The 72089-nt window shown below is 40.8% G+C and overlaps 2 protein-coding genes and 1 pseudogene across 6 annotated transcripts; 2 read left to right on the top strand and 1 right to left on the bottom strand.

Annotated features, from left to right (window-relative positions):
* Positions 1–16723: 16723 nt before the first annotated feature.
* LOC121764272 lies at positions 16724–34674 on the top strand (annotated as a pseudogene).
* A 1503-nt stretch (positions 34675–36177) lies between these two features.
* Positions 36178–40649, top strand: LOC121763544 (probable rhamnogalacturonate lyase B). 5 transcript variants are annotated; one of them, XM_042159583.1, is made up of 15 exons: positions 36178–36328; positions 36442–36553; positions 36823–36862; positions 36968–37095; positions 37164–37217; positions 37295–37411; positions 37481–37600; positions 37680–37815; positions 37902–38072; positions 38146–38298; positions 38598–38783; positions 38840–38981; positions 39054–39210; positions 39284–39400; positions 40344–40649. In XM_042159583.1, exons 1-15 carry the CDS (start codon positions 36298–36300, stop codon positions 40429–40431), a joined length of 1752 nt encoding a protein of 583 aa, XP_042015517.1. In that variant the 5' UTR covers positions 36178–36297; the 3' UTR covers positions 40432–40649. The 5 variants fall into 5 exon arrangements, with proteins under 5 accessions (XP_042015517.1, XP_042015515.1, XP_042015514.1 ...); XM_042159581.1 differs by lacking the exon at positions 40344–40649 and adding an exon at positions 39681–40236; XM_042159580.1 differs by lacking the exon at positions 40344–40649 and adding an exon at positions 39651–40236.
* Positions 40650–65541: 24892 nt separating this feature from the next.
* On the bottom strand, positions 65542–67035 carry LOC121764271 (the record flags this gene model as incomplete). The annotated part of the gene is made up of 1 exon (XM_042160318.1): positions 65542–67035. A coding segment is annotated over exon 1 (1494 nt), but the record flags the coding sequence as incomplete, so codon positions are not given.
* Positions 67036–72089: the final 5054 nt, after the last annotated feature.

The raw sequence follows: 72089 nt of genomic DNA, 5'->3' as shown, positions 1-72089 counted from the left end.
ATTTTCCATAAAATATTTAGCTAAATAACTTTGATTTGATATAGAAAAAAATGAGTGTAAAAAAATTAATGAAATGTAAATTATATTTTTATAGATTAATTTTAAAATTTTGAACAAACACAATTTTTATATAGAGCAATATTTTTAAGGAGAATTTAATTTTCGACCTTCTAAAATCAGAATCGAATCTTTTCTTGTAGTATACACGCATAGTTTTTGATTAGTATGTGCACTTCCTAATATTGATATAAAATTGAATAATATGATGAATATAATATACTACAATCAATATAACACGTACAATTTTGTACTCTCTTCGTCCCAAAAAAATAAGACTAGTTTTATTATTTTGGACCGTCCTCCAAAATTAGATTAAATCTAAATATAGAAAGTTTTCAACAAATAATAATCACACACATCACTTTTAATATGAAATCCACAATCCACTAACACTCGTTCCATTACCTTTTTATCTCTATATCTTATTTTTTTCTTACATATCTCTTACTTTACCAATTGTCCATTAAAATTCGCAACATTTACAAATTTGTTTATTTTTTAGGGATGAAGGGAGCATTAAATATGAGAAGGGAGTTCGTATTTCTACGGACAATTATTGATGATAGGGGAGCGTTATTCTCCTTTTCACATCTTAGATCCTTTTTCCTTCTTAATATTACGCGTTAGATCTAAGGCATCAACGGATCAGATTGATTCTATAAAACTGGTTCCGTGTTGCATTATAGAAGGTGGTTGTATGCATTACAGGGTTATTATTGACATTTGACGGAAAAGTAACTGCCACATTTTGGTATCTGCGAATAATGCACCACATGGTCACGAGTAATGCATATAATTGACTATATAATGCACAATATGTGAACTGCAATGCATACGAATAAGATGTACCATGTTATGATGTTTGGACACACGTTTCTTGTTTCCCCTAAGGGTTTAATAAGCTTAGGGGCTAGGGTATAGTACGTAGACACGTATGTAATCTTCACATGGTAACGAGTAATGGATATAATTGACTATATAATGCACAATTTGTGAACTGCAATGCATACGAACAAGATGTGCTGTGTTATGATATTTGACACACGTTTCTTGTTTCCCCTAAGGGTTTAATAAGCTTAGGGGCTAGGGTATAGTACGTACGCATTAATAACAAATTATAAAACGATACGAATAATTCATCAAATTGTCACGAGTAATGGATGTTATTAACTATATAATGCACAATATGTGAACTGCAATGCATACTAATAAGATGTACCATGTTATGATGTTTGACACACGTTTCTTGTTTCCCCTAAGGGTTTAATAAGCTTAGGGGCTAGGGTATAGTACGTAGACATTACTAACAAATTGTTGTTATTGGAATATACGTATGTGCATTATTTGGTTTAGGTAGTGCATTATGTAGCTGTTAATTGTCATTATCTCAGTATATTATGCATTATTAGAGGTATTGTGTATATGGGTTAATCAACGGATTGAAGATTACATACGTGCATTTAGTAATGTCTACGTACTATACCCTAGCCCCTAAGCTTATTAAACCCTTAGGGGAAACAAGAAACGTGTGTCAAACATCATAACATGGTATATCTTATTCGTATGCATTGCAGTTCACATATTGTGCATTATATAGTTAATAACATCCATTACTCGTAACAATTTGGTGAATTATTCGTATCGTTTTATGATTTGTTATTAATGCGTACGTACTATACCCTAGCACCTAAGCTTATTAAACCCTTAGGGGAAACAAGAAACGTGTGTCAAACATCATAACACAGCACATCTTGTTCGTATGCATTGCAGTTCACAAATTGTGCATTATATAGTCAATTATATCCATTACTCGTTACCATGTGAAGATTACATACATGTCTACGTACTATACCCTAGCCCCTAAGCTTATTAAACCCTTAGGGGAAACAAGAAACGTGTGTCAAACATCATAACACAGCACATCTTGTTCGTATGCATTGCAGTTCACATATTGTGCATTATATAGGCAATTATATGCATTACTCGTGACCATGTGGTGCATTATTCGTAGCGGTTTCCAGTCATTATTAGATTACTATTGTACCCTCATAATGCACAAAATAGGACAAATAATGCAACACGAGATTAATTACCCAATGTTGATCTTGACCGTCCATTTCTCTAATCTAATGGCTGATATTAAGAAGGAAAAAGGAGGAAATATAGGAAAAGGAAATGAATACATCCCATTGATGATATATAAATCAATTGTAACTTTTACATATGAACTAATCTAAAAGCTTAACTAAAATACTAAATTAAAAAAAAAATAGAAGAAAGTTAAAATATAGCTGGATGGATTTAATAGTTTCAAAATCCACAATTTTACACCTAGCAAAAATGTAAAAGAGAGAAACTATTTGTTTATGCATCGTTGCGTGAGTGCGTCTTTTAAAACAAAAAATAATAATATAATCATGAAGAAATATGACTTATCAGAAAGTAATTATGAAAAACGAAAGACTCATTCGGTTAAGGATACCCTCAAGGATACCCTTGCTTAATCGTCCAAATTTCACACACAATCAAGAAACAGAGACCGTAGTCGTCGAGCGCCCAAGAGGTTTAGGTCGGCGAAGACTTTCGGCAGAGGGGGTGTTGGGCGAGAGAGGTTCTCGTCGGCAGCGATAAAGGTAGTTTCTTGATGCACAATTAATTGAGCCAAAATAAGTAATTTCATAGATAGCGTAATTGATGAGAGAGTGACTCTATTTATACTAAAGACCCTAGGGTTAGTTCGACCTAACCTATACGTTCGGGAAAGAACCAACTAAGAAAACCCGAACAAGGATTATAAATTGCCCGACTCAATTACAAGTAAAGTAATAATGATAATATCCCAAGATTAAAGAAACAAAACATAAAACAAGGAAATACTAATAAACGAATTAGTCGCCGCTAAGCGACTTAATTCGGGAACTTCTGCGGCGGCTTGATTCGATCCCTTGGCCTCAACGTACTCGTCCTCGTCGCCGCCGCTGCCCTCTTCTTCTGCTGCTGTTGCGGGACAGCCTCCGGGGTAGCCGCGCGCTCCACATCCACGTCCTCGGAGGGATCCTTGTCTCTGGCATTAAAGGCACTCGTATCAACTCTGGCATTAGAGGCACTCGTATCACATACATTCTTTATGAATTCAGAGTAAAATGGTCATTAAAGGAAATTTTATATTTGATTTTTCTTTATCTAGCCGCTCAAAAACGTGAATTTTTTCTATTTCAATAACTTAAAAGGTGCAAACTCATTTTATCATTTTTCAAGGGACTAATAATGACGTCCATATATTGAAAATAATAAAATTAAAATAAGATATTTAATAGTAAATGAATGAAAAGAAGATATAATATATTTATTGAAAAGAAGATATAATAGATTTTACTACATATGAGTTGTATGTGATTGAGCACGACAACGTTTTTGATTCGATATATGATTTCTGTCGTTTGTTGATGCAGAGGATGGCAATATTAGGATGATGATCGGTCCTTCCATGGCCTTCAATAATACTTTGTTTCTTCGTCCTTGTAACTATGATCCATGCAAACAGGTTTGTGGTGCATGAAAAGGAACTCAATAAGCGCATGCAATTAGTTAGTTAGTGAGCGCGAAGCATGAGATTGTGGAGTTAGTTAGACAGTTACACCGTGTTGTTAGCTCATATGTACAGCTATATAAGCTGCTTCACTCTATTGTACTAGGCTATGAATGATGAATTGATGGAATTCCCTTCTTCCTTATCTCTCTCGTCTTCTCTCAATGGCTCATTGTATATAGGTGAGATTCCGGTCGCCGTTCCTATCCTTGGTGACCCCAATTCTGCACCAAGTGGTATCAGACTACCTGATCCGGGTCCTGCGATGGTGGAAACTCGCTCCAACAATCTGCACCGACTGGAGGAGCTTTTCACGACTGCCATGGCTGAGTTCTCTGCCAATATCACCGATTCTGATCGTCAGCAGGAGGAGATCGATAAATTGCGGGATACATGGCACTCGCGATCTGACTATGAAGATGTCGCTCCAATCTCAATTGGCAGATCTGCTGCGGATGGAGGAGACAATTCGCAAGGCCATGGGCGATTTGTTCTCGAGGCTCGATGAGTCCAATCGGAGGCTCGACGAGTCCAATCGGAGGCTCGACGAGTCCAATCGGAGGCGTGATCAAGCTGATCGCACTTACGATCAAACCTTGAAGGTGCTGCGGGTTGGTGTCGTTGCTCTTAAAGTCCAAAACTCTGAGTTGATAGTGAAGCTTATGGCTGATAATGGAGGCAATTCTTCGGCAACTTCTACCGGATCAAGCACTCGTGCTCAATGCTTCCCGACACGCCAATCTAAGGTTGATTCTCCGATAGTCCTTGTCAATGATTTGAACGGTTCTGGAACTTGTATTACTGCTCCATATTTGCTGCAATCTCCAGCATCAACGGCCCCTGAAAATCTGCAACCGAGGGATAAATTAGTGGAGGAATGTATCACACGTTTTCCTGCAGAAATCAGTAACTTCTCCAATCCTATGGTTTAATTAAGAAGCCTAAAACAATTAGGTTTGGTCTCTGACTATCTCAATCAACTCAAAACATTGCTAGCAAAGGTTGAGATCAATGAATCGTATGCTGTGCATCTTTTTGTGAGTGGATTGTATTATCACATACAGAATTCAGTTAGGATGTTCAGGCCTAAATCCCTTGTTCACGCATTTGCTTTGGCTAGACTACAAGAGTCATCTTTAAATTTTAGAGGGATTTATTATGCTGATTTGGAAGTGAAGGATGAGGTGTGTATTGTTGGAATAAGGAAATTAATTAATTGGAGAACAAGAAGGCAAGTGATGAAGATATGGCAAGAATAAAGAAGGAAATCAATGAAGATTATGGAAAATCAAATAAAAAGGATATTAGTATAATTAGAATATATTTTCCATGTTTAGCTAGAATTAGAGTCTATATATAGTTGTGTAACCATGGAGAGAATAAAATTTAAGTCATTCACAATGTAGTCTTTGAAGTTCTCACCGTCTTTTACTTTCTGCAATAATATTTTTTTTCCGCATTATATTTTCTAACATGGTATCAGAGCAGGTTCAATCATAGGGATCGATCACTGTCTCTATATAAAAAAACACCCAAAAAAGCCTAGCCATATTCTTCTTTTTCTCTCGCCCTCAATATCCGGCAGTTTGTATCGTTACTTTGATAGGATCTGAAGGGTTCAGCAGGAATTTGAGATTTGATTGTTGATTAGGGATTTGTCGATTAGCGTAATTCTTGATACATTGAGCTGTGCGTCGTGAAATAAAAGGAGATTCATTTTTTGTATTGCTTTTCTGGAGAATTTTGGATTGATTTTTGAAAACCAAGTATGGATAATGTCATCGGAGGGAAGTTTAAGCTGGGGAGAAAGATTGGCAGGATCTTTTGGAGAGCTTTACTTGGGAGTAAATATACAAACTGGAGAAGAAGTTGCTGTGAAGCTGGAATCTGTTAAGACTAAGCATCCCCAGCTTCACTATGAATCAAAGCTGTACATGCTTCTTCAGGGAGGAACTGGGATTCCCCATCTTAAATAGTTTGGAGTTGAAGGAGAGTACAATGCGATGGCTATTGACCTTCTCGGCCCAAGCATGGAGGCATTGTGGTGAAGGTGGTGGAGCCAGTAGCAAGGCCACAAAGGCTGCTAGAGAAGTGTTGATCGGCGCAAGAAGCCGACGACAGAGGAACGGAGCAAAGGCTCCATGGAGTTCAGCGATTACTCACTGATTTGGAGGTGGCAGCGAGCCATAGATCTGGAGATAAAATCTAAATTCAAGGAACGTCTGGCCGAGGGGAAGAACAGGGTTTCCGACCGGACGATTCCCCTTCAAATTAGATGAATATGCTAGTGGTTGAACGACCACCGGAAAGGAACGAGCAGACCGTCTAGAAAGGCAAACGCCGATGGGAGGAGACCGTGGAGGTAGTGGAGGTCGTGAAAACATTGCCAAGAGAAGAGGCGATTGTGTTGCAGCACCAACGGGATCAACCCTGTTTAATGAACCATCCGGCTGAGGGGGAGAGTAGTACCACTGCCGGAGAGTTCCACCCACAGTACCGAGAAACCAGAAGGAGGCGGCTCATCAGAAGGAGGAGTCGCCATCCCCGGAGAAGAAGGCTGACTGCAGCCGAAGAGAAAATAACAGCAGTCTAGATAAGGAGTTCACGGTTTTGAAGGAGAAACGAGCAGAAGCCGACCGAAAGAGGAGAAGCTACTTCCGAAGAGGTGGCACCCTTGAGAGGCTGCGAACTCATGTTATAATGGATGAAGCGTTTGGCCGAGGGGGAGATATCAACCACTGCCAAACGATTCAATCTCCGAATCAATGAGATAATTGCCAAGGACGAAGACGGCGCCAACGTCTGCGCAACGAGGGGGAGAGAGCTAATGTCGCCGCCACACAATGGCCGCGAAGCGTCGACTGTTGAACAATCAAAAACCGGATTGAAGGAGTAATGGGAGAATTCTCACCGTCTCTGGAGAGAACAGACTTTGGATGGATGACCAAAAGTATTGTCAGAGAAGTATTCTCACCACGGAGTTCGGCAATAACTCGGTGGAGGTGGCATGGTTTGAGAGTATGTCACCGGGGAAAAAAACCCATGAAGAAACATAAAGGAGACTGATGGTTTCACGTCTTCATTTTTAGAGAAGTAAATTTGGGCCATGTGGTTATTAGGCTCAAGAAAGAAAAGAAATGAAAATAATGGTGTAACGACCCGCTAAGCCGATACTATTAGAAACAATATTATTAGCTAAATTACTTATATAAGTAACTTTTACTGCGATTAAATCCGAGCCCCGAGCTTGCGCCGTTTGTACCTACACCAAATGAAATGAAAAAAAAAAAAAATAAAAATAAAATATATATATATATATATAATAATAATTAATTAATATATTCTCTGATAGCTTATCCGAGAAGGGCATGACAATGCATTTAATGTTACTTGATGAGTAGTAAAAGTAATAAATGCTGCATTTATGAATGCATTAATGAAGTATGGAAAAAAAAAAATTCTCTTTCTCTGACACAAATGGTGAACATTCTCTCCAAGAATAATTACCGCTTACGTGGCCATCTTTTATTGCCATCTTCTATAGATTAGTATATTTCCTCACTTTCTTTCACCAGAAAAACGTTACCATCACATATCCTAATCACCCCTTCCCAACCCCACTTAATTCCTTCACAAACCCCACATACTATTTCCTCTTCCTACTTCAATTCCACATCGGACAGAGCCTAAGGAGGAAGATTTACACACACTTGTAGAATCAAGTCACCAATCCAACACCACCTCTTTTTCCCCCACATGAAAGGTAATTCCAAGTTTTTTTTTTTTTTTTTTTTTATGCATATACATCAGATTATAGTAAGAATGGAAATGGAAACATGCTAGGTAACCTTTATTTCCACATATTACATCAGGGACTCCAAAATTCACCCAACACATACAAGTAGCATGCCAAAACCAGATTTTTCCCCAAGCTATTGAATGATAGACATAACATAGGACTTTTAATGATGCTTTAGACAACACCAAAAGCATGTGACTCTTATAACAATTCTTTGTAGACCTCTAAAATAAATATAGAAACTCATCTTGAGCCAATCAGTAAATCTGCCGTGAGGAACTTCCGGCAGCGAGCTAGGCGCTCCGTCGTCAACAATGACAGCCCACGCTCCAAAAACCCATCCTTTCTTTTCGTTCCATGAATCTGGGAAATCTTGGAATGAAATTAACAAAGTCTATTATCATAAAGGTATTTAAAACTTAAATAAAAAAAAGGGGGGAGGGGATGAGGGTCTCGACGGCAACGGCGCTGGAAGGGAGGGGAGGGCTGGTGGATGCAATCCCAGCCGAGCTACAACCTCGGCAAGAGCCGAGCATGGTTCCAGCCGAGCTGAAACCTCGGCCAGAGCCGAGCATGGTCCCAGCCGAGCTGAAACCTCGGCCAGAGCCGAGCATGGTCCCAGCCGAGCTACAACCTCGGCAAGAGCCGAGCATGGTCCCAGCCGAGCTGCAACCTCGGCATGAGCCGAGCATGAAGTAGGAAACGACTCCGGCAGACCTACAGCCTCGGGAAGAGCCGGTCGAGGAGCAGAGTGTAGCAAGGGAGGAAGTATCCATTGCGAGGACAAGGCCGGCGAGGAACGTGGAGCCTCCGAGCCGATTCAGCGACCTTGGGGTTGTAATGCATATTGATTTGAGGTCCTTTCCGAAATTAATTTATTCCGGGCCTAAGAATGAAATGGTTAAGTAAGCTAAAATAAATAGTTGTGACCCAAATTGTTTTATTTTTTTTAGGAGTAATTAGTAAAGTATAGAATATCAAATTTTGGTTGGAATCTAACTAGCAAACGAAGTGGAAGTAAATAATGCAAGATTTGGAAATTTCGAATAATAATAATAATAATAATAATAATGTTAATAATAAAGTTAAACCTTGAGATTTTATTTCTCATTTAATCAGATTAGTTTAAAACTGAATTAGTATTTTTTTTTCTTTTCCTATTGTGTTGTTTCAAAAGGTTATCTCCGCAAGTAAGGTCGGAGTAAGAGATTCAAGTAAGGAAAATAAGCGATCAAGGTGAGCTTTCTTATACTTAAAATACAAATCGTATTCTATGAAAACGCGAGCACATGTTCGTGGATGTTTTAAAGATATTGTCTTGCCATAAATGTTTTGTGTATGATGCCTATCTGTTTGGCTAAGGCCAAGTGAATTATGAATGATGATATAAGTCGAATTCGGGTCCCAGTGAGGGTGGTGTCCCCGCTCGGACTAGTGTACACAAGCTCCCTCTGTCATGTTGGGCAGAGCAGGTGACCGAGGAAGGTGGCCACCTTCCCGGCACATGCATGTAAGGTGACCGTGCGAGAACACCATCTCGACGGCACAAGGTGATCAGATATGGCTAAGTACAGGAAAAAGGGCCCAAAGTGAATATTTTAGTAAGCTCGGGTCTTTTAAATAAAACCCCGAGTATTACTGCGATGATGGCTTGACAATATTTTCAAATGTATATTTGTAATTTTCGGCATTATGTTCACTGAGTACTTTTTGTACTCAGCCCTGCATTTTTCTAAACGTGCAGGTTGAGTCGTGGAAAGGGGAAGGGATAAGTGCTGTGGAGAGCAATCTAGTAGATAACTATGAACAAAACTCTCGGAGGTTCATGTCTCCATACATGGACCGCGTTCTTTCGTTTCCGCTGTGCCGGTTAAGAGGCAGTGTCTATCTTACTCTTTACTCTGATAATCAGAACTTGTATGAACGGTCACTCGATTCTACATGATCGAGTGTATTTTGATTATAAGTATTTCCGTATTTAAGTTATTATGTGCGTCTCGTTTTGCTTTGGCTTTAATTTCCCCTAAATTCTATCCCCGCTTCTTATAATCCCTCCTTAGTCGCGAATTCCCCGGATTATGCTATCCTTAGCTAACTGCGGTCGTGACAGAGTGGTATCAGAGCATTCTTTCTCGCTCAGAACCCGAGGGTCTTTTTCAATAATATTCGGTCTAGCATTGTTCCGCTAGGCTTTTTTTTTTTCCTCTAATAAAAGAGACTCCCAGCACCTACCCCCAACACGCTCAACCAAAGCAACGGTAAGTGATTATACTTTGAAAGCAAGTGTGTATTTTCTATTTACTGAACTGTGTATTAAATTTTTTTTTTATACATAGCCTTAACGGAACATCAATCATAATTTGCCAACGCTTCCCTGAGCGAGGCAACAAAACCAAAAACATTATAACAAGTAGTTCCGAACGATAGTGAAATGTATGATGTGACGTAGAAGTGACTTCTAGGGCTGTTTCTAGTACCCAAGTATAACACAGTTGGTTACGACTTGTAGGAATGATCGAGCTTTTGCATCGCATCACGTTTATGTCTTTATGTTTTGTACACATATTTAAGTATGAGAATACGAGAATCTGAACGATACGCCTTCTTGTAGATGGTTTATCCTACAGTCGAGGACATTCTCTTTGAGTACTTCACATTTGTGATGCTCGTAGGAGAAGATCTTGGGATACTTCTAGCACAGTTCAGGTGGCTCTGGGAGAGAGCGCACCCATTTGGAGTGACTCACTATGACGGTATCCGACGGCTTATCTGGCTTCTACCCTCGGATTGGGTAGGATTTGCCATCGACAGATCCCGTGATTATATATTTCCTGCAGCCCCTTTATTCGACCCTCATGGTGATTTTCCCGAGTTCATCGGGGAGATTCACTCGTGTTTTATCCTACATGGCCAGGCACCGAGGGGGCCATACATGCGGCCGGGCGATCTAGCCCCGATAGGAGACCCAGGAGTTCCACAGCCAGCAGATCCGCAGCCCGAGCTGATTCTCCTACCCCTGCCCTCTCCACCGAGGCGTCGGACTCGCGGGGAGTTTGAGGCTGGACCATCTCGTTCCCCTCTGGGAGTTGAGGAGGACCTCTACCTAGTCAGCCCTGACCCCGCACCGAGCCTAGAAGGAGTAGGGTCGGCAGGCACCGAGGCGAGAGAGTTACGAGCTGCAGCAGCCGAGAGGCGTAGGAGGGGCAAGGCCCCTGCCACTCTTTCAGACGAGGGTGAGTCAGTTGAGCAGAAGATCATAGTTGGCACCAGTCGCCTACAGCCACTGCCCATTCCCTCCGAGGCATCTCTCGACGCACTGCCAGGAGCGACGAGTCGTACTATTCCGAGTCGCCGCGAGCCTATATCACTAGAGCGTGGACCCGTCGCATGGGCTATACGCCATTGGGGAGCTGTGTCCCGTGGACCACATCCTCCGGGCAGCACTATGGAGTCAGCTATTCTCCTTGATGAGAGTTCAGACGAGGAGGAGCCAGAGGAAGATGAGGAGGACCCGGGGACCGGTGCGAGTGCCACTGAGACACCAGTCTGATCGTTGACTAGATAGGGATGTCAGCTTTGTATATATGTGTGTACTCCAGAAACGGATCCGTTATGAGACCGTTCTGGTTTATGTTTTGACTAGCTATAGTATTTTGACATCACAGAAACATTCATGTGAGTGTTCTGTGGCTTGACATATTTTGACTAACATCTGTTTAGTAACAGATGTGATATTTTGCGACACCAAGAATGGTTGTACGAAAGTCCTCCGTGGAGGCAATTTTTCCCTGTACATAAACTTTATATGTATATATATACATGTTTTACTTTCTGTCTCTAGCAGAATATGATAATGATTGTTTGAATAAATTGAAGTTCTCTACTCTCCTAATCTTTAAAATCTTTCCAACAATAGTAACTTATAGGGAAGTGTTTTATCAATAGAAAATGCCGCCAAGGATAGCTGGGCGACCCCGAGGAAGAGGAAGAGGACGTGGTAGAAGGCCGCACCCTGAGCCCGAAAGACAACACGTAAACCCTCCGCCACCATCTCCACCTCGATCACTTTCGCCTCCACTTGCCCCGACAGTGGATAGGACTGTCATTAACACCTTTCTGAAAAAGAAGCCGCCAACATTTGACGGAAAAGGCGACCCCGCTGAAGCGGAATCGTGGATACGTGCACTAGAGCGCCTGTTTGACTTACTGCAATGCACAGATGATGAGCGCTTGATTTGTGCCTCACTCCAACTGACAGGGTCAGCAGATTATTGGTGGGAGGCTCGCAAAAAGATAATGCCCCCGCAGCAGCTAGAGGACCTAACCTGGGAACAGTTCAAGACAGGAATCTATGACAAGTACATCCCTAAGAGCTATAAAAAGCAAAAAGAAACAGAGTTTTACAACTTGAAACAGGGACGAATGTCAGTGACAGAATATGATCGTGCCTTCTTTGACCTGTCCAGGTACGGAGCTGATCAAGTGGATACGGATGAAAAGATGTCCGAGAAATTTTGTACTGGCTTGAGGCACGAAATAAGAGTAGCATTGGCTAGCCGTGGCGGACTACCATATACCGAAGCTCTAAAACTGGCCTTAGACATTGAAGCTGCATTGCCTAAAGAAAGACCTGCACCAAACCCTACAAATATGTCACTGCAGACCTCGTCCCAGGCCCCAAGGGACAAAAGGAAGTGGGAAGGAAACCAGAACCAGTGGGGACAAAAGAAGCCATGGCATGGACCACCCCGCCCACAAAACTTTGCAAGGCAGCCTATCTTTAACCCCACAGGAATCACTCAACCAAGGCCCAATCTTTGTCCCAAATGTAACAAGCCCCACAGCGGAATCTGCAGGGCCGGAGAAATGATTTGTTTTACTTGTGGAAGGTATGGCCATATCGCCAGGAACTGTCAAAATGGACCCCAGAGAAGGAGTGCACCAACTAACCAGCCAGCACAACGTCAACACTTGCGGGCTCTACATGCAGACACCCAGAACCACCAGACCCCGCATCCACAACGACCGAGCCTCTCCACTCAAGCTAGGGCATATGCATTGGGACGAAGTAGGGGAGAGAAAGGTATTAGGCCCAGAATCCGTGGCGGAGATGATTGAAATCGTGAGACGAATCCGGAGTCGAATCAAGGAAGCGCAAGACCGACAAAAATCCTACGCCGATGAGCGTCGAACGGATTTGAAATTTAACATCGGAGAGAAAGTCTTTTTGAAAGTATCTCCTTCCAAAGGGATAACCAGATTTGGACTCAGAGGAAAGCTGAAACCACGGTTTATTGGACCCTATGAAATTCTGGAAGAAGTGGGCCCGGTAGCATATCGTTTGGCATTACCACCCAATTTTTGTAATGTGCACCACGTATTCCACGTCTCCCAACTTCGGAGGTACGTGTTCAACCCGAAGCATGTCATTCGTCACGAGGAAATCGCTTTAGAACCTGACCTGAGCTACGAAGAAAAGCCGATAGAAATACTAGACCGAAAGGTGCAACAGCTTCGGAACAAGTCGATTACTACAGTGAAGGTTTTGTGGAAAAACCACGGACAGGAAGAAGCAAAATGGGAGCTAGAAGAGAAAATGAAGGAGAAATATCCCGAGCTTTTTGTTTAAACACATCCTAAATTTCGGGACGAAATTTCTTTTAAGAGGGGTAGTATGTAACGACCCGCTAAGCCGATACTATTAGAAACAATATTATTAGCTAAATTACTTATATAAGTAACTTTTACTGCGATTAAATCCGAGCCCCGAGCTTGCGCCGTTTGTACCTACACCAAATGAAATGAAAAAAAAAAAAAAAAAAAATAAAATATATATATATATATATATATAATAATAATTAATTAATATATTCTCTGATAGCTTATCCGAGAAGGGCATGACAATGCATTTAATGTTACTTGATGAGTAGTAAAAGTAATAAATGCTGCATTTATGAATGCATTAATGAAGTATGGAAAAAAAAAAATTCTCTTTCTCTGACACAAATGGTGAACATTCTCTCCAAGAATAATTACCGCTTACGTGGCCATCTTTTATTGCCATCTTCTATAGATTAGTATATTTCCTCACTTTCTTTCACCAGAAAAACGTTACCATCACATATCCTAATCACCCCTTCCCAACCCCACTTAATTCCTTCACAAACCCCACATACTATTTCCTCTTCCTACTTCAATTCCACATCGGACAGAGCCTAAGGAGGAAGATTTACACACACTTGTAGAATCAAGTCACCAATCCAACACCACCTCTTTTTCCCCCACATGAAAGGTAATTCCAAGTTTTTTTTTTTTTTTTTTTTTATGCATATACATCAGATTATAGTAAGAATGGAAATGGAAACATGCTAGGTAACCTTTATTTCCACATATTACATCAGGGACTCCAAAATTCACCCAACACATACAAGTAGCATGCCAAAACCAGATTTTTCCCCAAGCTATTGAATGATAGACATAACATAGGACTTTTAATGATGCTTTAGACAACACCAAAAGCATGTGACTCTTATAACAATTCTTTGTAGACCTCTAAAATAAATATAGAAACTCATCTTGAGCCAATCAGTAAATCTGCCGTGAGGAACTTCCGGCAGCGAGCTAGGCGCTCCGTCGTCAACAATGACAGCCCACGCTCCAAAAACCCATCCTTTCTTTTCGTTCCATGAATCTGGGAAATCTTGGAATGAAATTAACAAAGTCTATTATCATAAAGGTATTTAAAACTTAAATAAAAAAAAGGGGGGAGGGGATGAGGGTCTCGACGGCAACGGCGCTGGAAGGGAGGGGAGGGCTGGTGGATGCAATCCCAGCCGAGCTACAACCTCGGCAAGAGCCGAGCATGGTTCCAGCCGAGCTGAAACCTCGGCCAGAGCCGAGCATGGTCCCAGCCGAGCTGAAACCTCGGCCAGAGCCGAGCATGGTCCCAGCCGAGCTACAACCTCGGCAAGAGCCGAGCATGGTCCCAGCCGAGCTGCAACCTCGGCATGAGCCGAGCATGAAGTAGGAAACGACTCCGGCAGACCTACAGCCTCGGGAAGAGCCGGTCGAGGAGCAGAGTGTAGCAAGGGAGGAAGTATCCATTGCGAGGACAAGGCCGGCGAGGAACGTGGAGCCTCCGAGCCGATTCAGCGACCTTGGGGCTGTAATGCATATTGATTTGAGGTCCTTTCCGAAATTAATTTATTCCGGGCCTAAGAATGAAATGGTTAAGTAAGCTAAAATAAATAGTTGTGACCCAAATTGTTTTATTTTTTTTAGGAGTAATTAGTAAAGTATAGAATATCAAATTTTGGTTGGAATCTAACTAGCAAACGAAGTGGAAGTAAATAATGCAAGATTTGGAAATTTCGAATAATAATAATAATAATAATAATAATGTTAATAATAAAGTTAAACCTTGAGATTTTATTTCTCATTTAATCAGATTAGTTTAAAACTGAATTAGTATTTTTTTTTCTTTTCCTATTGTGTTGTTTCAAAAGGTTATCTCCGCAAGTAAGGTCGGAGTAAGAGATTCAAGTAAGGAAAATAAGCGATCAAGGTGAGCTTTCTTATACTTAAAATACAAATCGTATTCTATGAAAACGCGAGCACATGTTCGTGGATGTTTTAAAGATATTGTCTTGCCATAAATGTTTTGTGTATGATGCCTATCTGTTTGGCTAAGGCCAAGTGAATTATGAATGATGATATAAGTCGAATTCGGGTCCCAGTGAGGGTGGTGTCCCCGCTCGGACTAGTGTACACAAGCTCCCTCTGTCATGTTGGGCAGAGCAGGTGACCGAGGAAGGTGGCCACCTTCCCGGCACATGCATGTAAGGTGACCGTGCGAGAACACCATCTCGACGGCACAAGGTGATCAGATATGGCTAAGTACAGGAAAAAGGGCCCAAAGTGAATATTTTAGTAAGCTCGGGTCTTTTAAATAAAACCCCGAGTATTACTGCGATGATGGCTTGACAATATTTTCAAATGTATATTTGTAATTTTCGGCATTATGTTCACTGAGTACTTTTTGTACTCAGCCCTGCATTTTTCTAAACGTGCAGGTTGAGTCGTGGAAAGGGGAAGGGATAAGTGCTGTGGAGAGCAATCTAGTAGATAACTATGAACAAAACTCTCGGAGGTTCATGTCTCCATACATGGACCGCGTTCTTTCGTTTCCGCTGTGCCGGTTAAGAGGCAGTGTCTATCTTACTCTTTACTCTGATAATCAGAACTTGTATGAACGGTCACTCGATTCTACATGATCGAGTGTATTTTGATTATAAGTATTTCCGTATTTAAGTTATTATGTGCGTCTCGTTTTGCTTTGGCTTTAATTTCCCCTAAATTCTATCCCCGCTTCTTATAATCCCTCCTTAGTCGCGAATTCCCCGGATTATGCTATCCTTAGCTAACTGCGGTCGTGACAAATGGACTCATAGTTTGAGTTTGGAATGGACCGAGAATGGTCTAAATTTGGCTCCTAGATACGAGCAAAAACTGTCTAGATTAGCTCCTTGACAAAAGTCAAAACTGTCTGAATTAGCTCCTCGACAAGAGTCAAAACTGTCTAAGATGACTCCTAGATATGAGTTAAAACTATCTAAGATGACTCCTAGATAGCTCCTAAATATGAGTAAAAACTGTTTAGATTGGCTCCTTGACACGAGTTAAAACTGCCAATAAAAAATTGAAGAGCTCCTTGACACGAGTTAAAACCGTCAACGAAAAATTGAAGAACTCCTTGAAACGAGTTTAAACTTTCAATGATGAATGAAGAGCTCCTTGAAACGAGTCTAAACTTTCAATTACTCTTTGATACGAGTATAAACTATCATTGATGAATTGAAGAAGCTCTATGATACGAGCATAAACTGTCAATGGAAATTGAAGAACTCTTAAATACGAGTATAAACTATTTATCAAACTAAAGATCGTGCAAGTTAAGTGTCGAAAAACTCGATACTCAACTTGAGGGGGAGTGTTGGAATAAGGAAATTAATTAATTGGAGAACAAGAAGGCAACTGATAAAGATATGACAAGAATAAAGAAGGAAATCAATGAAGATTATGGAAAATCAAATAAAAAAAGATATTAGTATAATTAGAATATATTTTCCATGTTTAGCTAGAATTAGAGTCTATATATAGTTGTGTAACCATGGAGAGAATAAAATTCAAGTCATTCACAATGTAGTCTTTGAAGTTCTCACCGTCTTTTACTTTCTGCAATAATATTTTTTTCCACATTATATTTTCTAACATGTATGGCAGAGATTGAAAATGAGGATGAATTCTCCTCTGAAGATAGCTATGAGAACGTGGAAGTGACAGAGAAGGTTGGGTTAGAACAGACCAACACGTGGATGGTGATGAATTTGAAGGAGAAGGAATCCTTGTTTGAAGGAAACTTTGAGTTGATGAATTCAACATCATTCGCAGCTCAAGAAACGGAGACAAATTCAACTCCCTCAAGTTTAAGGAAGAGCTTCATTCAATTACAACTCCGGAAATTGCGATACAACTAAGCAATAACTCATCATCTACACTTGGTGGAGGGTCCAATCCTGATATGGATGATGTTGATGTGGATGATGCTGTGTGGAATAAGTCGATTGGTGTGTTGCAAGGAAAGATTCTTGACATCGGGCACAACGTCGCCGGCTATCCGAGGGCAGATGGCCTTGCAGTGGCAGAGGGCAACGGCCTTGCAACTGCTTATCACTTGGAGTTTGGAGGTTGGAAGAAATACTTGAATTTCAGAGATGAATTGCTTAAAGATACACAAGGAAGCCTTAGGGTTATGAATGCTAGGAATGCAGTTGCTATACACACAGCACCAAAGGTGCTACACAAGTGGAAGTCAAAGAATGTGAGGAAGGCTCAGGAGATTTTTGATAAGATGAAGAATGATCAGTTCTGTCCTGATCCGAAAAGCTATAACATTTTGATTGAAGGATGGGGGAGGGCTCCCAATTTGCCTAAGGCCAGAGAGATCTTCAATGAGATGGTTGATTCTGGCTGTAATTTCCTCTGCAAGGCGGGACGCACGGACGAAGCACTTGGAGTTGTGAAGGAGATGGAGTTGAGAGGCTGTCAGCCAACATCTTTTATCTAAAGTGTTCTGATACATACATATAGGATTGAGAATAGGATTGAGGATGACATTGATGCATTCCTTCAATTGGAGAGAAACGGGGTAAATGCCGATGTGGCTGTGTATAATTCCTCGATCAGTGCTTTCTGCAAAGTGAACAAGCTCGAAAACGCCTACAAAGTTGTGGATGAGATGGACAAGAAGGGGGTGAGTCCGAATTCAAGAACCTGCAACATTCTCATCAACAGCTTGATTGGCCGTGGGGAGACGGATTGTTCAAAGTTGCTCCACAGAAGACCATTCTTCAAGCTCTCGGTGGTCGTTCTTGAATTCGGGAATCGTATGAATGGGGGAATCGAACAAGCTCTGCATAAGATTGAAGTACCAAAGCATCGTACTGAGCGCGTCTTTCGGGTTTTCAAAGGAATGTTTCAACTTTTTGTTGAAGGAAATATTCAGATACCAAACCTTGAGGACAAGGTTATTTGAAGGAGGGGAGATTTGGTGCATGAAAAGGAACTCAATAAGCGCATGCAATTAGTTAGTTAGTGAGCGCGAAGCATGAGATTGTGGAGTTAGTTAGACGGTTACACCGTGTTGTTAGCTCATATGTACAACTATATAAGTTGCTTCACTCTATTGTACTAGACTATGAATGATGAATTAATGGAATTCCCTTCTTCCTTATCTCTCTCGTCTTCTCTCAATGCCTCATTGTGTATAGGTGAGATTCCGGTCGCCGTTCCTATCCCCGGTGACCCCAATTCTGCACCAGTTTGTTTCTATCTTTGTTTGAAATTTAAATGGATAGTAAATTATTATAAAAATTATGAAGTTCTGTCGGTCAGAAAATCATTAGTGAACACCACCATCGGCGAATTAAACATTGTAGCCTATTCATAAAGAAAATATTTTTCAGTTGAAAAAATCAACTATATATTACACATATATGATTGATTTTTTCAACAATTGCAAAAAAAATTTCACACTTCATAGTTTTCTGGCTAATTATAACAGTTACATGGGTGGTCCGACCAACGTTTTGACTAAATTTCATGATTTTTTTAGACAATTTGTTCATAAATTTATGTTTAAATCTATACCCTAATTAAACCCTAAATATTCCTCCGTCTGCTTTATAGACAAAATATAAATTCCTACATTAGAACAAATGAAATCAAAAACATCACAAGATTTGTCTGTAAATATATTTATATATTATTATCAATTTAAACTTGTGTGGCAATATGGACATTTTTGTTCGATATCCGAGGTAATTGGGTGTTCAATTAGGAAATAATATGGTATATGTAATTATGAACTTTGATTTGCAGTTGAACCATACCATTCTTTTTTTATAATTCTTCTTCTTCAATTTCATAACAAATAATATCAAATTATGAGCAGATTATTTCCAGTGAGTAATCAAGAGTTATCACCTCCAGTCCAGCTCCATGTAACGCCCACCCATGCAAGTCTTTTAAGTAAATTTTAACACTTTATACAAAAAACTGAAATATATTACTACTGCTACATTATTTTGGGGCAGGTGGAGATTGACAACGGCATTGTTAAACTGACATTAATGAATCCGGGTGGCTTGATCACAAGCGTCGGATACAATGGGGTCGACAATATTCTTGAGTATAGCTTAACCGAAGACCGAAGAGGGTTAGTAGTGTTGTAATAGTAATGATCAAGAACGATCAATGAAGCACGAACTATATGAAACAAGATTTGAACCCGAGAAGAAGAAGAAGATTTTTGAGTGTGAAACTTTCTGGAATCTTATTCAATGGAGGAAATCAATTGTTTACACTCTATGAAACTGAAGCTCAACTTGCTTCAACAAACTAACCAACCTCTCTACTTATACACAAGCAAGAAACAAGTAAAGAAGCAAGTGAACTAGACTTCACTTCCAAAAAACGGTTATAACTACCTACTCTAACGGCTAGTGTTCAATCACTTCTTGAACTCTTGCTTTGATGTTGTGTTCCACACCTTAAGTTCCATGCACTCTCTCATGCACTTGCATTGATCATGCTCAGCCACATCTTCAACAATCTCCACCTTGGTTAGCACATCAATGCTCAAGACTCCACTGCACACAAGTTCACCAATCTGCAGCAGTAATCGAACTTGTCCTTACTCAGAGCTTTTGTCTATCTTCACCACTCTCACCCTTCCACTTTCTACTTCATCCCTGATAAAGTGAAGCCTCACATCTATGTGTTTGCTGCGTTCATGGAACATTTGATGTCTGGACAAGCAGCTGGCTCCATTGTTGTCACAATGTATTATAACTATGTCTTGTCTTATTCCAAAATCAGATATCAATCCCATCAACCATTTGCTCTCCTTTACAGCTGAAGTAAGAGCCATATACTCAGCTTATGTAGTTGACATAGCCACCACATTTTGTAGGCTTGACTTCCAACAAACTGCTGAACCATACAAAGTGAATATGTAGCCTGTCTGAGATCTTCTTGTATCCATATTAGCTGCATAATCTGAATCACAATATCCCATCAAAGGCTCTTTCTCATCTCTCGTGCCTCCTATGAACATAATTCCAAACTTATCAGCTGATTTCAGATATCTCATTGTCCACTTTAAGGCATTCTAGTGTTGCTTCCCATAATCTGTCATGTATCTGCTAGTAGTGCTTATGCATGGGCTATATCTGTCCTTGTGCAGATCATCATGTACATGCGGCTTCCAACTATGTTAGAGTAAGGGATCAGATCCATCTCCCTCTTCTCTTCATCATTCTTTGGTGTCTTCTCCTTTGAAAGCTTGAAATGGACTGCCAAAGAAGTTGCAGCATGCTTCATATTATCTGCTTTGAATTTGCTCAATGTCTTTTGAATGTAATCAGTCTGAAACAACCACATCTTCTTATTGCCTCTGTCGCTTATCCATTCCTAGAATCCTTTTAGCAATCCCCAGATCCTTCATTTCAAAGTCCTTTCTGAGCTGAGCCTTCACCTTGTTGATCTCATGGATGTCTGGACCAGATATCAACATATCATCTACATAGAGTAGAAGATATATGGGATCCTTTCCTTGCTGCCTCTTTACAAACACACAACTATCATATAGTGACCTTGTGAATCCCAGGTTTGAGAGGCTTTCACCAAACTTCAAATGCCATTGTCTATTGCTTTGCTTTAGCCCGTATAGGCTCTTTTTCAGCAAGCAAACTTTCCCCTATGAGCTTGGGACTTCAAAGCCTTGAGGCTGTGACATGTATATTGTTTCATCCAAGTCCCCGTTCAAGAATGCAGTCTTTACATCCAACTGCTCAAGCTCCCAATCCATCCTAGCAGCCACTGACAGCAACACCCTTATAGAATTGTGTTTGACTACTGGAGAGAAAACCTCATTGAAGTCTACTCCCTCTTCTTGACTGAAGCTCTTAGCCACGAGTCTACCTTTGAATCTTACTTTATTTGATCAGATGACTCAAATTTCTTTTTGAAAACCTATTTACAACCAATGACCTTTGAATTGTGCTTTATCAATAAGAATCCATGTTTTGTTGCTAATTAAGGAATCAATTTCTTCTTTCATTGCTTGTATCCATTGCTTGCTTTCTGGTCCTCTAACAGCCTCAGTGTAGGATGCAGGCTCATTCAACTCCAATTGCTCAGCAATATGCAATGCAAAGAATAGCATTTCTGAATCCCTAAATCTTGTAGGAGCTCTCACATTAGTTCTCATTTGTCTGTCTCTAGCCAGCTGATAATCCGCTAGATCAAACCGATGTTGTTGAGGTTGATTCAATCCAGATCCTTGAGCTTCATGATCTTCTTCTGGGACCTCTGTGGCCTCATCCTTAGACTCAGGACATACTGGAGCTGTCTCCAGCCCATTCAGCTCCACCTCAAACTGATAATCATTTGGATTTCTGGCATTTTATGTATGTTTCTCAGCATTGTGCTCCAAGTATGACATCATGTCCTCTACAAAAATTACATCTCTACTCACATTTACCTTTTGGTTGCCTGGCTCAATGCACCATAGCCTATACCCCTTCACACCTTTCTGATATCCAAGCATGATGCACTGGATTGCTCTGGGATTCAGCTTCCCTTGCTTCTGGTGTGCAAATGCCTTACATCCAAAAGGTCTCAACCTAGAGTAGTCACTCTTTCCACCATACCACCTCTCATCTGGAACTTCACCTTGAATCCCAGAAGCTGGACATTTATTTATCAGATATGCAGCAGTTGAAACAGCCTCTGCCCAGAAACTCTTGGAAACTCCAGAAGAAGACAACATGCATCTCACTCTCTCAACAAGAGTCCTATTCATCCTCTCAGCTACTCCATTCTGTTGGGGGTTTGCTGGGACTGTTTTGTATCTCTTTCTCCCCCTCTCAAGACAGAACTCATCAAACTCCTTTGAAAGATACTCTAGCCCATTATCTATCTTCAACACTTTAGGCATTGACCCTTTCGCTATTTCAACCTCTTTGCTCCAAATCTTGAAGAATCTAAAAGCATCAGACTTCTCCTTAAGCACATAGACCCAAACTTTTCTGGACCAATCATCAATTATAGACATATAGTACCTGACTCCACCTTGACTCTTTACTGGAGCAGGCCCCACAAATCTGAGTGAACATAATCAAGAGATGAGATTGAGACGTGTTTACATGTAGGGAATGAGAGCTTCTTGGCCTTGCCTAGCAGACACTCCTCACACACACCAAGCTTTTCTGATCCATCACCATCAATTAACCCTTTCTAGATCAGTGCTTTGAGACTGCCCTCTGCTGGGTGGCCATGCCAACTCCTCAGATTAGTTCTAATAATAGAGTTTGCCTCACCATTCACCACAGTAGCTTGCAGGTAATAGAGACTCCCCATTCTCTGAGCAATCATCATAATTCTTGAATTTTTGCAGATTCTCATTTCACCATTTTCTGAAGTGAATGAGAAGCCTTTTTTCTCAAGAGTGCCTAGAGATATCAAATTCCTTTTTACTTGTGGAATATACCTCACTTCAGACAGCTTCTTCACAGATCCATCATGTACTCTTAAGAAAACACTGCCAAGCAGTACAGTCCCAGTGGTCTCAGACAAATCTTGAAACCAATCTTTGTTGGGACACATATGAAATGAGCAGCTCGAGTCCATGATCCATGAGCCCTTCTCATCCTTCTCCATGACATTCATCACCTCATGTGTCTCATCAGCTTCACCACTGACCACATTGGAATGAGATAGACCCTCTGCTGCCCGCTTCTTCTTCCATGCATAGCAATCACGTTTCAAATGCCCAGGTTTCTTACACCAATGGCAGCTCCTAGTATCCTTCATCCCAGAACTCTCAGCCTTTGGCTCCTCACTTATCTTCTTAAACTTCTTCTTGCTAAATTTCTTGATATTCAAAGATTCTGGCTGTGAATCTTGCTTTCTTGGTGCACCCTTCTGCAGCTCTTTTGCCATGAGTGCAACATGCACCTCAGCCAGGGAAATCACCGTATCTCTCCCATACAAAATTGCACCACGCATCTGATCATAGGAATTAGGCAGGGCATTCAGAACAAAGATGGCTTTGTCTTCCTCACTGATCTTGACATCAATGGCTTTAAGATCATCAACAGCCTTGGAAAAATCCTCCAACTACTCCATTTGGACCTATCTTTAGAGAAACTATATGAATAAAGTCTCCTCTTCATGTAGAACCTATTAGCCAGAGATTTATCCATGTAAACCTTGTCCAGTTTGGCCAAGATTCCATCCGTTGTAGTCTCACTTTGAACTTCCCTCAAGACTTTGTAAGCAAGGCACAAAACGACCGCGCTATGAGCTTTCAATTGCATCTCATCAAGCTTTGCCTGAGCCTTCTCATCAAGGGCAGACTCCTTCCCTTTGTTCGTGGGATCTGCAGGAGCAATCACAGCCGCAAGCCCTTGTTGGATCAACACTGCTCTCATCTTCATTTTTCATAAGCCGTAGTCGTTTTTGCAAGTAAACTTCTCAGCCTCCATGCGCACAACCATCTTTCACAACCTCTAGATCGATTCCCACCGGACGATGCCAGTTGTTGTATAGTAATGATCAAGAATGATCAATGAAGCATGAGCTATATGAAACAAGATTTGAACCCGAGAAGAAGAAGAAGATTTTTTAGTGTGAAACTTTCTGGAATCTTATTCAATGGAGGAAATCAATTGTTTACACTCTATGAAATTGAAGCTCAACTTGCTTCAACAAACTAACCAACCTCTCTATTTATACACAAACAAGAAACAAGTAAAGAAGCAAGTGAACTAGACTTCACTTCCAAAAATGGTTATAACTACCTACTCTAACGGCTAGTGTTCAATCACTTCTTGAACTCTTGCTTTGATGTTGTGTTCCACACCTTAAGCTCCATGCACTCTCTCATGCACTTGCATTGATCATGCTCAGCAACATCTTCAACAAGTAGAAATGCTTCAAAAACTATGAGAAAAATTGCTTACATTTGGTGATTGGTATATGAGTGAGTGAGTTTTTGCAATGCAGATATTGGTACATTGTGTGGAGCAGGCCGGATCGCAGTGGCAACAATTTCGACATGTATGTTTATCTCTATTTATCATAGTATAGTCAAACAAGTTTTCGTAAAATTGAAGTGAGCATTGTTGTATGCAGGCTGTTTTGTAAAAGATTCAGAGTTTGAGTAGCAACTGCTGATCAAGTTGAGGTTTCATTCACAAAGACAAGGAATCCATCCCTTGATAAAGAAGTGTCTCTCAATGTCGATAAAAGGTATATTCTGTTGCGTGGATCTTTGGGTTTCTACTCTTACTCCACATTCGAGCATTTGCAAGGATGGCCTGCTCTCAACATAGATGAAGCAAGATTCGCCTTCAAGCTTCACCAAGACACGTAAGCAAACATTTTAGTCTGTCACACAAAATTAGTTCACTTTCTATTTTAGGTACTTTTCACCACATTAAACTACTAATTAAGGTGGGTCTAGACCTGCCCAAGGTTTACCGAACCGGCGGTTAAAACTGAAACCGTAACCGACGGTTACGGTTCTGAACCTTGAGAATTTACCCGAACCAAAACCGTCGATTTTTGAACCATGGTTCGGTTCAGGTTCAAAAATTTTTGAACTGAAACTGTGCCGGAACCGCTGGTTCCGGGCGTTTCCAAACCGGAACCGCGAAAAATCACCGGAAAACCGTGAAACCAAGCCGGAACCGCAAAAAACCGACGGTTTGGAACCGTGAAAAACCATAAAAAACCGCTAGAAAACCGCTGAAACCAAAACCGAAACCGACAGTTTTTGAACTGGAACCGTAACTGCGAAACACCCACACGGTTCGGTTCCGGTTCGAAAATTTCCAAAACCGGAACCGGCGGTTCCAAACCGTAACTGCCGGTTCCGAAACCGTGGGCAACTCTAGGTGGGTCCCACCATTCATTCAGTAACACTACATAAATTGACTCTTCTCATTTTCTTGCATTAAAACATATGTCATCCCCAAAGTGATTCCTTTTATGGTTGGTGTAGGTTTAATTACATGGTAATATCGGACGAAAAGCAGAGGGTCATGCCAACAGACAAGGACAGACAAGCAGGCGATCCGCTTTCTTATCCGGAAGCTGTTATCATATCACATCCTAGCAACCCGCAACTAAAAGGAGAGGTGGATGACAAGTATGAGTACTCGTGGAATAACGAGGATAACCACGTGCACGACTGGATCAGCTCCACTAATGAAGTATTCAAGAGAGTCAAAGGGAGACGCCTATGTATGAAGACACGAAGCATCCGAAATTTCTTAAGGCTCGACTCAACATCCGCCGCAACATCCCGCTCAACCTGCACATAAAGAAAACATATGCAGGGCTGAGTACTTGATATACTCAGTGGACACATGCCAAAACATTTAATAAAGGTTATGTCATCCATACCATAGTGAACTCGAGTTTTTACGTTTATTTAAGAAATATCACGAGTATCACAAAAACATTTTTCACAGACCGGCCGGTCAAAACAAAGTCCCCACTTTCTCAACAATCAATCAATCACATCCTCTTACCATAGTGCGACGAAAGTGTGGCCACACTATTCGCCCACGAGACCGGCCGACTAACAAGGACAGCTCACGATCCCCTCTGTGTACACAGCCTGATAGGGATTGCGGCCCTACTCAGACCCGAATTCTTTTATCATAGCCCTATAGCCTAATGGAGCGAACTCACAAACTAGGCATCAAGCACAATCTCAACATAGCCCTATAGCCTAACGGAGCAAGCTCAAACGAACTAGGCATCAGGCAAAAATCTCAACATCAAAACAATCACGGCATGACATAACACTTTAAACCACTCTTATAACACCACATCATATTTTCGGAAAAATAAAGAGGTTTGAAAAGAAAACCCACCTCGTTCGCTTAACAATTCACAATCCAACTTATGGCAACTCTCGTTCCTCGAGTTTCACGAATACAATCACCCTTGTCAACGACAACACAAGTCAGCCTTCCACAGAATCATATTACCATGCATGTCCTATCGTTTCTCTCTCATATTTTTTCTCAATTTACCCAACCCAATGTTCGTCACAAAGATGGAAAAACACACCATAATATATTTCAACGTATCTCACGTGATCACATCATTAAACACGTTCCTTGGATATACATGCATCATATAATACTTTTAAACTTGAAAATAAATATCCTTTTATCAAAGCATGAAACTGGCAGAACTGCGCGACCGTTTTATAAAAATCACTAAAAATTCACCCGACCTCATATGATGCTAAATTTTGGTCACAACACAGAATACACATTCAAGTTCATCCTGACATATTTTCACACTGAAATCACGTCGTTTAGTCAGTCAAATCAATAATTAAACTCTCTGGTCGGAACATAAAATTTCTAACAGCACTACGCAGTTCATTTGAAAACTTTACCATAAATTCATCCAATTCCTAAAAAGGCTGAAAATTTTACACGACTTAGAAGGCACTTCAAATTTTCATATAGTTCAAGAATCACATCAATCGGAGGTCATTTGGTCAGTCAAAAAGAAAACGAAACATTCTTGGCGAGAACACAGGTTTCTGGCAGATTTGCGCAGTCAACTTCAAAAAATTATTAAAAATTCATTTTTCGATAAAAAGGGCTGAAATTCACACGAGACACGGAAAAAACCTTGAAGTTTACTCAGTAAAAATTTCATATCAAAATTCGTTCGTTTGATGAGTCAATTACAGATCAGAAGCTACTGGTCGTGCACCACAGATTTCAGGTTCATAGTTTCGAAAATAGGGTTTTCATCTTCCATCAAACAAACCCCAACTTTTCATGCTGGAGAACACATAATCATGTTTGCCCATAAACTCATATCATTCACCAAAGATTCAAATCAAACTTCACAAAATTGCATTCAAAACGCATACATAAATGCAAACACAAATTCCCCACTGATTAAATCCTTAGATTTGAAATCCCTACACTCACTAGATGCATGAGGGAGTCGAAAGAATGTTTGGATGAAGAGGAATGAAGAATAGAGGTTTGATTGTACCTTTCTTGAATGAAACAATCGGTAGAAACGAATATAACTCTTGATTCTTCAACAAACTCTTGGCGAATCGAAAGGATCTTGAGTAGAGTAGAAAAACAAGTGTGGGAGAAGATGAAGCAAGGGGAGGGGCGTGTGATTTGAGAGGGAGGCGTGTGAGATGGGTTTAGGGTTAGATTTTTGGTTTTATTTATAGAGTTAGGAAATAATATATCCCACAATTAATTGAAGATTTGGGAGAATAAATCAAATAAAGATTTGAGAGATTTGGGGGGGAAGGGAGACATGAATTATGGGTAGAAATAAGGGGAGGATTTTTTAAAATCATAGCTATTTAATTAGCTTATGATTTAATTTGGTATTTCACGGAGTAGAATAAAATAATACGGAGTAGAGAAATTTGTAAAATCCTCCAAAAATAATGAGAAGTAGGCGTGTGGTTTAAGGTTCCTCACACCAGAAAAATTTCCAAATCTTTAATAGAATAAAGTAAGGCAAGATTGCCTAGAATATTCCAATTCATTCATGGAAAGAAATAAGTAGGAAATCAATTATAGAATACTTAATTTCTCCTCTCCCAAAAATAGGAGATTTCGAAAATCATGGAAAAATAAATAAGAATATTTTGGTTTTGGATTTAATTTGGATAAATATCCCAAAATAATTAAATAAATCCAAGAAAGAAGATATTACTTCCAATAAATAGAAATGCCGAGAAGAATTTGAATAAGGTAACTGGCACAAATATGCATGATCCTATTTAATTAATCCCGCCCATAGGAAAACATATCATATTATTCCACATAACTCTCACCCATTAATTTCACATCGTTAACACAACCTCATAGAAATCAATTTCCAAAAATGCATTTCCAAATCAACATCCTCATTAATAAAACGAAAATAAGCCATCAAATAAAAAAAAGTCAAAAATTTTCCGGGTTGCTACAGTGTTCGGCCCCGTTTTCATGTACCACAACTCAGGTCCTAACACTAGTGCCATATGGGATGATGCCAAGAGATAGGTCAGGTCCCTACCTTTGTTTTCACCAAGATTTACTTAATTCTCTACATTTACATTTTTTTTGTTTTCAATATATATTAGACAACAGAAGAGATGAGGAAATGGCCATATGATTTCCCACAGTCACCAGATTTCCCTGATGCCAATCAACGTGGTGCAGTCACCGGCAACCTTTTGGTACATGATATTGTAACGGCACCAGCACAATCAGCCTACGTCGGATTGGCTCCTCCCGGAGTTGTAGGATCTTGGCAAGAGGACACTATTCAAATTGATATCCAAGAGAGAAGAGGAAGAAGACATGATAGGAGGATGATTTTGTGTTGTTATTCATCAACCGAGCAATCCTCTTAATATAGAGGATTGCCTTAATTACATATGGTAAAGAATCCCCTAATTTTGGGTGCTATCAAATACACAATAATTACATGATTCTTTCCTTAGTTTACATGATTTGATTTCCTCATGATTTGTCTTCAATATTCTAACACTCCCCCTCAAGTTAAGTGACGGCATCTCCGATACTTAGCTTGCCTATTACTTCTTCAAACACCTTCTGGTGAACAGCTTTGGTTAGGATATCTGCCAGCTGATCTTCTGAGCGGACAAAGGGTAACTCAATAATTCCCTTTTCTATCTTCTCTTTGATGAAGTGTCGATCAATCTCCACATGCTTCGTTCGGTCGTGCTGGACTGGATTTTCGGCGATGCTGATTGCAGCCTTGTTGTCACAGAACAGTTGACTCTTCTGAGTAGGTGGAAAGCCTATTTCTGTCAGGAGCCTCCGTATCCATAGAATCTCAGTTATTCCACTTTTTGCCCCTCGAAATTCGGCCTCGGCACTAGAGAGTGCGACTACTTTCTGTTTTTTACTCCTCCATGTGACAAGATTGTCTCCTATGAACATGAAGTATCCGGCTGTTGATTTTCGATCGATTGGGTTGCTCGCCCAGTCAGCATCGGTGTAGCCTGAGACTTCCAATTGTCCTTCTCTTTTAAGCAAGACTCCGTAGCCAACTGTCCCCTTAAGATATCTCACTATCCTTATCACAGCATTCATGTGCTCTTCTTGCGGCTTGTGCATGAATTGGCTTACCACTCCAACTGCATATGCGATATCTGGTCGTGTATGGGCTAGATAGATCAACTTCCCAACCAAGCGTTGGTAGCGTTCTCGGTCTGCTGAATTTGCTCCTTCCTCTATCTTCAAACCATGGTTCTGTACCATTGGCGTCTCTGCTGGCTTGCATTCTAGTAGCCCCATCTCTGTTAGCAGATCGAGGACGTACTTTTTCTGTCGCAGAAATATTCCCCATTTTGATCGTAGAACCTCAATTCCCAGAAAGTACTTCAAGTCTCCTAGATCCTTCATCTCAAATTCTTGAGACAGATTTTCTCGTAGCTTTTTTATTTCAGCTGGGTCATTTCCTGTGATTATCATATCATCCACATAGATTAGGAGACAAGTTATGTTTTCACCTTCCTTTTTGAGGAAAAGGGTATGATCTGAGTTGCTTTGCTGATATCCATACTTCTGCATTGCCTGGCTGAACCTTCCAAACCATACTCTAGGTGACTGTTTCAGACCGTACAACGTCTTCTTTAGGCGACATACTTCTCTTGGGCCAAATTCATCAGAATAGCCAGGTGGAACCTCCATGTATACTTCTTCCTCCTTTTTCAGTTCCCCATGCAAGAACGCATTAGTGACGTCGAGCTGATGTAGAGGCCAATTCTGATTTGCTGCAACAGACAATAGAATTCTTACTGTGCTCATTTTAGCCACTGGAGAGAAAGTTTCAGCGTAGTCAATTCCATACGTCTGAGTGTAGCCTTTTGCGACCAGCCTTGCCTTGTATCTCTCAATAGAACCATCGGCTCGTCTTTTTATGGTGAAGATCCACCTGCATCCGACCGGCCGTTTCCCTTCTGGTAGTACACATTTCTCCCATGTATGGTTCTTGAGAAGAGCATCCATTTCTTTCTTCATGGCTTCTCTCCAGTGTTTGTGCTTCATTGCTTCCTCCACTGAGTTTGGTATTTCATCTTCATATAGGGCAGTTTCAAATGCTCGTGCCATTTCAGTCATCTGGGCAGTCATGGAGTAGGCAATGGGATAGCGAGCTTTTCTTCCCTTCCAATCCGGGGAGTATCTTTTTGGGGGCACTCCTCTATTGATCCGCAGTGGACGAAAATTTTGATCTGATGTGTCTGGCTCATCTTGGGTGGTCTCGACTCTGCGCTCAAGTTCAGTCTCAATAACAGTTGATTCACTTGGATCAGAGTCTCTTACCTCAGGATTATCAGTCGAGGTGATTGCGAGCTCGTCACTAGGTTCAGCGGCCTCTGACGGTGTGTTTGAGGTCTGCTCTGCGTTAAAGCTAACCTTCTCTGTTGGACCCACATCGAGACCGGGACTTGGCGTAGGACTGATTGGAAACAAACTTAGCAGGTCACTCATGGTTTCTGTTGGTCGATTTCCCCCCCCTGACCGCTAAGTTGGTGATAGAAATATTCATTTTCTACGAAATCACAGTTCATTGTGATAAACATGCGTTTTGTTTTGGGGTCGTAGCACCGGTAGCCTTTTTGTTGTTGGGCATATCCTAGGAAGACACCTTTCACAGCGCACGGGGAGAATTTGGATCTCTCATGTTTGGGTATGTGAATAAAGGTAGAACATCCAAAGATTTTTGGTTCAAGAGTGAGTGGGAGAGGTATCTGTGTATGGTTAGATAGGACTTGTATGGGAGATTTCTTGTTGAGTCCTTGAGTGGGTAGACGGTTTAGGGTGTAGACAGAGGTGGCCATGGCGTCGGGCCAAAAGGATTTTGGGACTTTAGACTCTATGAGGTGAGCTCTGGTCATTTCAAGGAGTTTTCTATTCTTTCGTTCTGCTACCCCGTTTTGTTCTGGTGTGTGGGGGCAAGTGGTCTGGTGTATGAGGCCCTGTTTGGCAAAAAATTGTTGCATTTGGGCATTGATATACTCCCCCCCATTATCAGATCTTAGGATTTGGATACTTTTCTTATATTGGGTTTGAACGAAAGTGTAGAATAAAACAAATTTATCAAAGACTTCTGACTTAGATTTCAAAAAATAAATCCATGTCATGCGTGAACAGTCATCAATAAAAAGTATAAAATATCTAAACCCTTGACCGCCCGTAACAGGTGCTGGTCCCCACACATCAGAATGAATAAGGGAAAAAACTTGGTCCACACGGGTATTATTAGGCTTAAAAGTACGTCGATGACTCTTAGCCAAAAAACATGTATCACAATCCATACGAGTAATTTTGTTAAAACTAGGGAACAAAACTTTAAGATAACCTAGTGATGGGTGTCCTAATCGACGGTGCCATAGCCAAGCCTGTCTGTCTGTGGACCTGTGAGTCAGCATCGCGATACTCTGTTGAGCTACCTCATCCACATAGTAGAGAACACGTCGCTCAGTGCCACGCCCAACAATCGTCCCCGTTTGAATATCCTGTAACATGCAAAAAAGATGGTTGCATTAGTAAGGTGCAATTCAGTTCCTTCGTAACATGACTGACTGCTAATAGTTTATGAGACAAGGTCGGCACGTATAGGCAGTTTGAGATTTTTAGAGCGGGTGAAATGTGAATGGTTCCCGTTCCCTGGATAGTAAGTAATTCCCCATTGGCAGTTTGGACGTATTTTTTGTGAGGTTTGGACATCCCAGTAAAATCAGACTCATCGAATGATATAGTATCGGTAGCTTCACAATCAAAAATCCAATCCTTATCCTTATATGAGGCTTCTGACATACTACAGGCTGTGGACATATTCTCAAGGACTTGAAATCGATTTTTGCAATTAATTTCCGGCTCAAATTCTAATTTTCTAGAGTATGGGACCTTTTTCCAACAATGTGAGAATATATGGGGTAGATATCTGATTTAGGGTTATCTGGGGACCGCATAAATAGGCAGTGGGGTATTTTCTGATATTTTTTGGATTTGGGAGGACTTAATTGCAATAAAGGGAAAGGTGAGGGGTTTAATTTAGAATTAAACCCCTCTTTACCTCGTCCAACCCTAGCTTGCGCACACTCCTCCGCCGCTGCATTCCCCGATCCATCTTCTTCGTTCCTTCCGGCGGTGGAGACGCCGGTGCTGCCCGCTGCATTTGCGGCGCCGGTAGCCCGGTTGCTCTCCCCCGCTGCCGGAGTTCCTCTGTTCCCTCTGTTCGACCAATTTCGGGCAGCCCGTCGCTTCTTCATCTCATCCCACCAATCAGGATATCCGACGAGGTGGAAGCACTGCTCCTTGGTATGTTTCCGGCCTCCACAATAAGAGCACACGATCTTGTTCCTATCTTCGTCGAAACGAGGATCCTCTCGACGGTGCGGAGTCTGCCCGCTTCGTCCGCCGCCGCCGCTGCCGCCGCTGCCGCGAATCGCCAAGCCTGCTGTAATTCCGCCACTGTCAGCGCCGACAGTGGTTGTGGGTTTGAGCAGACTTTCGTTCGTCGCCTCCCTTCGGACGATGGCGTAGGCGTTCTTCACTGACGGGAGTGGATCCCGTTTTAGGATGTCCTTCCTTGTTCCTTCGTGGCTTTCATTCAAAGCCATCAAGAATTGGTACAATCTTTCCTCTTGTATTTCTGTATTGCGAATTGCGATATCCTCTGCGTATATCATTTTATTTGGTTTCTTCCTGTCAATTGACATCCATATATTCTGGAGACGGAACCACAATTGCTCCAAGGTCATATCGCCTTGTTTGATGGTGCTTGCTTTCACGTGTAGGTCGTAAACCTGTAGTGAATCTCCTCCACTTCCATAGGTCACGGCCAATGCCTCCCATAGTTCCTTCGCCGTCGGATATTGCGAAACCTCATTTACGAGTTCGGGTTCTATGCTATTAATTATCCACCCGAACACGCAATGATCCAGCATCTGCCATGTTTCGTATTCTGGATCTGTGATTGGTGGTGGCTCTGAATCCCGAGAGATGTGGGAGGATAATCGCTTCCCCCCAATCGCTCGTTTTACAAGGGTCGCCCAGAGTGGGTAGTTATCCCCCGACAGTTTCGTGGCGATAACTATCTCGCCTAGGTTGTCTGGATTGGCTGTTGGCTTTGTTTTTGAAGTTGGAGTTGGAGATTTCTGCACGGTTTGACGGATGAATTCTGCAAATTTCTCTGCAAAGTCACCGGAAAAATCCATGGTTGAGTTTTTCTCCTTGTGGTCGTCTGACATTGTTGATGTTGCTTATTTTTTGGATGTAGGTTTCTACTCTTGGTTGAAGGGTCGGGATTGGTATGGACGGTGATGAAATTATATTCTGAGTCCCTTTTTCTCAACTTGCTTTGATACCATATTCAAATTGATATCCAAGAGAGAAGAGGAAGAAGACATGATAGGAGGATGATTTTGTGTTGTTATTCATCAACCGAGCAATCCTCTTAATATAGAGGATTGCCTTAATTACATATGGTAAAGAATCCCCTAATTTTGGGTGCTATCAATTACACAATAATTACATGATTCTTTCCTTAGTTTACATGATTTGATTTCCTCATGATTTGTCTTCAATATTCTAACAGACACTAAGGTCAGTTATTATGTCAGTCTATGTGTTGGCAACTGAAACTAAATATATAAATATAACTATCCCACATCAATGCTCATAGAAAACTGAAATCACTATATAAATCTCATGGAACTCTGCTAAAATCCTGTTTCATTTCCCAGGGCTATCAATTTTGGAGACGAACTGACAAAAACGGCTACTACAGCATCAGTGGTGTCAGATCAGGCACATACAACTTGTACGCTTGGGTGCCAGGCGTCATCGGGGACTACAAACACCCCTACGACATTACCATCCTTCCAGGAAAACTAGTTGCGGTAGGCGAAGCCGTGTACAGTGCTCCAAGAAACGGTCCAACGCTCTGGGAAATCGGGATCCCTGACCGCACTGCTACATAGTTCTACGTTCCCGACCCAAACCCTAACCTCGTAAACAAACTATTCGTCAACCACGCAGAAAAGTACAGGCAGTACGGGCTGTGGAGCAGATACACGGACTTGTATCCTCGTAACGACCTCGTCTACACCTTTGGAGTGAGCGACTATCGCAAACACTGGTTTTTCCCGCACGTAAACAGGAACGCCAATGGACAGTACTTACCAACGACGTGGAAAATCGCGTTCAACGCTAAAAACGTGATGAGCAGAGGAACGTACACGCTTCAGCTTGCGTTGGCATCCGCGAGCTATGCAGAGGTACAAGTAGGGGTGAACGACCGGCCTCATTTCACCACGGGGAAGATCGGGAAAGAGAACGTGATTGCGAGGCACGAGATTCATGGGCTCTATAGATTGTTCAGTTTGAAAATATGGGGATCTCTGTTGGTGGAAGGAACAAACACGATATATCTCTGGCAGTTGCGAGTTGGAAATCTGTTCTTCGGCGTCCTCTACGATTACATTCGCCTCGAAGCCCCGCCCCGGCCTTGAACTTTCACTACTAGGATTACATAGCCACAGCCTTATATTCATATATTTTTTGGTGCTTATATTTTTTTTGTCTATTTAGCTTCTTGCATGTTTTTTGATTCATATAATATAGTTTTCTAGGTATTATTCCATACAGGAATGAGGTTATATTTTTTTTTATTAAAGTATCTTTATAGGCTTTTGCTCTCTAATTCCGATTTAGTATTTTCAAACAAGTCTCTGTCACGCCAAAATTGTGTAGTTTAATGGATTAAGGGGAAAGGAAAATGGAAATAGAAAATGAATCAGAAAAATACATATTCTTGGTAGGTGATTCATAAGCTTTGGTATGCACAAGAAATACAAAAAGGATGGAACTGTGATTTCTTATCAAATTTTATTCCCATTGGTAGGTATGAATTAAGTATAGAAATTGAATAAAATATTTTATTTTACGAAATTAGTTATTTATAGTATCATATTATACAAAATATGGGCTATATATGCTGAATATTTTGGGCCACATACAATTTGTCTTCAGAGCTAATTCGACAGCATTTTGAGAATTTCATTTGGAGTAATCCAACATTTTTAGTTAGAAAACTGAATTTGTTCTCATTTTCAAAATTTTGGTGTGATTAGAAGAATTGATAAGGGATACAAATTAATAATAATCAGTAGTCAATAAGATATATTGTAGTTTTGATGATCTCTTTAGATATATTGATTGTTTTTACTTGACAACTCGCCTGACTTATACTCTCTCCGTTCCATTCTAAGTGACACATTTTCCTTTTGGAGATGTACTGGTATAAATGACACATTTCTTAAAATAGAAACATCACTCTCTCTACTTTTCTCATTCTTACTTTATCTTATCTCCAATTAACTCACAAAATAACACTACATAAAATCTCGTGCTAAAAATTAAATGTTCTAGTTAGGGTGGAACAGAGGGAGTATAACGTTTTAGTTGTGATAGAAGTTGATGGAGTTTCAAATCAAAATGAATAAGTACTTATGAAGTCTATGAGATTTATATAGAAGTTCTAACAATCTCTTTAGATTAATAAGAGAAATTGATTGCTTTTACTTGGCAACATCCTCTCTCAAAAAATTGGAGAGGTTGGACCATTTGCTAATCGAATTGGACCAACCCTTTAAATTGGCCCATATTATTATTGGCCCATGTTAGTTGAAGCCTAGCCCACAGTTAGCAACGCGTTTTAATACCATGATCGAAATTCACGGGGTCCATAATGAATTTTAATTAGTGAATAAAAATTGTGATGCCAAGAATCATCTAAGATGTTGCAGAGAATGTTTATGCATTGAAAATCAAATTGCTAAGTGCTAAATTTTGGGTTTTTGCAGGAAAAATAGAGAGGGAAGAAAATTTGTAGGGGAATTGTGTATATGTCCTGAGTTATGTCCAATTTTACCGAAATGCACTAATGGAATGCAAAGTCAAGTAGTTGGTTTTCCCTTAGAGTTCGTTTACTACATCATCATTACCCTTTGATTTTGTATACAAATATATACATAGTATAGGTATTAAATTTTAAGCATGCATCCATCTTATCTCTTGTAAAATAAACTTCTCTCCATGAATATCAATGTGCAAGTTGAGGCAACCAAATTGATACACATAATTTAAGTGACGGGCTACGTGCTCTTTGATTCTTTTCGTCGATAATTATGTTATGCTGCGTACATAAGTATTGGTTTTGTATGTCACAAACAAGATAGTATTTCGTTTGGTGTTAATTTCATTGTCGGCTTAAACGACACGCAAAAGTTATTTGTTTGTACAAGTTGGTTTGAATTGGATTCGATGTATAGGTTTGTCGCGACACCATGGAGAAGAAGGGTGTCGACGAAGATCAACTCCGCGCTGCGTTCTTATTATACTGTCTTTCTTTTTCCTTCTAATTACCAGGAATCATGCACACAGGTTTTTTTTCTTTTTTTTGTTAATTTTTAATAAATCAAACCTCTACCTTGAAGCCATGTACATGCATCATAAATTTGAGGATTGAGATTAGTATAGTCAACCTTTTAATTTCAGAATATAGGTGAATTCCTATTTGTGCAGTTGAACCTGTCACGTACCTTTAAATCTTTGTAATTGCTAAATTTATGCAACCGTCGCATATCTGAATGATTTTAAGTAATGTCTAATTAAAATGCTTTTTTGGCTGTTAATGTTGAAATTATTCGCAGGTCAACGCCTCCAGTCAAACTCCACGTAACTGACCAACATGTAAGTCTATTAATAATTTTACAATTTATGTTGGAAGCTGAAAATATATAAATCACAAAGTAAACTATGGAAAACTATATGCATTGATGTTGAATTTCATTGCAGGTGGAGATAGATAACAGCATTGTTAAAATCACGCTGTCGAATCCGGGTGGCATGATCACATGCCTCGGGTACGAAAACATCACCAATGTACTTGAATATCGCCTTGAAGAAGGGCGAATGCGAAGAGGGTGAGTAAAATACTACAAATTGCTTTAGATTTTGGAGTATTTGAGTGATATGAGAGCTTGTAAAACAGTTACTATGACATCATGTGGAGGAGGCCAGATCGCAACGAAAGTAACTTGGATACGTAAGATCTGTATTTGCGATTCAAGAATGTTGTATAATTAAAGTATAAATTAGTGAAACTGAAGCTGTTGATGACAGGCTCGACTGTACGAGCTTCAGAGTTGTAGCAGCAACCGATGATCAAGTTGAAGTTTCTTTTACAAAGACATGGCATCACTTCCTTGATGGCGAAGTACCTCTCGACATTGATAAGAGGTGTGTCATAACTCACGCATTATGATTTTTAACATTAATCATGTCAACCTAATTCATAAATATACAAAGGTATATTGTCTTGCGTGGATCTTCTGGTTTCTACTCGTATGCAATTTTAAAGCATAGGGCAGGATGGCCCGATCTAAACATAGGCGAAGCAAGAATCGTATTCAAGCTTAGACAAGATATGTAAGACTTTATTCGAATCTATCCTACATGCCTATCATATTCATATTAAGATTTTCGTCTGATAATTACGTGAGTTTAGGTTTCATTACATGGTAATATCTGACGATAAGCAACGAGTCATGCCTACATCAATGGATAGGAAAGGATGCCACAATCTTGATTACAGGGAGGCTGTTCTGCTAACAAATTCCAGCAATCCTCTACTTAGAGGAGAGGTGTTTAACTAAAATTTAGTAAAATCTCTTTTTTACAAAAGAAAGTGTGGTGATATGCATGATTTTGTACTGGAATCCATCCACAGGTGGATGATAAGTATCAGTACTCGTGCGAGAACAAGGATAATCATGTTCACGGATGGATTAGTTCGAATCCTCACATTGGGTTTTGGGTGATAACGCCTAGTGATGAGTTCCGAGCTGGTGGCCCTATCAAACAAGATCTTACTTCACATGCTACCTCTACTTCCCTAGCCGTTTGTCTCTTTCAACTAAGTTTCATTACTAATGCCTCGTTTTATTCGGGCTAATTGACTTTCCATTCCACAGATATTCTTTAGCGCGCATTACGCTGGTGCAGATTTTGGAGTTAGATTGCGCAATGGAGAGCGGTGGAAGAAGGTCTTCGGCCCTGTTTTCATGTACCTCAACTCTGACTCTACCAATAACCCGAATGCAATTTGGGCAGACGCTAAGAGACAGGTCATTTTTCCTCCGTAAATAATACTCCCTCCGTCCCACTAGAATAGAATATGTACAGTTTCCTTTTTAGTCCGTCCCACGAGAATATGCACTTTTCAATTTTGGAAGCTCTTTTCACTCTAATGAGGTGGGGCCATGCTCCACTAACAATACTTTAATTACTTTTTTTCTCTACCCCTCTCTTACTTTCCCCAATTTTGCATTAAACCCGTGTCAAACACAAAATGCATTTTCTTTGGGGACGGAGGGAGTATTACAAACATACACATCTTTACTAACAATTTTTTATTATGTACCAGGCTGCACAGGAGACCAAGAAATGGCCTTACGATTTCCCATTGTCACCAGATTTTCCTCATTCGAACCAACGTGGTGCCATCATTGGCCGACTATTTGTAAACGACGGTGCAATCACACTAGCAAATTTGGCATATCTGGGATTGGCTCAACCCGGAGAAGCTGGATCTTGGCAAGAGAACACTAAGGTTGTATACACATTTGATAAGTTCAAATCAATTATACTAACATTAAATTTTGTCAGGGCTATCAATTTTGGACCCGAAGTGACGAGAGGGGCAAGTTCATCATCAAAGGTGTTAGAGCAGGCACTTACAATTTGTACGCTTGGGTGCCAGGTGTCATCGGGGACTACAAACACCATGCTAACATTACGATTCGACCAGGTCTATTTTGGGATTCGCCTTATGTTTTTTGACAACTAGACTAATTTATCCACCATATATTTATCATGCCAGGCAGCCAAGTAGTAATGGGGGATATTATGTACGATCCTCCAAGGAATGGTCCGACTCTGTGGGAAATCGGAATCCCTGATCGATCAGCAGCTGAGTTCTACGTTCCTAATCCAACCCCTCACCTAGTAAACAGGCTATACGTTAACCACACCGAAAAGTACTCCTTATAACTTGAGATTTTCAATTACTCAATTTGTAGCATATATTGAATTATTCTTGCATCCGGGCAGGTACAGGCAATATGGTTTGTGGAACAGATACACTGACTTATATCCTCTTCATGATCTAATTTACACCGTTGGAGTCAGCGACTATCGTAGAGACTGGTTTTTTGCCCATGTAAACAGGTACCATATACTCCCTCTGCCCTATTAAATATGACACATTTGAGAATCGGCACGAGATTTTATGTAGTGTTGTTTTGTAAGTTAATGAACAGAAAATAAAGTCAGAGGTATGAAAAAGTAGAGATAGAGTAGTTTCTATTTTAGGACACGTTTCATTTTTAATGGGACAATCCAACAAGGAAAACGTTTCATTTCTAATGGGACAGATGGAGTATATGATAAATCAAGATAATTGATTGATCATGTTCAGTTTACGAGAGATTAGCATTGCAATTTCCAGGCGTGTGAAGGGAAGCTATGTAGCAACGGCATGGCAGGTCGTGTTCAATGCGAGACACGTGCAAATGAGAGGAATTTACACGCTTCGGGTAGCATTGGCATCTGCCAACTTCGCAGAAATCCAAGTATGGGTCAACAAGCACAAGGGCGTTGGACCACATTTCTCAACGGGAATAATTGGCGGAGACAACGCGATTGCTAGGCATGGCATTCATGGCCTCTACAGATTATACAGTGTCAAAATTTCAGGATCTCAATTGTTGGAAGGAAGAAACACAATTTATTTTAGGCAAGCACGAGGATACTTGCCATTCCTTGGCGCTATGTATGACTACATTCGCCTCGAAGCCCCACCCCGTCCCTCATAACAACAATATGTTGCTAAATCGAATTCATATGTGGAAAATAAATATTGTAATGAAAGAACGATCAAGATTAGTTTTATTTTTTTCAAAAATCATTGCATAATTTTTGTTTTATGGAAGAATACTTACTAGTAGTATTGCTCCTATATGTACATGGCATATTTTTATTGGCTAATTAAGTAAATAGGCTATCGCATAATCCTTATTAATTTCATCGGGTAAGTTTAGTTTTAACTTTGTTTTCTTGATTCTATGCAAACTTTATTAATTTCGATAGTTTTCTTCTCTACATTCTTCAGGGTGGTGAACTTCCCTTCAACAACTTGTTCTCATGCTCCTAGCCGTTTCACCATCGATTGTGTTTTGGCAATGGGTGTAATTGTGTGACAGTGGTTGTTTTCTCTTCCTAGGACAGACATCTCGCTAACTCTAATCATTTGGAGTTTATTTTATTTTTGTGATTTTGATCTTGGACAACTCGTTGGAAAGGATATCCGACTGGCAATGACACCACCTCTCTTTTTGAGGCTGAGCAGGTGCTTGTGACGTACAATTTACTACTCCCTCTGTTTCTCGTCTCATAATAGGAGTCACATCGGTGTGGACAGAGGTTTTAAGAAATGTAAAGAATAGTAGGTGGAAAAAGTTGGTTGAATATATGCCCACTTTTTTTTATTGGTTTTATAATAAAATGTGATTGAATGAGTTAGTGGAATGTGAGACCTACTTACTATATACGGTAAAAGTGAAATAGGACTGTGGGATGAAGGGAGTAACAAAAAAAATAACCGCAAATATACATGGGAAACACATGGTATCAGATCACGTGGACTAATAAGCAAACCGACTAATGCGAGCAAGTTTCATACACTATTAAGATAAATGGGGGATTTTTATTGGTTATCTATAACTAAAACAAAATAAAATAAAGGGCAAGTTGCCTGTAAAGTCATGAACTTTCAAATATTTTTGGTTTTTTCCGTGAACTTTAAATGTTGCATAAAAAGTCATGAACTTTATCGGGGTGTGAAAATTTCCCATCCGATCCGACCCGAAAGATTTTCAACACAAACTTATCCTACGTGGCGCGCAGGAGGCGTGACTTGGCGCCTGATGAATGAATTAATGTAGGTCATGAGGTAGATTACAAAACATGAAATACAAGGTAGATTACAAATCTAGGATTGACGTCCCTAGTGTCTGTGATCTATACTGTACCGTATGGACAATATTTATGTGACTCATTCTAGTGAAGTATGAACTGGGCTAGGTATCTGTGGTTTGTGCAAACCATTTGGAAAAGCTCTATCTTTCGAATTCCACTCTTTGCCTGATTTACTTTATTTATTTGCATGCTTTGTTTATTTATTTTTGCCTATTTAATTAATACTACCATAAACTCTTGTTTCTCTAGATAGTATATGACGCTTAGAACATTATAGTCAGTTGCAATTATATTTCCTGTGTTGGATATCCCGGTACTGACCTTTAGCTATACTATTTCTGTCTTGTATAATTGCAAGTTGTTGTAGTGCTAAAAAAATAGTGCATCACTCCCTGAAAATGCCCCGCCCGTAGGTACGTTTGTTGTTGGGGATCCAAATTTGAAGAGTCTTCACTACGTTATTCTCTTTCTTTCTTACATTACTTTATCTATATATTAAATATTTATCATCATTTTTCAAAACAAGTACAAAAAAGAAATGTGTCAATACTAATGAAAAAGATAAAATATATTTTGGCAATATAAATCACATGCATAGTGTAAATCAAAATGGCAATGCAACGAGAAAAAATGAGCAAGAATCACAACACAATAATTATGTGGTTCGATGTAAAAGTCTACATCCACGGGAAAGTATTTCTCACTATATTGATTCTTGTTATAAATGAAGAGTACAGAAACGAGGAAGTAAAACATCAATGACACTAAACGAAGAATTGAGAACTCGAACTCACAAAACGCAGTGTAAATCGATTAACCTGAAAACTCTGATATCTCCTTGGGGCCAGGGGGCCCCTGGTCCCCCCATCAATTTTTCCATTTACTATATATTGTACTCCCTTCGTCTCAGCCTATGCGAGACATTTCTATTTTGGCACAAGAATTTAGGTAGTGGGATTTAATGAATTAAATTATTAATGGTGAAGGTAAGAAAGAGAAAGAGAGAAAAAAGTAAGAAATAAAAAAAGAAAAAAGAAAAAAGAAAAAAGTAAGAAAGATGATAAAGTAAAAAAGAGAAAGAGGGAATAAAGTAAGATGGAAGATAAAGTAAGACATAAAAGAGGATAAAGTAGGAGAGATATTTTTGCCAGAAAAGGAAACGTTTCACTTAAGCTGGGACGGAGGGAGTATACGTAAACTAAAGAATACATGTGAGGACGATGGCACAGTTGGTAGGAAGTCATTTCTCCAGTGTAAATGTCCAGAGATCCATCTGGCAACGATTTTCCTCTTTTTTCTTCTACTTTGTATTTATACACTTTTTTTTCGTCCCTTCTATGTTTTTATGCATTTTTTTTCTCTTCTTTCTATATAATGTGTAGTATATTTGATTTTTTCTGCTTTCTATTTTTTGGAACATAATTTCTATTTGTTTTCATTTACACCACTAATTATGTTTATTTTAATATTTTGTCATTTCATAATTGCTTTCTTCCATCATTATACTAATAATAAAAAAAATTAAAAATGTAGTAATTATTATATTCTATTTGTTATAATAATATATATTTTCATTGATATTTTTTATGGAGACATTTAAACATTATAAAAAATTCGTTTCCATCCATTCTACTTACGTAAATATTGAAAATATCAAATAATCGAGCTTCCGACGTCATGAACATCGAAAAAATCCTATAGGTATTAACATTAATTTGGGCCCATAGTAAAACTTTTGGCTTCACTACTGGTTGGAATCCTTCCCAGAATGAGCTCAGCTCGATGCTTCCACAGTCAACCAAAGTGGCAAAGGATCATAGAGTTCATGATGCGCAAATTTGGCGAGGCAAATGATAAGCAAAGGGCTTTTCTGGTACTCCAAAATGAAAATATGACCAAGGCTCTCTCTCTTATTGAGAGAATGACTACTATGGCGGAGACAAACAACCAAATCACCCAGCAGCTGTTGTCCCCAGCCTCGACTTCAAAGGGGAGCCAACCATATGACGCCAGCCCGGATACCACTCCTGTCAGAGCAATGAGAAAGACGAAGGAAACCACCACCAGCCAACCACCAGCAGCAGAACTAACCTCATCATCGGCCAAGAGGACCAAGATGGCCCGGGGTTCTGGCTCCTCAGAGAGCCAGAAGAAAAACTAAACTAAGACGAACCAAGTAAATTTTACCTTCGGTTTTAGTTTTAGGTTTTCCTTTGAGCATGCTTCTATCCACTTGTATATATGTTTGTGCTTATGCTTCGTGCAATTTTCTCCCACTTAGCCCATTACTTGGCCTAAGTGTGAGAAGTTAGTTTGTTAATACATGTTCTTTGTTTCTAAGTGTGAGAATCTTGTGTATATATATGTTTGTTTGTCCTCAGTTAATATGTGTACTTCTCCCACTTAGCCCAATGCTTGGTCTAAGTGTGAGAAGTTTGAGTTTTTCTTTGTTCAAACACTGACCACCCTGTTTTCCACTTCATCAAGTTCACTTGAGGGCAAGCTGAAATGAAGTGGGATGGGAAAAAGTTAGTGTAGTCAGTTTTTGAAGCATATTTGTTTAGTCAGAGTCTTTGTGTTTCTAGATATGAACTGGTTTAAGAAAATGAAGGTAAGATTCCCTTAGTAAGAGTGATTGAAGAAAGGTTACATGTTGATTTATGAGATTCCCTTCTGTAATAAACCAAAATCTGTTTGGATGAAATGAGAACGATAGAAGTGCTTTAATCTAGATCTTTTGTGAAGCCCTCTAAAATGTGAGTTAAAGGCTTAGAGTAGAACACTTTCTACTGTTAGATGAATAGAGTGGCTACCATCGATACTATGAGAAATATGACAGAAGGTAGTAAGGACTAAAGGCATTAGGGAATAACTAGTTGAGCCTAAATTCTTTCAAACCATGACCAGCCTCATTGTAAGGGCAACCACTAGAATGCACCTCGAAGCCCAAATGTGATCAAAAGGGATAGGGCTGAGGCAACTCACCAATTTGGGATAAAAAAAATAGGCTGGCTGATCTGATAAAATGTGAGGAAGTATGTACCCAGGAAAACAAAAGAAGAAAGAAGAATGAATAAGCTTTTAAGCAAGAAGGGAAGGGTCTATGCAAACTTGATCCACAATAATGAGAAACCTTAGAAAATAAACAAAAGGGCAGGAATCATAGAACAGGGTCCTGGAAAAAAAAGAGAAGGATAAAGAGTGTATAAAGATAGAATGGCTAAGAAAAAAAAAGAGAAAAGAATATATGATCATCTTTTGGGAAACAGTCAGAATAAACATGGAGGTTGTCCTGGTTCTTTCTCTGAGTTCACATGTTCACAAAAAGAATTGAGTTTATCATTTGTTAAGAACTTAGAACCCTTCCACCTTATCTCACATAACACCCTTTTAGCCCCATTACAACCTGATAAAAAACCTTAAGGAACTGTCCTAAGTTGGTGATTCTCGCAGCATCAATGGTACGGCAAAACGAATGAGTGAATGGTCCTAACAATTCTGGTGAGGATTGAGTGACTGAGTGAATCCAACAGTTGGAAGGATAGAAGTTATCTTGACAAACAGACAAGCTGATTAGGTAGACAGGGGGAGGGAAAGGAATATGAGACTATGGACGTTTTTGTGATCACAATTTCTTAACACATACTCCCTCTCTTCCATTAGAAATAAAACATTTTCCTTTTTGGGTTGTCCTAAAAATGAAACGTTTCCTAAACTGAAAATAACATTATCTCTACTTTTTCTTCTCTCTTACTTTATTCTCTCTTACTTTACTCTCTCTTCATTAACTCACAAAACAACAATATATAAAATCTCATGCCGGAAACTAAATGTTTCATATTTATTGAGACGGAGAGAGTAGTATTCAAAACTGGTCAAATTTAAACTTTAAAAATATGCAAAATCTGTGTTTATTACGCTGCACCGCTAACTTAGAATTTGTTTTAAAGGGTTCGTACATTATACTCATTTGCATTTTGGGAAACAATTATAAATGTTGACCGTTGATCTTTTACGTAGTAAATGATGAATTTAGGCTTCTAGTGAACTACTAACTACCCAAAATTAAGTCATATGTATTATAGTTTGAAGCATTTTGTTTTTCTACAAGACTTCAATTTGTATATAAATTTTAAATATCTATAATTAAAATAAGAATTGGCTACTTATTACTCATAGGAGGGTAAATTCCATACCACACTTTTTTCGCACGATACTTAAAATTAATACAATTATAATTAATATTATATTATTGTTGACATAAAGTCATAAACCATCCCACGTCGTGTGAACTCTTGTCTCAAATTCTCTCTCTTCTAATAGGACTCTACCCTCTATGTCAAACATTGAATGTCCATATTGAAATAAAATATCTGATTTTATTTTTCTGATTTTTACAAATGAATTTCATATTCTATTAATTCATTGTATCAATAATTTATTACTATAAAATTAATATTAAAAATAAAATATATATTCTACTCACATTCTCTAATAGTAATTTTCTTATTTAAAAATACCGGAGAACAATTTAACGAGGCATTTTTAATACACCTAAGCAAAGTAATAATATTAACATCGTTTACTAAATATCACGATTGTTGATCTATTTACACAACCAATATCATAAATGATTCGGTTGGCTAGTCAAACTTCTTTTAATACTGCTCCCTTCGTCCCTAAAGAAAATTCACTTTGGGTTCGGCACGAGTTTTAATGTAAAATTGGGAAAGTAAGAGAGAGGTAGAGAGAAATAATAATTAAAGTATTGTTAGTGGAGAATGAGTCCCACCTCATTAGAGTGAAAAGAGTTTCCAAAATTGGAAAGTGCATATTCTTATGGGACGGACTAAAAAGGAAAGAGTGCATATTCATGTTGGACGGAGGGAGTATTATATCTGGATATGCTCAAACATAAACGAATCAGTTGGGTCAATTTTATACTCCATCTGTTCCTAAAGAGTATGCACTATTTCCTTTTTCGCCCGTCCCCAAAAAATATGAACTTTTAATTTTGGAAACTTTCTTCTCTCTATTAAGGTGAGACTCATTTTCCACTAACAATACTTAATAAACTTTCTCTATCTATCTATCTCTTACTTTACCAATAATGCATTAAAACCCGTGTCAAACCCAAAGTTCATACTCGTTGGGGACGGAGGGAGTAATTTTATTAAGGGATATTGGTCTCTTAAACCATAAACTTTGTCTAAATTTTGTATTTCCCATGAACTTTGAAATTGGTCTATAATATAAAAAACTTTGCATTTTGTTTGGTATTTCCCAAACTCACTCAAATAAGATATTTTCATTAAAATCTTATTTTACGTAGGCAATCGTGATACGTTTTATGATATTTTAAACTACTTTTTAAGTTCATAACATGTAGTATAAAAAGTCACGTTGAAAATCAAATTGATTTAATTGTATCAAGTATGATAAAGAAAAGCATCGTAAGTTAGCTAAATATAGTAATAGACATGCTGTGGGAAATACCAAACAAATTGCAAAGTTTGTGATAGTATATACTAATTTTAAAGTTAGTGGAAAATACCAAATTTTAGGCAAAGTTTATGATTTTAGAGATCAATTTCACTCTTATTAAATCTACAATATACTATTTAATATACTTGTATCTCGTGGTAATTTATCTTATGTAAAAGAAAACAAAATATTTGTTGTCCTTGGTATCCAAATTCGTGAGCTATTATCATCATCGAATATGCAATTATCATAGATCTTCGTAATTCTAGAACTTAAAAATAATTTTCTACAGTAGTTCTTACTCCCTTCGCCCCAAGATAAGCGAAACACTTATTTTGGGCACGAGATTTAAGGAATGATATTTAAATAAGTTAAAATGGAAAGAGTAAAGTATGAGATGAGAAAAAGAAGAGAAGAAAGAATAAAGTGTGTGGAGAATAAAGTAAAAGAGATGACTTTATGCTAAAAATGAAAATGATTTACTTATAATGGAACCTCCCAATAAAAAAACGACTCACGCACAGAATTGTAATTTTTATCTATGATGACTTATAGATTAATACTTTGCATTGCATTATTATGGTGTCCTTAGTCAATATACATAATGTCCTAAGTTTACTATGCATAATGCCAAAAAAATTGTACTACCCCTGTATCATATTACTTGCACTTTTCTATTTTGGTAAGTGATGAGGCTCGTTTCATGCATGTGTTCCTTGATAAAATGCACCCAATTCTGTGATACTAACGTGCAAATGTGAGCAAGGTGTGTGTGAAAGTCCGCCATATTCGAAGGATGAACTGATCAATTGGGCGGACAAGCGGATCAAGGAAAAGGAGGTGCTTTGCTATGCAAACTGATCAATTCAGCAACCAAATGGAGCTAGCCGAAGTCCCGCATAGAAGATGGAGCTAAAAAAACCGCACCAAAAGCCAAGGGCAGTAAGGACAATTCGAGAGGACGGTACCTTAGGGATAAGAGCCCTACGCCTCTCTATAAATAGGAAGCCGAGTGCCATAGGACGCGCGGCGGGCGGGCGGGGTGGGGGGAGATGCATTGACACAGAGACACACTCATTAGAATTCAGCTCTCTTCTAGGGCTGAATTGGCAGCTTAATCTACTCAAATTTCGGAATTTCGTCACATACACACTTGGTTCTTAGTTTAGTTTAAGTTTAGCAGTGTGTTAGTGTTTGTTTTATCATCTTTTGGTTCTGTAATCCCGCTTCGAGAAGGAGTGATGAAACAATTTCTATTTTCTTTGTCTACTTTCTGCTTATGCCTTTGTTGCTACTCTTGATGTTTTTGATCCATTATTTTAATGTCATGATCTCATTTCTGTTGGATTTCTATGTTGTTATGCATAATTTCTCTGATATACTTTCGATTTCATATTTACGATGCATATCTGAGCTCAAATGTTTTGCTGTGGTTTGATTTGAGTAGAGCTGAGTCTTCGATTTATGTTTTGTCTAGTTGCGAAAAATATTATGGATGAAATGTTTTAGGATGTTTAGATCTAATAGATGACTTGGAATTTCTGTGTGATCATGGGTTAGTTTCTTATTAACGAAAGTGTCGTTTAGATCTTAGGATCATATTTCAATTTACAAGTTGTTATGATGAGTTGTTCTTCGTAAATGCTCGGATCTGATTATACTCTGTGTTTTTAGTTGATTCCGAGAAGAAGATGAAGTCGTTAGAAAAGTTTTACTTTATAGTACGATTTGCAAGGGATTGATCAAGTAGATTTTATTTCGTCTTACAAGTGGATCAGTTTAGTTAGTTCAGTCTCTCAAGTGAAGAATCTCAACTTAACCCACCGTAGTGAAGCGTGACAGCAACTATTTCCATTCGTGTCCGCAATCAATGTTAAACACATCATCTCTGTGGGATCGTTCTTCTCTTGTTCATATCGTCCCCCCGTCTCTTCTCTCAACGGTGTCCAAGATGGACACCATTGTTCCTGAAACGTGAATCGATCTCTTTTCAGAAGAGCTATTACAGTCCCAATTTCTGATTCTGAAAGTTTGAGGTCCGATCCAATTGTTTCAGTGAATGAATCGGAAACGGTGGTGCAGGAGACGGTGTTTGACGACTCTGAGACGCCGGTGCCAGAGGCCGTTTTTCTGTTCGACGACTCGAACGTGGTAGTGCCGGAGATGATTCGTCCGTGTGACGAATCTGACATGGGTGCCAGAGATACTTCGACTGGTGGATGGAGAAGAATGGAGGATTTACAGAGAGAGATAGTTGGAGACGTTTTTCTAGGATCGTGGTGGACGGAAAAGAATTGAGGATTTACAGAAGAATGGAGGAGTTTCTAGGATTTGCACAGAAGAGAGAGAAACGTAAATTAGAAATGAATTGGGGTTGGTGGGGTTGGTTGTTAATTAATGTAAATGTTATTAAATTAGCTTAATTAAGTGTAATAAGGGAACTCTAATTTTTACTAAAAATGGAAAGAGTGCAAGTAACTTGGGACACCCAAAAAGGAAAATAGTGCAAGTAACTCGGGACGGAGGGAGTAGTATTGTGGGTTAAGGTTTTGAAGGCGCTTTTGAGCTATCACTCAAGTCGGATCTAGTTAGGATGATCAGTCTGAATCTCCATTGGATCCACTTACCGGCATTTTGCAGGTAGAAGGCGTACATCTGGCCAGCTGGATCAGTTTGACGAATCAACTTGAGTAATCCAATGACAGCAATAACGAGCAAAAAGAGCAAAGCCTTTCAGTAAGTCTCAAACTACATACACTATTTATATTTTAATTTAAGTAAGAATTAAGATATTTAATTAATATATTAGTATTAATTAAATATTCTTTTATTAAGTAATTTTTCATTATATTTAAAATACTAATTTAGTTATACTATAAAATCAATAAGATCATTTTAAATCCTAATCTGTGTATTTTCAAATTATATACGTATCAGATAATTTTAAACCCTAATGCCCTAATCACAGTAAACTAATGTCTGCTGAAAATCCACCATCAATTTTTTGAATTAAAGAAAATAAAAATTCATACCTCATTTCCCTCACCCTACCTAGCGGTGTTGCGTCGAGCTAACAATGAGTGGCGAGCACCACCCCGCACCGCCAGCCCCACCAAGAGGCACGCCGTGCGCTAGGTTGCGGCCGTTGCATCCTAAAATAGTCCTTTAATGATGCCCTTAGATATGAATACCTGAAGTAGTTTATCAGTTTTTTTGGTGGGGAAAGTCAACGAAGCTAAAGTGAATTTGGATCTATAGTTTTCTTATTTAATGTTTGAATGTCATTCACCATCATTATTAAATACTCATTCTATCTTGTCTATTTCTATCATATTTATTCATCTTTAAAATTAGTACATTTTCATTTTTTAACATAAAATTTCTTTATAGACTTCCTTCTCTATTAATAATATTTTAATTAATTTTTGTTTGTCTTATATATTTTATTTTATCAATATTTTGTTAAAATATGTGTTTTTTTTTCTTTCATAATTCTCTACTTTTGTGGAACATAAAAATTATTCAGGAACATGTTTATTTTTCTTTGTTGAACAAATGACAGATGCCGATTCCCTTTATGACATCAAACCTAGTAAATTGAGAAATTGAGAAAAAAATTTCAGTTCATTTTTTTACTCGTTGATATCCTTTCTCCTAGTTTAATATAATGGTCTTTAGATTAAATTTTCGTTCTATGGTCACAAAAGTAGATGTCTTACCAACTGTTAATGGGAAGTGCACACACTTATGTTTAAAATGGTAAAGCTTTTTACATTCGATTATAGATTATATCATTAATCCTACTCTTATTGATATTGCTTATCCTGGTCAAACTTATAGCCATTGTTTGATCATTTTCTATATAATTCAAGTTATAACCAAGAAACTAGATCATGATTAGTTGACGTCGACGAAGTATAACTTGGATTTTTTAAGATACTTTCCATTAGATAAATAATTGGAGGTTCGAATCGGCCATAAAATTAAAAATTATTACTAATCCTATTTTCTTAAAAGGAAAAAATGATATCTATCTATATCATACATCTAAGTCTGTCTTATCAATATCCCCCTCTATTTTTCAAATAGGCCACAACTCCTACAACCACATACTACATCTTTCATATTTCAACTCCAATAGTTTTTATTCCAATTTTTCATTTTTAATCATCCTTAAAAGTATATATTATAAAGTAAAATGTGATGGTATATATAGAATTTGAAAATTACAAATATCAAAGTAAGGGTGCGTTAGAATGATAACCAATATTTAAGATGATAACCTAATACCCTATCATTTTATGGAAGAAATATATCATTTTTGCTAAAATATCATTTTATACAAGCAAAATATCATTTATAGTATCATTTTTATACATACAAAATTTTATTTTATAGAACATAACCATTTTATACCAACAGAATATCATTTTATTGATTACAAGTATCATTTTGTACATGCTGGAAGAATATCATTTTATTGAATATCAACATCAATTTTAACAAAAATAATATATTTTGTTCACAAAATAATGTGTTATTAAATTATCAACATAAATATGAGTTTTAATATGATCACATCTCGAGAAGTGATCATATTAAAACTCATTTAACTAATTTTAAGTATATAACTAGAGAGCAAATCTCAGCCACACATCTTATTACTCCAAAATAATCCCATGGCTTAAATAATCTTGCAGATTTTTCTAAAAAATAATAGCCAAAGGACATTTTTGGAATTCAATACCTCAGATGTATTGTGACGCCCCGGAATTTCTTTCCCTTTTGCTATGGATAAGCCGAACTTAGTAGACTAATTAATTTTCGTTAGAAGGCGTAAAATGCTTCAGTGTAATTCCCGACGTTGGATCAAATAAAGTATTTCGTTGGAAGAATTAAAGTTCAAGGAAATTACTTCAATAAGGAAAGTAAGAAAGTATGTTTTTTTTTTGTACATTTTGGAGACACAATTACAAGAAGGATGGAAATACAAATTGTACATGCTTCGATTCCCACACAAGGTAACAACTAATCCTACTCTAAGCTATGAGAGGAACTAAGATCAAGCTAGTGGCCGAATTGGGACTTGGTCAAGAACTATGCCAAGCCTAATGCCTAAGCAATTGCTAGATCTAGTAGTGAAACCAAGTATGTGACGTATAGATTCATCTCTTATCTCCCCTCCATCTCTCTCGAAAATCCCCTCCACATGACTCCAAGAGTGGCAGCATACACCTGCAAAGTTTACACAAGAAAGGAGATTAGAATAGACTCATAGTAGGGGAATAGGGGGGAAGCCCAAACAAAATATAGAAGGGGATGGAGATAGGCTAAATGATGGGGTACGTACTAAACAAGCCCAATAGCAGTGACGGCCCATCAGCCCAAAGCCCAAGGAAGAGTATCAGTTCGGCATTACCAAAGAGTTCGGCCCCAGCCTACAGCTCGGTAAAAGCCGACCAATCAAGCTCTACTCTCAGATCGGCAAAAGCTGCTCGGCAATAGTTCAGCAGTTCGGTCTCAGTATTCGACCGAACTGGGAGATAGTGGACTCATGCAGAACCTCCACGACCTCCACTACACGATCTATTTAGTGGTGGACCCATGCAGGATCTCATGACCTCCACGACATCCACGATCTAATTAGTGATGATGTAAGCCACGATCTAATTAGTGATGATGTAAGCCACGACCTAATTAGTGATGATGTAAGCCACGACCTAGTTAGTGGTGATGCAAGCCACGATCTTAGTTCAATGTATAAATAGAACTTAGATCAGATAGACTAGGGAGGAGAAAAAAGCTCTCTAGACATCAAATATCATATAGCAAGTCTGTATTTGTAAGCTGGTAAACCAGGTCAAGCAATACAATCTTGCCCTCCTTTCTTCCCGTGGACGTAGATTTACCTCAGTAAATCGAACCACGTAATTCCTTGTGTCGTGATCTGTATTTATTACCTGCGTCTACTACCATCAAAAATTCGCCCAACCATCACTGGCGCCGTCTGTGGGAAACAGAGAACCAAATCTGTGATAAAAGCGAGTTTTTGATCCTCTTCCACCAAAAAAATGCATACCAGATCACATAATACCCGTGCTTCCGTCCGTGATAACCATGAGGAAGCTAGTCCAGCCCGCAGATCTGGAAAACAGCCTCGGGAGAAATCTACTTCCAGTTCTCACGGAGAAGGAACAAGCCGCTCAAAGACTCATCGCACCGAGTCTTCCCAGCAGCCCGATTTGAACGAGGCTGTCAAGTTGTTTTTGGCCGAGAAGCAGGATGAATTCTTAACATTCCTGCAAACAGGCCAAAAGCCTGAGACGAAAACGGTGGATTCTCCCTCCTCATCCATACATGAAAGTCACTACCGCAGTAGTGCCGTGTCTTCCAGGAAGAAGAATCCTCAACCCCGACATGTTCCTGTTCCTCCTCGGTACCGGAATCACAGGAGAACTCCATCTCCTCCATACCGAAGAGATGTCGGGTTCGCCATGTACGGAGCATTGAAGACTCCGTTCTCGGACGATATCACCCAAACTCCCTTGCCACAGAACTACCGAACTCCGTCAATGACTTATGACGGGTTAGTGAGTCCTCATGACTTCCTGGGACGCTATCAGTATAACATGGCGAACCAAGGTCTCAATGAGGTCCATATGTGCAAGCTGTTTCCCGAGCTGCTTATCGGGAACGCAAGAAGGTGGTTCGATAGCCTCCCCCAAGGCAGCATTAGATCTTACCGGGATCTAATGGATGCTTTCCACAGGAGGTTCTTTCAGAAAGCGGAAGCCCGAAGCACTTCGGCTCAGCTGCTTTCTATACGTCAAGGTCGTGACGAAAAGATCAGCGACTTTATGACGAGATTCCACAAGGAATGCCTACAAGTAGATGATCTCAATGATCTACTTGTCATTTCGGCATTCCAAAATGGAATCCTGCCCGGAGCTCTCTACAGAAAGCTCGTGGAATGCAGTCCGCAAACAGCTCAAGAGATGTGGGACATTGCGGACCAGTTCTCCCGTGCCGATGAGGCAGACCGTCGCAAACGGTCTTTAGACAGCTCATCCCGAGGAGACGAGAGGAAGCCCGATCATAGCGATCAGGGACATCCTCGCCGAACTCCTTTTGGCGATCAGGGACATCCTCGCCGAACTCCTTTTGAAAGGATTCAAAGGACTCCGGTGCAAGACCGATTGGGGCCACGTCTCAATCCTGAGAAGCCGCCCGCCCGCCGTGATTCCGGTTGAGATCGGTGTACCCAGTCCCCGAACTCTAAATTTCTCCTCAGAAATGAATGAGGACGGACTGAGAGCCGAACTAGATCTGGCCGAAGAAAGAAGAGAATTGGCCTGCATAAAAGCAGCCAAGTACAAGGAGCAAGTAGCCCGGTATTATAACCAAATGGTGAAAAAGCTGCAATTTCAAGTGGGAGATCTCGTCTTGAGAAACGACGAAGTAAGCCGAGCAGAAAAGCTGGGCAAACTCGAACCCACATGGGAAGGTCCATATCGGGTGTCAGAAGTCCTCGGCAAAGGGTCTTACAAATTGACTCACATGTCAGGAGAACAAGTACCCCGAACATGGTACATTTCCAACCTCAAGAAGTTCCATTTGTAAGAGACAGTCCGGTCAGTCAGTCTTGTGTCTAGTTCGGTCCTAGGGGTATGTGCTTTCTTTGTTTTTTACTTGTTTTTCATGTTTGTCTATGTGCGTTTTGTTTGTCTATGTGCGTTTTGTCTGTCTATGTGCGTGTCGTCTCTTACAAATGTTACTGAGGTATCTTGTTCTTCGAAGGCTGATCCCCTTTTTAGAACATGTATAAGCCAACGATTGTGAGTCCAAGCTTCTAAGGAGGATACAAGACCACAATTCAGCTTAAGAAACAAGCAGTTCGTCTGAAACGAACTGCAACAAAGGGAAAGTCCGATCCACGCGATAAAACTCGCCGAATTAGGACAAGGGAAAGTCCGATCCACGCGATAAAACTCGCCGAATTAGGACAAGGGAAAGTCCGATCCGAGCGATAAAACTCGCCAAATTAGGACACAAGCTTAGTCCGGTCAAAGAAATTTACTTCATAAGACCAAAGACGAGTCCGGTCAAAGAAGTTTACTTCATAAGACCAAAGACGAGTCCGGTCAAAGAAGTTTATTTCATAAGACCGAGGACCAAGTCCGGTCAAAGAAGTTTACTTCATAAGACCAAAGACGAGTCCGGTCAAAGAAGCTTACTTTATAAGACCGAGGACGAGTCCGGTCAAAGAAGTTTACTTCATAAGACCGAGGACGAGCACGATGAAATTTTTTCGCTGAGCTGTAAATACGCAGTGATAGAAGCGAAATGAAGATTTCATTTATTAAAACTTGTTCGGCATACAACTCCGCTGCCCTACGAGAAGGCGTTACGCTATTACAAAGGACTATTCTACTGTCCACGGTTGCTAAAGTTGAGCCACCTATTCAAAAAATCCTCGTGAAGCCGAGTTCGGGTGTTCTCGGCAGCTGAAGAATAAGCAGGTCGACGAGATGCTCTAATCGACCTACCGCCTCTTCCCTGAGCCCGGGAAGCTCTAGCACCTCGGCGGCGAAGAGTCTCTTCACGAAGCATTTGTTGATCTTGCTCACTCATAATCACAGCTCCTCTACGAACTTCAGTCCGTCCTTGTCTTGACGTTTCCGGTTGCTCCTGAGTCCGTTCTCGTCTTGACGTTTCCGGCTGTTCCTGAGTTCGTTGCTGACTTGGAGTAGGGTTTTGAGCAAGTGAATCAGGGGTTTGAGCTGGAGTGCGACCATCTGTTGGCGGGAAATGCCTAAGGAATCTCTCGATTGAGGGACGCCGGGAAAGAATGATGTCGTACCGAGAAGCCCAGCGCCGCAATGATTTCACGACTTGTTGGCAAGCCGAGCTCTCCAGCGCATTGTTCCTCCGGAGTACATGATATTCCTCCCACAGTTCGTCAACTTGTTCCTGAACTTCAGAGATGGTCATTCCCCCGCGCCTGCAGATGAAGTCCTCATACGCAGTCCTCTCAGCGACGGCAGTGTTCAGCTCGGCCTCCAGATCTTTCTTTTCGGACTCTAAGTCCTTATTGTCGGCCTCCAGCTTCACTAAACAAGCCAAGAGTTCGTCATTCTTCATCTGGTCAGCTATGGCTTTTTTCTCAGCTTCGTCTAAAGCAGAAGAGTACAGCCGCTTCCAGTGAAGTACCTCTAGCTCCTTAAGAGTTAAGAATACAAAGCAGCCTATGTCAGTTCGGCATTTCAGTTTACTGAGCAGGTAGTAAACCACAACAGGAGTAAAAGAGAGTACGAAAAGCTATACGAAGACACAAGTGCAGAAAGAAGAATTTTTTCATTCATAAGAAAAAAAATTTTTTACACAAGGAGGGCTTCAAGGCCATTTTACAACAAGGAAGAAACTAAACTAAGAGAAGGGAGACGAAATCATACTCCGCCAGCTTCGTCTCCGGCTCCTCGGTGAGGTTCAGCTTCCTTCTCCTTGTCTGCCTCAGCTTCAGCCTCGGCCTCCCTGCTCCCCCCAGCCTGCTCGGTGCCCCCATCACCGATCAGCAGCACCTCTTGCTCGGCCTGCCTGTCTCCGGTCTGCTGATCAAGCTGCTCGGTCTCACCCTCTCCGTGGAAAATTGGAGCGGGTGAAACTGGCCCTAAGGAGGCAAAGATAGCCTCCATATTCTCGTCCCGGTCAGCTCGGCAACTACGAACTCGGTCAGCAGAAAGCAGGACCGAGGACGAAGCAAGCTCCTCAAGGAGCGGCAGACTCTGGAGACGAGCTGCTATCTCTCGGCCGTACAGCGGCAGGACGACTTCGGGCCCCTGCTCGGCATTATCGGTCATCAGTTTCAGCAGATCACCGACAAAGGCCGAAAATTGATTGCTCAAAAAGAGTTTCTCCGCGAAAGCACGGAGAACCTCCCCTTGGGCAACCACGGCGGCAGCATCCCTCCGTTTCGTCTGCTCTCGCTGGATGACGAGCTGGTTTTTGGCAAACTGGGCTTCATCCTGGGCCGAGATCCTAGCAGCTCTGGCCTTCTCAAAGTCTGCCTTAGCCTGTTCGGCCTGGTGACGAGCAGCCGCCAACTTCCTCTGCATCTCAGCATAATCGTTGGACGCTTTGGAGAGTTCAACGGCGACGAGCTTGGAGAGCATATCGTTCCTCTGAAAATGGAAAAAGGAAAAAGTCAACCGAGGGGCCACAAAAAATACAGGAATAAAGCAAGGCCAGAAAATCAAGAAGAGAATTCACCTCGGCGAAGTCCGTGGGCCATAAAAAGGGCTCACAGATATGTTCCGAAGGAGGCGCCAAGACCACGTCTTTCTCTGGCGCTCTTGGGGGTTTCTGAATCCTCCCCTTCCCCCTTGCCGAAGTCGACTCCGGCTTCTTTGGATCCGAAGAGGTCTTTTGCCTCTTCGGATTCTTCTCGGCATCAGAAGCCGAGCTGCTGGTTTTCGGCCTCTCCGGTTCCTTAGATTCGGAGGATTTGCGGCTAATCTTATTTAGCATGTTCACTGCCAAAAAGCAAGAAAGCAAGGTTAGTTTTCGCCACAAAAGCAGTAAGGCACAAAAAAGAATTCCTCACCCTCGGTCTCTTCGTCCGAAGACGAGGAGTCGAACACGAAGTCGCCCTTGACGAGCTCAGACTCCAGGTACTGCTTCCTAATCATAGGAATCTTATTGAGCTCGCCCTCGAGCTCGTCCAACGGTTCTAACCGAGGATGAGGAATCACGGACTTCGGCCCTCTCCAGGGAAAGCCCGGAGCCGCTGTCCTATTATAAAAAAAGAAGCGATGTTGCCACTTTGGCCACTTGGTTTTGCAGAAGGCCCTAAAAGGCTGTAAAGGGATCAAGTAAAACCAAGATCCTTTTCTCTTAAACTGGAAGAAATTAAGGATTGCCCTCAGAGACAGATCCTTATCTAGCCTACGCAGTTCGGCAGCAAAGGCCGATAAGTGCCTCCAAGAGTTCGGAATCACCTGACCTAAAGGGAGTTGAAAAAAATCAAGCAGCTCTACAAAGGCAGGGGGAAGAGGGAAACGAAGCCCGCATTCCAAGCCGGCTTCATAAACGGTGGCGTAACCCTCCGGCGGCGAGTCAGCCCTATGAAGGTCGTCGGGAATCGCAACCTTCCCCCCAGGAAAAAAATATTTTTCGTGTAGGGATATCACAGTATCCTTACTCAAGATGCTGTGAAAATACTCTACGGTCTTCTCCCCGGATTCTTTCCGGCTAGAAGACCCCTCATCCCCTTTCCTACCGCTACCTGACTCAGAAGAAGAAGAAGACATAGTTCTTACTCTTTGAAAGTCTGAAGAAATTCTGAAGAAATTCTTGAAAGCGGAAGGAAATTTTTACGCAAAAGAGAGAGAATGCAGAAGAAGCAATAGCAAAAGTGTTCAAATGATGAAGAAAGGACGTATTTATCAGATTCGGAGAAGATTTCAAAATCATCGCACCGTTTCGACTCCCACCTTTTCAGGATTCAACGGCCGGATTTTACTGTCGCATTTAATGCAGTCACGCGCAAGGCACGTCCCCTGACGTCAGCCTCCCCCGTACCTTTATCCAGAATGCCGAAGTGACTCGCTTCGCCGAAGTGATTCACTTCGCTTTTCGGGGGGGTAATGATGGGGTACGTACTAAACAAGCCCAATAGCAGTGACGGCCCATCAGCCCAAAGCCCAAGGAAGAGTATCAGTTCGGCATTACCAAAGAGTTCGGCCCCAGCCTACAGCTCGGTAAAAGCCGACCAATCAAGCTCTACTCTCAGATTGGCAAAAGCTGCTCGGCAATAGCTCAGCAGTTCGGTCCCCAAGGAAGAGTATCAGTTCGGCATTACCAAAGAGTTCGGCCCCAGCCTACAGCTCGGTAAAAGCCGACCAATCAAGCTCTACTCTCAGATCGGCAAAAGCTGCTCGGCAATAGTTCAGCAGTTCGGTCTCAGTATTCGACCGAACTGGGAGATAGTGGACTCATGCAGAACCTCCACGACCTCCACTACACGATCTATTTAGTGGTGGACCCATGCAGGATCTCATGACCTCCACGACATCCACGATCTAATTAGTGATGATGTAAGCCACGATCTAATTAGTGATGATGTAAGCCACGACCTAATTAGTGATGATGTAAGCCACGACCTAGTTAGTGGTGATGCAAGCCACGATCTTAGTTCAATGTATAAATAGAACTTAGATCAGATAGACTAGGGAGGAGAAAAAAGCTCTCTAGACATCAAATATCATATAGCAAGTCTGTATTTGTAAGCTGGTAAACCAGGTCAAGCAATACAATCTTGCCCTCCTTTCTTCCCGTGGACGTAGATTTACCTCAGTAAATCGAACCACGTAATTCCTTGTGTCGTGATCTGTATTTATTACCTGCGTCTACTACCATCAAAAATTCGCCCAACCATCACTAAACAAGACAGCCGAAACCCAACCAAGGCTAAGAGAGCTAGCCAAACTTTGTTGTTTCAAGTTTCATCAAAAGGGGATCAAGACAAAAGGCCCCAGTAAAGTAAGCTCATCACCAAGCTCATTGGAGCAAGAGAAACTTCATCACCAAGGCTGGAAGGACAGCCAAGGAGAGCAGCCCCAAATATACACCAATTTAGCATGATTAACATAGTTATAAAGCTCAAAAGGGAGCTGAGTTCATAGCCAAAAGTAGTATCACCAATGCCCCAAAATTCTGCCACAAGAAGCCAAGGAGTTGGCCTATAAATGCAGCCATCGCCCTTCCCTCCACACACACTCTCTCGGCCCAAATTTCTCAGGCGTGGAGTGCGGCGGAGGAAGGAACATGCGGCGCAAGGCGACGGCAGTGGAACGGACAGCCAAGAAACCAAGGGTGCTTTCCGAGTAAGGTAATCCTCACAACACCATACCCTTGCATCATATAAGGCAGCCCATGGACGGATCCCAGAACTTAGGATTCTAGGAGCATGATCACTTAATAATAGCAATAATCGACAGTAGGTTCGAACACTTCAAGTGTTACCCAGAAACACAAGTTCTTGCATACACGTCAATCAAACAGTAACACTCTCTCTGGAGCAATCAACAATGGCCAAAACCCAACAATGCATAGACACGACCAAAACTCAATGAAACGAACGGGGAAAAGGGGGGAGAGGACTTAGCTTCTTGATCGAGAGGATGCCTGACGACAACGATCGGAGCTGAGGGCCACCGTGCGGCCTCCGTGGAAGTGAATGGCGAACTGCTGGAGCACGAGATTGAGGCGACGCCTCTCTCTGCCACTGATTTTGCCGCAGGAAGAGCCAGGGATCGGTGGAGTCCGATCGACGGCGATGGCGGGCTAGCGCGCTTACTACCCTGACGCAGCGAAGAAAGGAGAATAGGCGGAGAAGAAGAAGCACCGCTGCTGCTCTATTACTTAATTTAGGGATTTTGAAATCTTGGGAAGAAGGAGTTTAACTGGAGAAGCAAGGGAGGAAAGAGAGAGATAGCCGACGCCGGAGATGGTGAGAAATGGAAAGGAGGCGTCGCTACTTCTTGAAATCCAATTAGGGATTTGAATAAAAAAAAGAGAAAGTAGGGAGAGGGAGAGAAAGAAGCACCGATTGGCTAAAGGAGGAGAAATTGGGCCTGCTCCCATTCCACTCTTTTTTTTTTTTTTTTTTTTTTTGCTGGGCAAGTAAGCAAATTATGGTTGGGCCAAAAAGGAATTAATCCTACACATGAGCTAGAATTAAAGGGATGAGCTTGATTAATTGCTACTAGGCTAAAATTTAATTAATTAGTTGGGACCGAGAATTTTCTTCGTCGGGCTCGGAAGTTTATTCGGTCGAGACAGAATTTATTTAAGGATCTAAGCTTGGAGCTCGAAGGTGGAGTTAATTAATTCCTAAAAAAAAGGAGAGAGGGGGAAATTATCAAGTTCCCGGAATTTGGAAATATTAAAGTTTGAGATGCGAAGGGCCGACCGGCGTCGCCCCGCGACGCCATGGGCGGCCTTAAGAAGAATCTTAAGAAAAGATTTAAGAAAGGGATTTTCCAAGAATCCATATTTTATTAAATAAGTGACTAAATATTTATTTTAGTGAAAATAGAATTTCTCCAAAGTTAGTAAAGTGAATAAATAAATTCTGCAGAGTAGTGAAGCCCGAGATAGGATTAAGAGAATCCTATAAGACAAGACTAAGATATAGGTGCTATCCAATAGGATGCATACATTCTTTTCTCAAGAGAAATAGTCAAGTACTAATTAGCGTACTGCGCTATTTATTTTCAAGGGAGAAAATATTCAAGGGCAAGTGAGGCCTCACGAGGAATTTAATTGGAGATAAGCATACGAGGTGGGCTTTCTTTTAATATCCAGCACTATAGTGTGGATATAAAGCAAATGTTTTGAAGTTATGAAATATCTTTTCTCAAAAATGAAGATGTGATCATCTCTTTTAAAGTTGTTGTCACGCCATAAAATATTTGTTTTTGAGACCTGTCTATGAAGGCTATATGCCGAGAGTTTGGCGATGCCAAAAGTTTAGTAACGAATTCGGTTCCCAATAGGACCGCAAATCCTATTCGGAATGACGTGCACGAGCGCTGTGAGCCATCCTAGAGAGAGGTTGGCCGGCGAGGGTGTTTGTTGAAGGTGGCCACCTTCACGGCACGAGTTTCTCAGACAGGGAGGGAATACCAAGAACTTAGACTGATCAGTCGGACTTTTAAGATCACAAAAGAATTTAGTATGCTCGGGCCTTTTTAAGAAAAACCCCGTGTGATACTGTTGATGGGTGACAACTCATATTTGTATGTTTTGTTTTCGGCACGTGTCCACTGAGTACTCCTGTACTCAGCCTTGCATGTATTTATAAATGTGCAGGTTAAACGTCAAGAGGAAGGAATATTGATCGGAGTCGATGCTATTAGATAATCAAGTGGATTTCTCTACGATTCGTGTCTTCATACATGAAGTCGTTTAGTAAGGACCTATTCCGTTGTACTTTTGTCAAGTGAGAATTTCAAAGTCTCACCTTTGAACTCTGATTTTGATAAGGTTCCTTGTGAGGGAAACCTTCCATGTGCCCAAGAAATACCCAAAGCGGTGTTTGATTTCAATTTTTTTGTGTTTTCAAAGATAAAGTAAAGATAAGTTAAGCTAGCCACAAAAACTAAACTCAAAATGGTTTTAGATGGAGAGAAAGAAGGTGAGAAGAAAGTGTAAAGAAGGAGGAATCCTCTTTGAGGACCTATGACCTCCCACAAAAAGATGTGGGCAACCCTAGGCTACTTTCACCCAAAGCAAATACTCCATTGGCTCCACATTAATGACTACACAACCATAAATGCATACCTATACTTGATTTAGCCAAATGAACATAAAACAAGCAACCTACAATGTAGGAATTTGGATAGAAATCTCACATGGGAGATGCTCTCAAAGGAGTCTTCATAATAACATTCATCAAAGTCTGCCCTTAAAGTCTTACAAAAAGGATATTTATAGTTAGGGTTGGAAACCCAAGAAAAGGGCTAAAAAAACAAGGAAAAACGGATGTAAAAGTTGAATCGCCCGGCCGGGCGTTTTGGGAAGTGAAATCGCCCGGTCGGGCGAACTTTCTGGATTCGGCGCTGCTTCTTCAAACGCCCGGTCGGGCGTTCTGGGATGGTGAAATCGCCCGGTCGGGCGAACTTTCTGGACTGTGGACGATGCTCAGCGCACAAACACCCGGTCGGACGTTTTGGAGGTGTGGATTCGCCCGACCGGGCATTCCATCTGCCTCCTCCATTCCCCTTCTAATGAAGTTTGAAACGCCTTCCCGAAGCCTTTGTCTCATTGATCTCGTGACGGGTCTTCCGGGCAGCTTAAGGGGAGTCGTGGTCGGGTCAGCCCGGGCCTTGGACTTCCCGTTTGTATCATCCTCTCCCTCTTGAGAATGATTTGTCCTCAAATCTGGGTCGTCCCCTACAAAATCAAACGGGCTCAAGTCAGCCACATTAAAAGTACAACTCACGTTATACTCACCGGGAAGATCAATGATGTAGGCATTGTCGTTCACACGCTCTAGGACCATAATGGGCCATCCCCTCGCGGGGCAAGCTTGGATCTTGCTTTGTCCGGAAAACGTATTTTCCGAAAGTGTACCCACACCCAATCTCCGGGGTTGAACAACATTTTCTTTCGCCCTTTGTTCACCCTTTGAGCTACTTGTTCCCCCATCTTGCGGATTCGTTCTTGCACTCGAGTGTGCACGTCTTGTACAAACTTGGCCTTCTTCATCCCACCTACATCAACCATATAAGACAAAGGCAAATCGGCCGTGGACAAGTCCAACGGGGTGAGTGGATTGAAACCATAGACAACCTCAAAAGGGGATTGTTGGGTGGTGGAATGTATGGTCCTATTATAAGCAAATTCGGCTATAGGCAAACATTCTTCCCAAGAAGTTTTATTTTCAAAAACCAAGGCACGGAGAAGAGTTCCCAATGAGCGGTTTACAACTTCCGTTTGACCATCCGTTTGGGGATGTGCGGTGGTAGAGAAAAGAAGTTTGGTGCCCATCCTACCCCAAAGCGTTTTCCAAAAGAAACTCAAAAATTTGACGTCTCTATCACTTACAATAGTTCTCGGGACCCCATGGATTCTTACAACCTCCTTGAAAAATAAACTAGCAATGAATTTGGCATCACTTGTCTTCCGACATGGAATGAAGTGAGCCATTTTGGAAAACCTATCCACCACCACAAAGATGCTATCATTTTTCCGAGGAGACATTGGGAGACCTAGAACAAAGTCCATGGACAAGTCTACCCAAGGATGTGTAGGAGTAGGCAAAGGGGTGTAAAGACCATAATTGTTAGATTTAGACTTGGCTTGCCTACACTCTAAGCAACTACTACAAAACTTTTCAACATGCTTCTTCATGCAAGGCCAAAAGAAATGCTCACTTAGTATGTCAAAAGTTTTAAGCAACCCAAAATGACCCATTAGGCCCCCTAGGTGAGCCTCCTTAATCAACAAGTTTCTCAAAGAGCATGAAGGTATGCACAACCTATTCTCTCTAAAAAGATAGCCATCCAACTTATAGTATTTATCAAAAGCACCTTTTTCACAAGCTCCGTAAATAGAAGAAAAGTCATGATCATGCTCATAAAGGTCTTTAATAAACTCAAATCCAACATATTTGGAGGCACACATAGTAAGCACACGCTTTCTCAAACACACGGTATCACTCACAAGTAAAGTGCCATCATGCAAGGTCTCAAAAGGCTTCCTAGAAAGAGCATCGGCAACCACATTGTCCTTTCCCTTCTTGTACCTAATGACATAGGGAAAAGTCTCTAGGAAAACACTCCATTTAGCATGCCTTTTATCAAGTTTATGTTGACCTCCTAAGAACTTAATAGACTCATGATCTGTGTGTATCACAAACTCCTTGTGCATCAAGTAGTGTTGCCAATTCTCAAGGCAACGGACTATAGCATACAACTCCTTGTCGTATGTGGGGTAGTTCAATTGGGCTTGATTTAGTTTTTCCGAGAAGTAAGCTATGGGCTTACCCTCTTGCATGAGAACTCCCCCGATCCCCACACCACTTGCATCACACTCAAGTTCAAAAGTTTTATCAAAATTAGGGAGTGCTAGTAAGGGAGCATGCGTGAGGTCATTTTTCAAAGTACTAAACGCTCTCTCTTGCTCCTCCCCCTACTTAAACTCAACATTTTTTTTGATAAGGTGGTTCAAGGGTGAAGCTTTTGTGGAAAAATCCCTAACAAACCTCCTATAGAAGCTAGCAAGGCCATGAAAGGACCTAACCTCACTCACATTCCTAGGTGTTGGCCATTCCCTAATGGCTTTCACCTTTTCCTCATCTACCTGCACTCCTTCCTTTCCCACAACAAAACCAAGAAACACAACTTCCTCAACACAAAAAGTGCATTTAGGCAACTTGGCATATAAAGTATGCATTCTCAACACTTCAAGCACATTCCTAAGATGACTAGCATGCTCTTCAACACTACGACTATAAATCAAGATATCATCAAAATATACCACCACAAATTTCCCAATAAAAGGACGAAGTACATGATTCATCAAACGCATGAATGTAGAAGGGGCATTAGTTAAACCAAAAGGCATCACAAGCCATTCATATAAGCTAAATTTGGTTTTGAAAGCGGTTTTCCATTCATCTCCCTCTTTCATGCGAATTTGGTGATATCCACTAGCCAAATCAATTTTAGAGAAACATATAGAGCCACAAAGATCCTCTAACATGTCGTCTAACCTAGGTATAGGGTGTCTATATTTGATGGTGATTTTGTTAATTGCCCTACAATCTACACACATCCTCCAACTTCCGTCCTTCTTAGGTACAAGAATGACGGGTACGGCACAAGGAGATAGAGATTCACGAATTAGACCTTTGGCAAGGAGTTCCTCGACTTGCCTTTGTAGCTCTTGTGTCTCCTTGGGGTTCGCCTTGTATGCGGCCCGGTTTGGGAGTGATGATCCCGGCAAAAGGTCAATTTGATGCTCGATCCCCCTCATGGGAGGGAGTTCACTCGGGAGTTCTTCCGGGAATACATCTTCAAATTCCTGCAACACACTTTGGACAATCAAAGGATACGGGTCAAGGTTAGTAGCTAAGCACAAATCCTTACGGACCACGAGGAGAACGGAGAGGTGATTGTTTAGTGCCCACCCAAGGTCGGTTTTACTAGCTATCAAACATTCCTTTCCCCCTCTTGTTTGTGGGTGCTCTCCTTTGGGCGCTTTTATTTTTCTCTCACCACCCCCACTCTCACTTGGCTTTTTTAGCTCACATTCTTCTACTAGCCTTTTTTCCCTATCTCTCTCTCTCTTTCCTTTTGTAGATGTTGGCTAGCCTCAAACACGGCACTAGGTAGCAATGGCTTCAAACGAACCTTCAACCCGTTGAGCATGTAGAAATACTCATTCGTGAAGCCATTTTTGTAGGCCCTTCTATCAAACTCCCATGGCCTCCCTAGCAAAACATGACATGCCGTCATAGGAATGATATCACATAGGATTTCTTCCTCAACTTCTCCAATCTTCAATGGAACTTTACATTGAGCCTTCACCCTCAACTCTCCGGAGTCCCCTAACCATTGCAATTTGTAGGGGTTTGGGTGTTTAAGTACCTTCAATCCCAACTTGGCCACCAACCGGTCACACACCACATTTGTACAACTCCCTCCATCTATGATGACCAAGCACGTCTTGGACTTCACCTTACACTTCATATGAAAGATGTTGCACCTTTGCTCCTTATGCTCCTCAAGGTTGGGTTGTACATTGAGCATTCGGAGTACAACCATAGCCCTTAAGGGTGTATCTTCTTCTTCGCCACTAGAAAAAGCTATGTCGGTGTCCGGGCTCACTTCTTTAGTGCCCACACCCTCCCCATCTTCTTCATCTTCCTCACTATACACGCTACCATCTTGCCCGATAACCATTACCCGTTGGTTTGGGCACTCGCGTGCATAATGGCCATACCCCTTGCACTTGAAACATTGAACCTTCTTGTCTTCCATAGGGGCTATAGCTTTAATAGGTTGAGTACCCGGTAAAGCCTTCGCGATCGGCCTCCCTTGCGTGTTTGGATTGGCCATGTTTTCCACCTTCTTGCCGGGAGCACTCCACTTGCTAGTCCCCGTCCCTCCGGTTTGGCTAGACGCCCATTTAGCCCGGCTAGAAACCAACTCCTTACTTTGCCTCTCAAAAGTGTCGGCAAACCCAATCACCTCATCCAAGGAAATTCCCCTCAATGCCTCCACTTGCACCTTGTGCTTCAAGTTGATGTTAAGGCCATGGATAAATCGATCTTGAGTCGCCTCTTCTCGCTCCTCCACCCCTACCTTGCTCATCAATGATAGGAGTTCATAGTAGTACTCCATTACGCTCTTCGTCCCTTGCTTCAAATCTTGAAACTCCCCTCGAAGTCGGAGGAAATAGGACTTTGGTACAAAGGTAGTCCTCATGAGCTCACACAACTCCGCCCACGAACCCACTTCCCCTCCCCTAACCATCCTTCTCCTCCTCATCGTATCATTCCACCATGTATCCGCATTGCCACGAAACTCGGCTATTGCCACCTTCACCTTATCACCTTCCGAAAAGTTATGGAGTGAGAAAATTTTGCTCATTTGTGACTCCCATTCCAAGTAGGGCTCGGGATCAAACTTGCCGTGGAACTCGGGAAATGTGTGCTTGATAGACTTGGTGGGATCATCATACCGCGGCTCCATCTCCTCCTCATAGTTTCTATATCTTCCATGCCTACCATTCCACCCATGGTGCCCCATGTTTCCATTCCCTCTTCCACCCATCATGTTCCCGAACCTACCATTCCTATTCCCATTCCGTCCTCCTCCTTGTCCCCCACGCCCCCCATGATCGTACCAACCATATGGCTCTTCCTCTCCATTACTCCCCTCGGAGGCATCATGATGTGTGTGATTGCTCCTAGGGGTGTTTGACCTTGATAGTCGCACGGCCTTCAAAGCGTTGAGCTCGTCGTGGAGAAAAGTTTGGTTTTCATGGATGGATGCTTGGTTCACCTTGAGTTCCTTCAAATCCCCGAACATAGCATCTTGAGTGACATGCATTGTGGTTTGGCCTTCTTTTAGATCCCTCAAATCCGTCATAATTTTTTCCATCAAGTTTTTCAACTCATCCCCCGCCACACTAAGACTCGTGCTCGCACCCGGTTGCGGATCCCCCATCGTGGTGGATCTAGTACGAGGTGGCATTCACAATGGTACCTACAATAAGAAATAAAAATAAACTAGGATCTAGTCCTAAGGGTTAGTAAAATCCACACTCACACACACAAGAAGGGGAGATTTTAGTAAGAACTCACTTCCCAATTGGTAATCCCACCCCCAATTCACTCACCAATGTCACTCGGAAAAAGGCTTAGAATATAGTGAGGGCTAGGTTCACTCACTCTCAATATCCAACTTCCAAAATGCAAGTGCTAAGACAAATCAATCAAGGTATACACATAGGCAATATAACCAAGCAAGTAAAGCCAATAAAGCATGTGAAAGTAAGGTTCAATGCCTAAGGAAGCTAACAAACAAACTTAGTTGAGCTGAAAATTTATGTAACTCTTGGCTGATCTTTAGGAATTTTTTTGATATGGCTACCCAACCCCAAAATTGATGAAACTTAGTAGATAACAAGATTAAAGGGTTTAGAATGAGGGAAAAATATCCCCAATATAGCAGGTTATCAAGAGGACCCTCGATTTTACGTTTTCCCCAAATCTGTCAAACTAGGGCACAAAACAGGGTAGCAACTTCACACATTAATTTGACCTATCAAACGATGGAATTTTTGGCTGAGATTTTTCAGGAAAATAGTTCATATCTCAAGGTTCATGCACACCAAAAATCAGCTCAATCCTACAATAATTGACCAATAAACAAGCAAAGGCTAAAACAAAAGAAATAAGGAAAAACAAGGAAAATGAAATTTCATAGAGGTTTAAAATCAAACACTTGGTAGGCACCTAGGCTCTAGATACCAAATGATAAGGTTCCTTGTGAGGGAAACCTTCCATGTGCCCAAGAAATACCCAAAGCGGTGTTTGATTTCAATTTTTTTGTGTTTTCAAAGATAAAGTAAAGATAAGTTGAGCTAGCCACAAAAACTAAACTCAAAATGGTTTTGGATGGAGAGAAAGAAGGTGAGAAGAAAGTGTAAAGAAGGAGGAATCCTCTTTGAGGACCTATGACCTCCCACAAAAAGATGTGGGCAACCCTAGGCTACTTTCACCCAAAGCAAATACTCCATTGGCTCCACATTAATGACTACACAACCATAAATGCATACCTATACTTGATTTAGCCAAATGAACATAAAACAAGCAACCTACAATGTAGGAATTTGGATAGAAATCTCACATGGGAGATGCTCTCAAAGGAGTCTTCATAATAACATTCATCAAAGTCTGCCCTTAAAGTCTTACAAAAAGGATATTTATAGTTAGGGTTGGAAACCCAAGAAAAGGGCTAAAAAACAAGGAAAAACGGATGTAAAAGTTGAATCGCCCGGCCGGGCGTTTTGGGAAAGTGAAATCGCCCGGTCGGGCGAACTTTCTGGATTCGGCGCTGCTTCTTCAAACGCCCGGTCGGGCGTTCTGGGATGGTGAAATCGCCCGGTCGGGCGAACTTTCTGGACTGTGGACGATGCTCAGCGCACAAACGCCCGGTCGGGCGTTTTGGAGGTGTGGATTCGCCCGACCGGGCATTCCATCTGCCTCCTCCATTCCCCTCCTAATGAAGTTTGAAACGTCTTCCCGAAGCCTTTGTCTCATTGATCTCGTGACGGGTCTTCCGGGCAGCTTTAGGGGAGTCGTGGTCGGGTCAGCCCGGGCCTTGGACTTCCCGTTTGTATCAGATTTAGTTAATATGATGAATTATTCTATTTTGAGATCTTGTAATCAAATACTTGGCTTCCAATTTGTGGTATCAATTGATTGGCCTTTCGGCAAGTCCCTTGAGTTCTTTCCCCGTTTCATTAATTTTGCTTATTAGTCACGGATTTCCCGCTTTTGCTATCATTAGCAAAGTGCGGTCGTGACAGAGTGGTATCAGAGCCTCAGTTTCTTTCCTGCTCTGAGATCCAAACCTTTCTTCAGTCAAGATCTAGACTTTTTCACTAGATCATTCCAAGCAATCGACTCGATCAATACTCCGAGACGTTCAACCAAACAAGTGGAAAGATGAGGAAGTGGGAAATTTTGAGATAACTAAAACAAAGTGTGACGAGAATGTTTTACCTAGTCAAGAAAATAGAAAGAACTGAGAGGGAATAAGTACTCTCCCTAAAGAATGTAGTTCAAACTGGGACTACGAAGGATGAACCATGAATCCTACTATTGCTTTCCTGAGCAACAATTTTGAGACGATGCTAGATAAAAGTTAAGCACGAAAGCGGGATCTAAGGCGACACGACTTTTGCACGAGAAGAGCCAATGCCCAAATGCGTAAGAGCACGAGAGGGGCAACTGTTGAAAAGAAACACGAGGAACGGTGCTATAAGGGAATAGCACAAGATAGATCCTCACTATGGCCAAGCCACTCATGTAAGATACGAAAGCAAGTGTTGATCCCATCACGTTTCATGAGACCTTATAGAAACGCTCGATCTGAGATATGAACTTAGTCTAATGACGTTAGATCACACAATAAGTGGCTCTAGTTGATGACTTTCCCTACACGGATTTTCGTGCATCGATTCATTTTTTTTTCTTTCGAATACCTTCGATGGACTCGAGATATCCCCACCACATGAATGAAATAGACAAATTTAATCAGCAGTACTTACTTGGATTTCCAGAAAATCTCTTTCTTTGAACATCCTTAACGGATGCCTTCATGTCTGTTTAACATTATTGATCGACCTGCGTTCTGCAAAGCAGGGTGTCAATACTTCTTTTTTTACTATGAAAGTTGTGACCCATTTCCAATTCATGGTTAAAAATTCAATTCCAGACACTTTAAGCAACTTGCATTGCAAATCAATGTGCCACTTCTTATCTTGGGTACATCTGATCGCTATTCACTTTCAGTTGCATGAGCACGAGCTTTGCTCTTATATTTCTAGATATGTCGATTGACAACAACTTTTCTTACTCATCATTCGTATGAGCAATATTTTGACTTCGCAAGCCCAATCGCATTGTTATTCTAAAGTTGTTTGTCTCCAGAACCTTCAGACTAAGCTCGTTTTTTTTAACCTCGTCTTTAATGAACGACGTATTCTTCTTGGAACTCATGTCAACTCTTGTTATTTTGCAAACATGTATATGACAAGTTCTTTCTTGCAAGAATGAGATTTTCTCATGTTCAATTCCACTACATGTTTGTTCCATCTTGGGGAATTTTTACTATGTCTTCAATGATCATTAAGACTAGCATACCCACTTCATTCTTAACGAGTTACTTTGGCTGCTACCCCAGAGGGTTATCTTCTTGAGAATTTTCTTGACAACATGTGAATTCTTCAATGTGATTCTATTTTCACTAGCTTTGACATTTTTAGAGGATGGTCAGCGCGACTTCGTGGCAATTGCCTACATTTTCATGTACTACTGCGACTGACTCTTCCAAGCTTTAACACATTTGAGCCATCAATCTATTGTTAGAAAGATCCTCTTGAATCTGAACGGTCAACTGGACCATACTATTTGATGCCTATTATGAGAACTCTAATTCGTTTCATCCTATTTCGTGGCACATTTCATTTCTTTCGAGAAGTCCCCAAGTTCTATGGGTTTGCTTGGATCCTCTTAACCAGTATGATCTTTTGAAAGAATGTGATTTTAATTCACAGAGTCACACCGGAGGTGTTATTTTTGTCACCTTGAATAATTTGAGATTTTTTCAAGATAAGGGAATTTGTTTTTCAGTACTTCTTCATGCCGAAATCAGTATCATCCAAGTTAAGTCTGTGTGACTAAATTTCTAATGCAAGACTCTCAACAAAGGCGATGCCTTGATCCTTTTTAAATACCTATGAGAAATAGGTCCTGATAGACAGACATGAGTAAAGATGATGCACCTAACGACCCTGTCATGCCGCAACAGTTAGATAAGAATAGTTGATCGATGGTCACGCGTATAACGAATAGAAATAAGTGAGTTGCGAGAAATGGATATTCACTCCACGGTTATGCAAGATCAGTTATAAAGAAGTTCAAGTAGACTCACAGATTACGTGTTGACAATTAAGTGCCGACAATAAAAGAGGTGGCGAATTAGAAACCACAAGTGTGAGACAACGGAGAAAAAAAATGGAGTCCCCATAGTATGAAACAAGCACGGATGTCAGTGACGGACTACGATCGGATATTCTGTGATGTGGCTCGGTACGCACCAGAACAGTTGAAAACTATGAGAAGATGGCTGAAAAGTGTTGTGCCAGTCTGAGGTACGAGATTCGCATGGCACTGGCCAGCCATGGAGGACTGTCCTATTCTGAGACTCTGGGTAGAGCACTATACATCGAGGCAGCCATGCCGGGAGAGGAAACCGGGCCAGCTATGAGTCATGCTCCACCCCCGGTTCAGTCCCAAGCACTCAGGGACAAGAGAAAGTGGGAAGGACCACGAGCCCAACCTGAACCTAAGATGGGAGAGTATGGACCAAGCAAGCCACAGAATAACGGATACCAAGCTACCCCTAGATCTTTCAAGGGAAACATATCAAGGTTCAGTCCATGTCCCAAATGCAATAGACTGCATGGCGGCATTTGCAAGTCAGGGACAGATACCTGCTTCAACTGCGGGAAGAATGGGCACCTTGCTAAACACTGCCCAAATAGGACCCCAGGGACGGGAGCAAAACCTCACCCGTCAGCTCAACGTCCACAA

This window comes from Salvia splendens, chromosome 14 (genome assembly GCF_004379255.2).
Source record: "Salvia splendens isolate huo1 chromosome 14, SspV2, whole genome shotgun sequence".
NCBI classification, from domain to species: Eukaryota; Viridiplantae; Streptophyta; class Magnoliopsida; order Lamiales; family Lamiaceae; genus Salvia; species Salvia splendens.
The sequence above is the reverse complement of the archived record's forward strand: the minus strand, read 5'-3'. Positions and strand labels throughout refer to the sequence as shown.

Bases quoted from the DNA above. Each gene is read 5' to 3' on its own strand.
- LOC121763544 (XM_042159580.1), top strand. From the start codon at position 36,298: ATGTTATGCTGCGTACATAAGTATTGGTTTT. The intron at 37,412-37,480 runs GTGTGTCATAAC...AAATATACAAAG, and splicing joins CCTCTCGACATTGATAAGAG to GTATATTGTCTTGCGTGGAT. The intron at 38,784-38,839 runs GTTGTATACACA...AAATTTTGTCAG, and splicing joins CTTGGCAAGAGAACACTAAG to GGCTATCAATTTTGGACCCG.